The 51,109-nt window shown below is 32.0% G+C and overlaps 2 protein-coding genes across 2 annotated transcripts; both read right to left on the reverse strand.

Moving 5' to 3' along the window:
• Nucleotides 1-2,486: 2,486 nt before the first annotated feature.
• Nucleotides 2,487-8,527, reverse strand: LOC127717465 (uncharacterized). The gene is made up of 3 exons (XM_052223102.1): nt 8,334-8,527; nt 6,855-6,955; nt 2,487-3,458 (listed from the first exon to the last, which is right to left on the reverse strand). The coding sequence occupies exons 2-3, from the start codon at nt 6,910-6,912 to the stop codon at nt 2,569-2,571; spliced, it is 948 nt and encodes a 315-aa protein (XP_052079062.1). The 5' UTR covers nt 6,913-6,955; nt 8,334-8,527; the 3' UTR covers nt 2,487-2,568.
• A 3,050-nt stretch (nt 8,528-11,577) lies between these two features.
• Nucleotides 11,578-37,758, reverse strand: LOC127717466 (uncharacterized). The gene is made up of 14 exons (XM_052223104.1): nt 37,727-37,758; nt 36,858-36,917; nt 33,695-33,994; nt 28,422-28,718; nt 27,249-27,569; nt 26,243-26,533; nt 23,609-23,902; nt 21,350-21,643; nt 19,871-20,032; nt 17,642-17,669; nt 15,009-15,040; nt 14,275-14,430; nt 13,701-13,765; nt 11,578-13,257 (listed from the first exon to the last, which is right to left on the reverse strand). Exons 2-14 carry the CDS (start codon nt 36,913-36,915, stop codon nt 13,063-13,065), a joined length of 2,493 nt encoding a protein of 830 aa, XP_052079064.1. The 5' UTR covers nt 36,916-36,917; nt 37,727-37,758; the 3' UTR covers nt 11,578-13,062.
• Between the last annotated feature and the right edge of the window lie 13,351 nt (nt 37,759-51,109).

Here is a 51,109-nt window from a genome sequence, read left to right on the forward strand (position 1 = left end):
CAATTCCAATTAAAAGCAAACGATCATAACTTAATATATAAAATGAATAAAACGTTTTGTGCACCCATTGTTGATTTATAGAATTGAGAATTGAAACGGGAAATGTGTCAAAGAGACAATAACTTATCCAAAGAGCACGAAAACAGTCAAAGGCGTCTTCAACGCAGCGAGAACATCCCACACACTGAGTCGGGTTTCAGCTGGCCCCTAAACAATTTTATATACTACTTCAGCGAAATGGACGCCACACTCAACACAGAAGCATAAAAAGTAACCAAAACTAAAAAAACACACAAGTCTTACAAAGGCTACATATTCCTGACTTGGGGCAGGAGCAGAACTGTTGCAGGGCTAAACATGTTTTTTTTCAGATTTCAACACTCTTTTATACCTCTAGACAATGAGGAATAAACAAACACACAGCAATACGCACAGTTAAACTCATTTCAACAGATATTCAAATCCGATGGTAGAATAGGTAACAAAAGAAACCAAGCAAAATGACAATGATTAACATAAGTTAACAAAGGGCTACTAGCAGTTACTGACATGCCATTTCCAAACCTCAAATAAAACGGATCGAAATATTATGTCTTCATAATATGAAAATCAAGCACAATCCCTCCCTTTAGGGGTTTAGTATCATGCAATCATAAATTATACGATAAGAACATAAATCGTATCATGCCAACAACTGTTTCAAAATAAATGTGTTTATTTCCGACGCAAAGGCCTTATGAGTGAATCAATATTAATTCCAAAAAAATCCATCTTTAATGACCTGACAACAATAGCGTAACTATATCCATTCTGAATAGGTCTGTTTATAGGTTACATTAGCTTTAGCGGTGAATGACGATATTTTTGTGCTTGGTATAGAATATTACTATAAATGAGGGGATGTGAAACACCTGAACGTATAAGATGTCTGCACGTTGATTCATATTTACAAATGATTTCCGTGTACCGATGATAAAATTTCGTAAAAGTTTTGACAAGTTTGAAAAAATCCTGACTTAATAATGTTTTAGTAATACAGAGATATCTTTCGTTGATATCAAATACGTTGTTACATACACGGGAGAATCGAACAGGTTGAGATACATAAACACCATTAGACGATGACAAGGGAACGTCACATCTACAAATGGATAATTAACAATAGGAAATGCAAAATCATCTCTTTTATCGTAAATTTTAGTATAAAGCTTGCCGTTAAAGATATATATAGCAAGATACAGGAAATAGCAGTTTTTATTGTTCGTATTAGCTTGATTGAAAGTAGGTTCAACAGGATAAATTTCTTAAATAATGAAGTCATCATTATCAAGAGCCAAAATATCATCCAAATACTAGTATCTAAAAGTGTTATTAAATATTTGCATCAGATGTTGTGTGGATGGGTATTTTTGCTGATTTCAGTCATACATTGTAATTCGTTACAATATATAGAAACCGGTCCGCAATAATTCCGAGAACTTAGTGATATACGGAATCTCCATAGGGAACAACAATGCTATTAAGCAAAAAAATTAAGTGCAGTTACCATATCAAAGCATGTCTAATTTGCATAGTTCTTTTGTTTGTTGTTACTAAAAATAGAACGAGTTTGGACATATTTATTCGCCTTCTGAATTTTAATTGCCTATTCAATTAGGTATATGAATGTTTCCTTATACATATTTCATGAAAGTGATGCTGTATATACGACCAGTAATCAGCACTTCTTTGTTAACATGAATTATCAATGATATGGTCATAACTATGAATGGACTTTAAACAAAACTTTGAAATTTTCGAAATCTAGTGGGGTGGAGTAATTGGTTTGATAAAATAAATGTTTAACTAATGACTAAGCAGGAATGTAGGACAACTAAATCACCAGAATGGGTCAAGGTCTTTTGAACTGAGCGAGTTGACACCTTACTTATAATACAATACAGGTTTATCAATTGATCATTTCTGGTCAAAATCTATCAATATAACCGTCCAGATATCATCGATGCAATTCATTTTACGATGGGTAAAGTTGTTTGTGCTGATGATTTGGTACTGATCGGTGCCGGGGATTGTTGAAAATATATGTAAAATTATTTTTATTCAGAAAAAATGTTTTGTTTTTAGACCAAATTTGACCCTGATAAGAATATATCAAGAAAGGCGAAAGATACCAATAGAACATTCTAACTCTAAGTCGAAAACAATCTGACAAAGCCATGGTAAAAAACGAAAAACTACCAAAAGACAAACAACAGTATACAAAACACATCATACACAACCAACTACTGAGCAACACGCAATTACCAATAACCGATGGTTTTATCAGGTGCTCTGAAAGGGTAAGCTGATTCTGCTTCACATATTGTATGACACCCGTCGTGTTGCTCATGTTATAGATCACATTCGAAGATTGAATCGAGAACATTATTTCAAATAGAATTTACTCGAGTAATTATCCTTATTATGTAACTCTGTAAAAATAAACTATTAAAAATACACTCCTTACGTATTGAAAAGATGCATAAATAAATTGTTTAAAACAAATATGTTTTTTTTTTTATAATCAAATCAACTTTTAAATTCAACATCAAATATGAAGGCTTTCTCATTAGCATGGTTCCGAACAACTATTCGGTTTTCTTTTCTGTCAAAATCAAGTGATATTGGTGAATCAAATGAATCAAAGCTAGTCAGAATATCCTTATATTGTCTGCCGTCTGGAGAAACAATCAATATACCATCGCCATCAGAATTGGCCACATAAACATTTCCCTTGGAATCTGTTGCCAGGCCATACATATCTTTATAGTCTTCCTTATCAAATTCCCACATGACGTTACCGCTCAAATCACAACAGAATAACGAAAATCTGTCGCAAAAGTAGAGCCTGTCTTTATCTACTGTTAAGTATCCGAGGTCAACACCAGGATTTGGAATCGTTCGTATCACGTGACCATCTAGATCCAGTACTACTATACCAGAACAACAAACATACAGTAAGTCATTGCTGCAAGAAATCCCGTAGCATTCACTTTCGGTACGACATGAACTAGTAACAGTGTCATTTGATATATCTATAACCTGAACGATGCAATATCTTGAACAACCTACCGCCACGGTTTCATTGTTTACTCCTGTAATATATCGTGGGTTGTAATCCATGGGTAGATAACGGATATCATTACTTTCTACCGTACTGATTATCAACCTTTGATTGTTATAATCAGGGAACACTACTTTATTGCCTGCAAAGGTGCAATCTATAATTTCTTGGTATTCGTCCTCCCCACATTCAAAGTTTATTTGACGGCGTAAGGTAAATGAAGAAGGAAAGTTATTTATAGGTATTTGAGCTTGTGTGTAGGATTCGTTAGTAGTAATAGTAGCCTCTGGTACTGGTACTGGTATTTGTGTTTGGATGTTGGATTTCTCTGTATCTCTACATTCTTTTGTAGTTTCTGAAAAACAATTCACGATTAAGCAGGAGAGTGACCACTTAAATCTTAGACGTCAGAAATTAGAAACATCAGAACATATTTTAGAAAATGTATCTTAAATATCTGAATACGACATTAGTCTTTTACAATTTCAATACGATAAGATACAAATAGAAGAAAAAAAGTTTTAGGTTGTCACGATTTTTACACTATCGGATGTCATCGAAAATGCTGTTCAGATTTGGATGATGCTCTCCATTGTGTTTGTTGTTAAGTTTAATGAACATTACTACTTCACATGGGTAATGTTTTTATCCTCTAGTCAGCAGCGGTTTTCAGATTGCATTTATTTCCTTCAGCGCATTTTACCTTTACCTTGAGTTATTCTTTGTAAAACAATTGATTTATTTCACTTTTTCTATGCAGGTACTGTTATGGCGGATTATTTTTTGCAAGACTGTTTGATGATCTGCAATTGTTTGCACCTTTTTCATTTGATATTTTTGTATTCACTGTATCATAATTTCTTTTTCTTCATACAAGATCAAATAAAAAGATGTGATATGATTGCCAAAGAGACAACCTCTACCTGAAACCACATGGCGTAGAAGTTAGTAAACATAGGGTGTACCTTATGTCATTGCACTGCCTTGAATAATTAGCCAAATCTATATTGCATTGCAGACTATTAAGTGCCTCGACATGAGAAATGTAATACAAATTAAAGGCAAAAACATTCGACCGGAATTTTATACAAAACAATAAACGAAAAAATAGTATATACAGTTACGAGTGCCCGAAAGCATGTTGACCAGCTACACTCTGAATATGCCTGTCCTAATTTAGAAGCATGCACTACAAAAGTCAAAAAGTCTGAAAAGACCAGTTTTTGTCTGAATTTGCATGAATTTTTAATCGACATTCTTAATTTGTCTGAATAATTTTTAAAAATTCTTGACATAGTATGAATTTGTCTAATAAGGTTCTTGATTTTTCTTGACAAGTGTCTTGACAGTATGAACATTGTCTTAAAATTTCTCGACACTTCCTGTTTCATCTGATAAGAGTCTGGATTAGTCTTGACCAATTCTTGACTGTCTTAAATTTGTCTCGATCTGTTTTGACATATTCTTGACATTCTTAATAATGTCTGAATATGTCTCGACATATTCTTGACATTCTGAATAATGTCTGAATATGTCTCGACACATTCTTGACAGTCTTAAATATGACACTATCTCAACAGTATAAATTTCGCCTGAAATGTGAACAGAATTATTCTGCACTGTTTATGACATTCTATTGCTGTTATATACTCCTTTTTATTATGGCTAAACTAAACTTTGAAGAATCAAGGATTAATTTGGTAAAGTAAGATACCTTTTGGTGCAACTAAGTTGGAATACCCTGAATAATCCCCCATGTAGTTTAATTTTGATTTATTTTTATTAAACATTTAAGTAATTGTTTTCACTTGGAATATAAGTCGAAGGTATTGACAAACAGCATTTAGATTTTTGCCGTTCGCAAAACGAATGTAGGACAGAAAGTCACAGGACAAAGAATTTGTTCCCATCTTGATTCAAAAACCTTATTCATTTTTTAGAACAACCCAAAAACATTTTTTATTAAAATTTGAGTGTTGAATTTTATAATTTTTTTTCAAAAATAAATATTTGTGATAACTCCTTACTGAAAAGAAAAAAATGTTTAGATCTATATTATGCATGTCTGTTTGAGAACCATTTCATAAGACCGATGATTTCTATAAAAATCATTGATGGGACCCATTATAAATACATTTTTTTTTATTATTCCTGGAGTAGATAATAATTTTCCTTTAATCTTTGGGAATTATTCAATTTGTTTTTATGTTAAAATAATTAACTTCATAATTTTGATGAAGAAAATCCATTTCAATTCAATTTTTTCTTATCAAAATGATGATTTTCATTTTCATCTATCAACAAACTTTTTAAATTGTAGTGGCATGGTCGGTCAACTGATAAGTTGTATGGCTGATTACAGGTAAAGCAATAACTTCTATTTGACAGTTGAGTGTACTCTGGGGTGTGGAATACCTTAATTTTATGGGAACATCCTGTCCATGTGTAATACTTAATATATTCCAACAGATGACAATACACAAATTTTTCTTCTGTTAAATGAATGATTTGTATATCATCATAATTTGCTATTTATATAAACCACATTTTGGTATAATAATTATTTACCATATCAATATTGAATATTATGAATGTAGAATGAAATATGTCTACTGTATGATTGGTTTGAATCATTTAATTTATAAGATTTAGGAATCAAAATTTGTAATTATTTAAAAACCCACATTGAAATTGTTTTATATCAACACACCCACATTTGAATTATTTTATACTTTAGATTTCATAGCCATATTTGCATTTGTAAAAATATTTATATACCCAAATTTTCAATTATTTTACATGCCCAACTTTTATTTTTGTTGTAAAGAAGTGTAACTTGAAACAACAGTATATCATATAAAGAGAAATAAAGATTAAAGTTATATCATGAATATTGGTCATGACTTGTAAAACTCAGAACTGTAAAGTAAATTTAAGACACGATTCAAAATGTTCAGAATATGTCAAGCCATACTGAGAAAAAATAAGAATGTCGAGAATATGTCGAGAAATTTCAAGACAGTATTCAAATGTCAAGAATTTGTCAAGAAATTTTAAGACCATATTCAGAATGTCGAGAATATGTCGAGTAAATTTCATACAAATTTAATATAAATGAGAATTTGTCAAGAAAAATTAAGACACAAGTCATACTTTTGGAGAATGTCGAGTAAAAGTTCATGCAAATTAAGACAAAAACTGGTCTTTTCAGACTTTTAGACTTTTGTAGTGATGTATGCAGTTACAAACTGCATACATGCTTCTAAATTAGGACTGGCATATTCAGAGTTACAAACTGCATACATGCTTCTAAATTAGGACAGGCATATTTAGAGTGTAGCTGGTCAACATGCTTTCGGGCACTCAACCCTTCATTAACCTTGGAGGAATGTTACAGTACAATAAAGACAAAAACTGTGCATAATTTGTTAAAAAGCCATTACTCATCAAATGGACCAAAATGACACCTTAAAAAGGCCAAAGACACACAGAGCCGGTCTGGGAGTACTCACAGTTGCCGAAAGCTAGTCAAAAGCCAATAAAAAACTAAACAATAAACTTAGTTCTAAGTCTATCGATCAGATTTCATTCAAATGGATAACACTGTTGTTGAATTGTAAATTTTCACACATCACACTGAGTTATATACAATTTCCTAGATAGAGCTTTACATTGAAGCACTTACCAAATACGTCTCATGTATATGGGCATGTGTTCCCTTATTGAAGTAAAAAAGATTTGCGATACTTACCTTGTATATCATTGGGTTGTTCTGAATCTTTTTTATACGTTTTACACGATGCCATCATCCAAATTATGAGAGTGAATGCCGTTTATTTTCACTATTGAAAGCTATATAAATTAGAAAATGTAATGTGATAGATATGCAATAAGCAAATATAATGAGTAAATAACAATCATTACCGTTTTTAAATTTCTACATGTTTAAAAGATGTTCTACATGTACCATATCTGACTATATGATAACACCAAACTGTATTCTATGCTAACAAAAATGTGTAGATAGTGACCAAAAACCGGCAAGATAACCTCATTAAAAGCTCTTTTAACCTATCTGGCGTGAACCTGGTCTTTTTAAAAGGTTATAATTACATTATATGTATGTTTCATTTGAATCAGCAATAATGATGGCTGACAACAATCACAAGGCACTCCGATATAATATTCTATTTCCGCATAAAACACAACAGTTATGACTGCACTAGTATCAATGATAAGTTTATTAAAAGCCGAGCGTGGTATAATAGTATTTACAAATGTAATCCTGATTTAATTTGGATATAAAAAACTAGTAAAATAATATTCAGTTTATAAAAAGCAAGTATTAATGTTGTCGTTTTATATTTTCAGTATGGCTTCAAAACTGTGAAAGCTGTCACATAGTTAGATATCGAGGTCTTTTTATGATGACATTCATATTTTTATCTATGAGCAAAAGCTTAAAAAAAACACCTTTTGTTTCAATGTGTTTTTTTACAAAGTTGTTCATGAGAGCAAAATACGTAAAGCCTTTCCTCATACTATTTTGTGCAGTTAATATGTGTATGATATGTAAATAATTACCATTTTTTGTATGTTGAACACTGATAAACAACTGTAGCTTTAATTTAAGCCAAATGGGTTAATATACAATTGAGAATGGAAATGGGGAATGTGTCAAAAAGACATAAACCCGACCAAAGAGCAGAAAACACCTGAAGGCCACCAATAGGTCTTCAACACAGCGAGAAAATCCCGGAGGCGGGTTTCAACTGGCCCCTAAACAAAATATGTACTAGTGCAATGAAAATGGACTTCACACCAAATTCCAAAACATATAAATGAACTAAAGTTAAAAAACATGTAAACATTTTTATGACATCAAAGCAACATCGCAATTGTGATCTTGTTCAAAAGCGTCCATTTTATTTTTACCTGTTTATTATATATCAAATGAACATAATTGGACACGCTTGAATGGTTGCAAGAAAAAGGAGGCTCTCATTTCACCACATCCTTCGACCGTAAACTCTTCAATTCACATATATGTAACTTTATTATGAACAAGGCACTCCATATATTTAGAATTTTATGAAATCATTATGGTCATGTTGAATGCCTGATTTGTTAATGTAACAGGGTTAAATACAAATGAAATGCAGTCACATAAATTATGTACTATACCTATACAAAGGAAAAACAATGTGTATTATGATTAAAACATACTTACAAAACAAACAAACGAGTTACTCGGTTACAAAGTTTACCTGTGTGTCAGTAGATTGTGCAATACAAATTGTACGGAAACATTTAAAGACCAAATGCTGATTGATCATTTAACGACAAATTTAATACACCTGTGTAAATGTAAAGTCAATATAAAGGTTGTTTATGTTGTAGGTAATATTTTGTTTCTCTATATTGATATTGTTTATGGAACTACATCATAGAAATGTCCGATCCTCCTTTTTCAAAGAATCCGCTTATTTGAATAAATAAATCGGAAACCATTGGACGGCATTCACATATTTTTATATCATTTCATATTTTTTTTCATCAAAAAACGTTTTAAATCAAATAATTGATTGAGAATTAACAAATAAATCTGTTGTTTGTCTTTTGTCGTTTTTCATCTTTTGCCATGGCATTGTCGCTTTGTTTTCGACAATCATGTGGTATCTTTTGTCTCTATTTAATATACGATGTTAATAATCAACTGCTCATAGATACTAGGATAAAATGTGTATTTGAGCCAGACGCGCGTTTTGTCTACAAAAGACTCATCAGTGACGCTCGAATGAAAAAAAGTTAAAAAGGCCAAATGAAGTACGCAGTTGAAGAGGATTGAGGACCCAAAATTCCTAAAAGTTTTGCCGACTATATACAGTGAGAACGTTATAACATCGTGTTGACAAATATCTCCGCTGAACAGATAGCCTTCTTCAGTGACAAGTAACTTTATCAAATGTAATACAGTATTAGTTGTTTATGTTCTTTTTACAGAAGAAAACACACTTTTTGCCAATAAGACGAGAACTAGTCAAAAACATGATGTTGTTGGATTTCGACAATAATGTCTCTTCAATTATACTCCTAGCCAATACATTTGAAAATCAAAAACATAATACGACTAACTTGGATCAACAGAGGACAATAATGATATTGTTTGTTGCTGTTTGTCATATTTGTTTTTCATTTGTTGTTTGTTTCATCAATCAGGCCATTGATTTTCTCGTTTTGATTATTTTACATTTTTCATTTGTGGACCGATGGTAGCTTTACTATGCGGTATGGGTTTTGCTCATTGTTGTATGTCATACTGTTCATATTTGCTATTTTTTATGTTGAAATGTATACGAAAGTTGTCTCATTGGTAAATATACCACATCTTCTTATTTTTGTATTAAAGTATGAAAATATCAACAGGTACCAATTTTGCAATATAAATCCAGGATAAAAAGGTTCTTCAAATGAATTTTAAGGATTATGTATTCTTATACGCCAGGGTATAAGAAAGATGGTTAACATTTTATATAATGGAACATCGAAATAAAAATGATTGAATCTTGATGGATAGCTTCCATTTCCGAAGAAATATATTATGACTGCTTAGCTTACAATGTCACCTGAAGAAATAGTGATACAGTAGATGATTTGGAATGGGATATCATCGAGAACTTTATATATACTGTGTATTAGTTGTTCAGTGGTTGTCGTTTGTTGCTGTTTGTCATATTTGGTTTTCCTTTGTTGTTTGTTTCATCAATCAGGCCATTGATTTGTTCTCGTTTTGATTGTTTTACATTTTTCATGTTGGACCTTTGGTAGCTGCTTTACTCTGGCCGTCGGGGTGATCTTACACTGACACATCCCGTCCTCATGGGATTACTACTAATCCTAAACTTTGCCGGGATATTATCATGTTCTTTTGTTTTGGCACAATATAATCTTATTGATAGATTCATATTCTGAAAATGTATGGCTTTTTAATCCATAGGCTTTCGAAATAAGTTCAAGATTGATAATGGGGTTTTAATAAGTAACTTATGTATCTAAGATATAAAAAGCTAGGAATGTTTTAATTGATTTATACATCACTGGGTTTTTAATTTTTTACCTTGAGCGTTTCTGATGAAGGTTATTAGGGGACAGCAATTACCGATGTTCACATGATGATCAGGAAGAGATACGTCAAGGCCACAAACAAAAACTGAGGAAAAAAAGAAAACAACCGGGTGCCTTAACAAAAAAAGTCGCCACTATGCATGCATCACCCATCATGCGAATTTACACTCAATCAAAATGTCACAATCGAGAATAGGACACAATCGATTGAATAACACACCAGACAATTAAACTGGTATCTAAAGTTCTAAAATCGGAAAATATTTCCCTATTTGGTTGAGACATCGACACATGGTATCGATCGACAATGTATGATGGTGACAGCAAAATGTAGGTAGTGTCGATTTCAGTCGTTCTTCCTCTTAACATTGTTGGGACAATTTTTGTATAAGGAGCACAACATTGTTAATAAAGAATCCATGACAAATCGCCCCACTGTCAAATCGCCCCACACCAAATCGCCCCACACCAAATCGCCCCACTTTTTCACCAACTCGCCCCACTTTCTAAAAAATCGCCCCACTTATGAAAAAGGGTAAAAGTCTGTATAGTGTGAACATTCACGAGCGTGTTAATTGAGATATGTAACGCCATTTCATTACCAAAAATCAGGAAAACACTGCTAACTCTTCCAAAAGCCCTGGAGTCCCTGAACTGATTTAAAGTTAAGTTGTCTTGTCAGATTTTAAGGTCCGGTTTTGTATTTTTCGTTTTTCTTTTCAGTCATGATGTTGTCGGTCGGTAATGAAAATTTCTTTTTTCAGTTCCTTAATTATATGATATTACTTTTGTACTCTTTTTAACTCGATGTAGTAATATTTTGAAAAATTTTGTCATTACATTCTTGCAACTCGGTGCTTTTATCTCTTGTAAACTGCTCCACTTGAAATATAAATTAGTGCCTTATTGTCATACCAATCCAGTTTTGAGTTCTGCCGTGATACACCAGAATGATTGCCTGTCACATTTATGTTTATAGTTTATAGACTTTTGGTCTCAAACGTATCTTTCCAAGTTTTCACCAATAGAAAGTTTCGTTCGTACTAAAATCGATAACATTTGACAATACGTATTTAACAAGATGAGGAGGAAGAGGTTGAAAGCCCTCAAAACTAGTTTGGTATGGTTTGCTAACGAGTTTTTCATTTTTGGGATTCTTTTAAGAAGTAAAATGAACTAAGCATAATCGGGCAAATCTTTAAAAAAGACAATTTTGTTTTTATATAGTGTTAAAACCTCTTTTACTTTACTAATCGTAAACAATCGATTTGACACTTTCTGTATACACGAATGTAGTTTGCTTTACCTTTATCATAGCTGCCAGTATCATGCTGTGAATGAAACTTTTCGGCTTAATAAACAAACAATAAGTTGGATACTTTTTTTAATGCAATACCATTGAAACATTGGCAATTAAAATATGTATTATATGAAAATGATTAAGCTAAATAAATGTAAGAAAACAAAGCAAAGTATAGTACAAGTTAACAGCAAACAGAGTAAAAAACATAAATCTTCACACTCATATTTCTGTACTGACAAAAAGAAATATACTGATAGTTCTTGCAAACATACTCAGTTGGTGAACTCCTTTTAACTGTGAGGTACTTTATAGAGCGTGTGTTAACCGCTTTGGATACAATCTATGTATAATTTGTATTACATTTTTCATAATATATTTCATATTTCCTATCATTTTGCCTTTTGTCGTACTGTTATGATTGCTTCATTGAGAATACAACGTTAGAATATGAAATTTACGTTAATATAGTGCATCCGGTATAATTCCAATGTAATTTAATCTAAAAAAAAAAATAGAAATACTGGTATCTGACGGACTTATTATGTACATATCATATTGTGAACAGCAGACGGATGTACTTGATTGATAAATAATACTGTTTAATGAGGTAAATAATGTACATCACGTGACCACGTAATTCATAAAAAGAATAAAGTAGTCACACCATTTAAAACAAGACTTTGAACTTAGTTTTTTCAAACTTCGACACAGGAATTGTTCGTTAAGTAAACGGTATATATGCAGTATTAATCATGACAGCCATAATCTAATTTTCTCAATATGCCTATATACCTCCAATTATTACTATTCATTTCAATATGTTAGAGCTTTAGAAAGAACAGATCAGGCTTGAACTATGTGACTGGGTGATTCATACATATAAATGTAATTATCCTATTCTGCTACAAATTATGTCGATAAACAAACTAAAAGACTGTTCTCCTTCACATCCAAAAATTAGCGCAAGTTAGTAAATCATGTTAATACAGTATAAATCTACAAATTTTATATATTATTTCTATGTGGACAACACGTGTTTATAGCATGCATTTCAAAATCTACTTGCACAAATCTAAACAACAAAACAACAAAAAACAAAAATCCGTTTGATAAATTCAAACCAAATTGACTTCAATAAAACGGACATCACCGTTGAAAGTCAATTTTGTCTAAAGCAGTAGCAATCAAATTTTTACAATATGTACATAAACAACCAGAAATTAACTAATTATATCATTTAACGCATTCCAATATCAAAGCAATAGTTACTGTACAGGTGATGATTGTCCATCAGCAGAGTACCGACTAAATGACAAAATAACAACAAATTCTACAATTCCTACGGATGCATGTGTCTTTATTAAGTAGACTCGCGTAGGCATTCTCATGAACTAATCAATCACTACATAGTGACTTGTTGATCATTACCTACTCAATTTATTGTTAAAATCATAGAAATGTATATATAAAGGAAGACTCGTTGCTTTCTCTACTCTCTGTATTAACTATCAATAGTTTACATATGCATGCATTAAATATCACTCTCAAAGCTTTCATCGCATTCACTTCCGCTGCTAGACAGTGGCGCTACAGGATCTGCCATTAAATCTATTTCAGAATAAATTGTTCTACTAACACTTCCACATGTTCCATGTATAGCAGCATCTTGCATTGTCGTCGGTTCGTTGAATGCAATTTCCGTATAGTTTAGACTTGTTTCACAAATCTGAAATGAAGGAAAAAAATAAGTCCATGGCAAAATACATGTAATGAAAACAGGACTGCCGAATCGTCTAAAAAGTAGGTTAAGGGAAAGGATTGGAGAGATTTTCGACAACAGTAAAGCAAATGCACTGTTTTTACCGAACAATCTTTTTCTCGCAGTCAACTCTAATTTCCCAGCCATAATACTGACGGACAAAAACAGTAGAACGTCCTTTTTATCTTTTTATTTTGATCGTCCTTAGTATGCATAGACAATTTTCCTGACGATCTTGAGCAAACAATGATCATACTACCAAAAGACTCCTACTTTTTTCTAGATCATGCATGTCGAAAGTTAGATATATGACATGTGTCTGTTGTTAATCTGTGATTATGTTGATAGGTTGTGTGTGATTGTCTTTTGAGGCGAATTGAACATATACAAATAGTCGTTACTATAGTTACCTGACGGTTATGCACTGACGAGATCACGCCCCTGTTTATATAAGTACACAGTCTTCGACCATTTGCTGAAGTGAAATTTATTCTAAAGCGTTATAAAATAATATAAATGTTTTGTTATCAGTTTTCTTGCGTAAGTTACTTCATTCTTATATATGTTTCTACAAATAACCTTTTAAAATAAACTTACAGAAGTTAAAGAGAAGAGGTCAGTGAAATGATTCTGCCTCTAGTTAAGTTGTTTGGACAACGTCACGGAAATCGTCAATGGCTGTGTTATTTATGTCTTAATGATTTTGCAGAAGGGTAAGCAAATTATATGACCCCTGATATGTTTGTATGGGAGTCTACAAATAGTGATAATTATAATTGTCAAATTCGAGGAAAAGAGGACCTGATTGTGTATAAGGACACTAGGATACAGTATATATATAGTTGACGTGTAATTGATACTTCTATGAGAAAGATTCCGTCTTTTCTTTGCGCTTAACTTTTAGATTTAACTATACACAAACATATACACAAAAAAAAAAGAAAAAGAAAAATTGAAACTAGCTTTACAATCTTATTAAGATACCTCCATCTTCGTTATACAGTTGCATCTGGTTAGTTTGGTTATCATGAGAACTTGATGGCAAACTTGTATTTATTACGCTCTGATTGCGTAAGTTACGAACATGAGCTATATCCGGGTCATCTGATGAAAGATAGAGCTGATTGTCGACTGGTTCCACTAAAGCAAATTAAATGAAAATCAAAGCAAAAATAGAAAATAAATATACGTGACAGAATCGTACCAAGAAAGCGCAACATTTTGTCGAACATAAGACAGTATTTGTGTTACTAAAAAAATACCTGTATTATGAGATTTGAGATCAGAAAAAGCAACGTGAACCTTTCCATATGGTCATGTAGTACCCGTGCTCATATCAGGAACATCGTTATTGGTTGTCTTTATCTATAACCTAAATGTTTTTGTTCTGTCATTTAGGAATTTGATGTTTATGGCACATATATGAAAGCCTGTGTAATGAGGAAATTACTTTTCTAAATGAAATGATTAAAGTTTTACTCGTTTCATATGCACTTAAACAATACTGTGTATTATCGAAAAGTGACGTTTACGTGTGAGTGTCTTGTGCAGGTGTATTATGTCGTCGTGTCGCGACCTAATTGACCAAAGGCCTACATCTCTTTTCGATATAAATACATTATTTAAATATTATTTTAAGACTTGAACAATGATAATTGTTTTTAAATCTGAAATATGTAAGTATATATTCATTATCTAGAACGAATCAAAATTATTACCCTGAAAGTTCTCTCTAACCTCTTCTTCCCTGCTATAAGATGAAATAATATGACTATTGACTATTATTATGTTAGATGATATAAGATTGTTTTGTTTGAAAGACAAATCCCTCTATTGTTCAGGCGCAGATACAAGTGCAACAATATTATGCCGTCGCTGTTTCCACGAACTGAAAACGTTTATCCGAGTTATTACTTCTTTGTCAGAAGCAGTAGAATTACATTCGTTTCGAAAGGCAAAATTTCCGAGAAGAATATGAAACTTTTTGTCAGATTATTGACGTGTTCCTCAATTAGGAAAATGTTTTGTATGTTTCCTGTTTTCGTGGAACAACATAAAAAACCAGTTTGGAAAACATAAGAAATATGCACACACAAAAAAGGACAATCGTTTTGAAAGGTCGATTTGCCGAAAGAATAAAACACTTATTTTCAGATTATTGACGTGTTCCTAAATTAGGGAACTGGTTTGTATGTTTCCGTTAAAACATAAAAACAATTTGGAAAACATAAGAAATAAGCCAAAAAAAAAAGAAGAATTATACAAAAAAAATAGAATGAAAAAGGAAGAAACATACATAAATGTAAACAAACAAATATCCTAGAGGAAGTTGTTCCTTTTTATATAAAAATCAAAGGAGACGTGTTTTTGGTATGGATCTTTTTTGTAATATGAATACAGTAATAGGATGAACGCCAACGAGACAGTAACCCGACTACACATGTAAACATGTACATCTTTAGAGTTTATTTCACATGAGATTGTTTAAAAAAACTTCTTTACTAATATTCAAAGCACAGTATGGAAGCTAGACTGAGACTTTAGCACCTTTGCGGCGTATTTAACAGATACAAATTAACTGCATTTTATTTCCCTTGGTGCAAAATTCTACAAAAACCTGTAAAATATGCATTTGAACACACCGATAACATATTGTCAAGAGTTATGTTCCAATAGTGTATTTGTATATTGTATGGCACAATTGGTCTGCAGAGGATTTGGAAATACATAAACCGTTTATCGATACCACGTAAGCATATTATCTTACATCTCACGTTACAAGTAACTCAGTATTATTTAAAATCAAAGGACATTCCAGATCTCTTTTCCCTGTCTATATAGTCAATATACATAACATTTGTAATTTTTTCATTGCTGCTCACATAGTTATATATAAAAAATCGTTGTTTTAAAAGGAAGTTCTGTTCTATATAGAGACGCTCTTATTGACTTAATCGAAATTTTCGAGACATTCGTACAACGCATTGATTTTGGCCCACCACTTTTAGATTACATGTCTGTGCTTAAACACAATCAAATTAAAGCAGCAAATAACGGAAATTGAATTAATTCATAACCCGTCAAAACATCGCCAATCCAGCCGAACGTCTTTTGACGTTACATTCAGAATTGACGCAATATATTCCCGCCATTTTAAATTTGTATACACATTTTTGAAAAACCTTTTCTTCCGGTACGGTGACCCCACGTTTTAAGTTACTTATTTTGTTTCATAAATAACAATGAATATTTTATGGAATTTTCATCGAGAAAACATTGGTCAATTTTATTAAACTGGATTTTTGAACTTTACCATAAAAATGGCGGACAACTTATTATAGCATCATATAGTGATTATTTGTCGCTCAGAAGATCATACTATAAATAGCATAATTTCTTCTAACAACAAGGTTAACAATACAACCAATTTTTATGTGATTCGGACTTTTTATAAGATATTACACTATCAATAGCTACAAGTCCCCGATTTTCAAATTTTATGAAAAAGAGGGCGTTTTAAATCGAAACCGAGGTCCATGACCCTATTTTGTATTGGCTAATTTTAAAGCTTTTACTTAACATACATGAAATAGATCTGAATAGAAGGATTTGACTTTAAATATTTGACTATTTGTATGTAAAAAACACTTAAAACTGTAAGAGTTTGTGTGGTTAGCTGTATTAACTGGTGAATTAATGGCCTGTAGTTTACCAATGACCACTAATTATAGTTTACCTATTGATTAAAAGAAAGTGTGAGTTACTCAGCTACATTTTAATGGAACTGAAATAGCTTAGAGGCGAAATGTGCCCGAGGAACGTACTCGAGTTTCTGTTTCTCGAAAATTTAATTAGGTATGAACTTCCATAGTCTGTATAATGGTCTGGGTCAATACTGCTCTAAATAAAGCAGCACAAGACAGTCTATCAGTGTAACGTCAGACTTACAGTTTAAGTTTGGTGTGTCTATTACTGTTAGTTTTTTGTTTTACAACGCCGAGTTATCAACTTTCCAGAACCCGTTGCATTGAAACAGTCACTAAGATTTAATATATGCAACTATTAATTAATTTCCGGATATTTAATACGTACGTCGTAACCCGATGTGAATAAGTGAATTAACTTTTTTTGTTTTGTTTACAAATGGACCTTAAGTGCTATTCATTTTTAAACGGGTGAACAATACGACTTTTTCAACGTACCGGAATTCATATATGAATAACAGGAAATTTTGAAAATAGTGACATCAACCTAACAACAAAAATAACATGAAGACATTCATAACATCCACAGATAGAACGAGCAGAATCCATGTATGTATGTACATGTAGTATCTATAAAATATACATACGGATTGCTGTTACCAGATGCACCTTTTTCTGTAAAGAACAATTACATATTATCAATTAGAAATAATAATTACGATGAAATTGAATTATGCGTTCTGCCCCTACTTTAACCCCTACACACAAGCAAAATTATGAAATAGCAGAACGTTTTATATTACTAGCAGCATAAAATAAACTCATCATAAATAGAATACTTGTTTCCATCAAGTTAAAAATATCATTGGCGAATATATAGAACATACTTTACAAATAATGCAAAAGTTTTGAAAAAAAGTAGAATTATAACAAAAATACCGAACTCTATACAAAATTCAAAACAGAAAGTCCCTTATCAGATCGCAAAATCAAAGCTCAAACACATCAAACGAAATGAAAACAACTGTCATATTCCTGACTTGGTACATGCATTTCCCTATGTAGAACATGGTGGATTAAACCTGGTTGTATAACTAGCGAAACCTCTCACTTGTATAACAGTCGCATAAAATTACATTATATTGACAACAATATGTGAACAAAACAAAAGGTCATAATCGGTAAAAATGTCAAAAATTGGGGTATAGCAGTCAACATTGTGTTATAATCTTAATCAGTATTAAAAAAAACACACAAATATGTGAATAAAGACCATAGCACAACAACACAATCAATATCGAGCCACATCAAAAGGATATTACTAAAAACGATTAATAATATACAAAGAGCACTATAACACTTAATTAAGATGATAAACAACGTCAGTACCTATAATCTATACTTCAAGACCATCATGTATTAGTTGTTGATACGGAATATTTATCAACAAGGTCTTGGTATGTTCCGATGATTTGTTTTTAGAAAAGGACGAGACGTTCTTTGACATAACCCTGTTTCATCAACGTTCTGCTCAGACACTTTGTTCTTCTAGTTTTTGACAAGTGTCTGAAGGAACTCCGACTCATATGAAAATAAAAAATGTTGGCAAGGAGAGGCGCACAGTTCGTTTCCAAGGGAATGCCGACAATATGTTAATAAAAGTCTGCCTCCAAATTTAACAAATATGTTGTCAATAAGAACCTTTAGCATACTGATCACTTGTTCCTCCGTGTAGCATGTTTTACCTTTTATTTCATAATTAACAAAATATGCCGTTTGGTATCCCAAAATCAAAACATTTATAGCGTATGCCACCATTTTTATATTTAAAAGCATTATAGATTATTTTTTTGAGACGATTTTTCAATTGAAAATGGAAAAGGTGGTATAACATATAAAGGCTTGAAAAATCAAAGCTTTTGATAGAATTAATTTCAGAGAAAGATTGAGATTTAAAATTATCCAGAGGTTCTTTAGATTTTATTTACACATAATCAAACTACGCGAGTAAACAATTTCATTCTTTCTAAAGACCTTTTTTCACTGCGGACGGAATTTGTGTTAATCTAATGGACAGTTCCTTTGTAGAACATGCAGATGAGCAGGCAATGTGCCGTTGTTTTTACGGAATTTTGTGAAGGTTAGGTATCCAATACAAACAAGGTAAGTCCTCAGATTTGCTGTGAATGTAATGATCGTTGAAGCCATGAAGGACTAATGGTTAGCCAAAATATCATCTTTGTCAAATGATATCTTTGTGTACGGAGGGAGGGGGGGGGGGGGGTTACCTGATTGCTCATATGTTCCGTATTCTTTTACAAGACACTCGTAGTAGTGCGATTTACATAAAAAAAAAATATTCGAAGCTTTGTCCGCAGGAACAACAACATATTTATCGTGAAGAGATGATAGACATTTCACAGTTGTTTTGTCTCTAAATATGAACTTTGGTCGATCATTTACACAATTTTTCAACTTTTGGATTCGACGTTTTATCAGAGAAGTTCTAGCTTTAACGCATTCTGACAAGGTGTCCAATTCAACTTTTTTTCGTTTCGTCCATATGCTCTGGCATAGTCCTCAATATAAAAATAAGAAGATGCGGTATGATTGCAAATGACTGTTTTATAAAAAAGAAATAATTATATCCCCAAAAACTGATGACGATGCCTAGCTGTATATTTGAATAAATATTTGAATTTTACACACACTTGTTTCTTGGTTAGTAAGAAATAATGACTCTCTTTTTTTTGTGCTGAGACCGCGTAAAGAAAACACCAATCGATCATAAAATATTTAGATCTTAGGTGAAGAAGAAAGAATTAACAAATTTATTTGTATATGTTATATCTAACTATATATTTAACCTATCCTACCTTTTCTCCCTATAAAGAAGATAATAGTCCATCCTGAAATAGCTAGAATGCCTACTAAAACGAACACTAGGACTACCCACAAAGCTTTAGCAAGAACAACTGCTATAGCGATCAATAAAACTACCAAAACAGCTTTGACACGATATATGTTAATTGTTGGCTCTGTAAAAAAAAATGTAAATTTACTGTTAAAAAAAGGATTTCAGGAATAAAAACGTACGGAATACTGAATCAAAACAATTTCACCTCTTTTTACCTCTCTCTCTCTCTCTCTCTCTCTCTCTCTCTCTCTCTCTCTCTCTCTCTTTTTGTGTTAAATGTTGTTTCTATTTTTCATGTTTATCTCCTTGATAAATGCATTTAAGCAAATAAGCAAGTTCATTATTATTGTGATGTTTTGGTGATATAACGGATTACAAACATGTATACATCATATATTTTTTAAATATATCATATCAATAGTATCACAAATGCATGGTATGGCTCTTTTCAAATGTGGGTAAATTTGATTTAAAAACAATCAAAATCCTTGCATAAACTTTGCAGATATTCGGCACTGGTCGAGATATAATTGTCGTAAACTTTTGTTTTTATTACCAAGATAGTCTTCTTATATTACTAAATGTTCTGCTAAATACCAAAAATCTAAGATTTTAAATTCTCGTATTTATTGTTGAACATATGGTGTTAACTAAAGCAATTTAACTGTGATATTTTATGATTACAAGAACAAGTTTTTGTCAGCTATCAAACTAACTTTCAAATACATATAGAGGATGAATCTGATTTTTAAATTAGATGGCACATTTGATAGAAGAGAAGAAGACGTATCGAATTAGCTTATCATCGTTCTTTTAGTTGTTGTAAATTTTGAAGAATTTCTTTCCTACAGCGACCTGTAATTTCAATCAACGATAATTAATTTTAATATATTTCATTGGCTTTAGTAGCTTAATGATGACAAAATCTCGTAAATCCATTAATAACATAAAAACCAAATGAAAATAATGAGAAAATCGTAAAAACTCAAAGAGGAGGGAAACTCATCGACAGAGTAATTGTCTTATACTATGCCTGCACCTACTACTGATGTATGCTCAGACATTCAGAAAAGTCACGATAGAGAGAAGTTCACATTGATTAATTCACAGACCAGACATCTATTCAGGTATTGTATTAACTAAGAACACTATATATCTAATAAGTTAAGAAACATTCATAGGGCATCCTTAATTAATTCGGGATTTTGAACTGTGACTTCCTCCTCATAACACATACGAAGAAGACTTAGGCATTTCATTGTTAGAGAACGTAAGTTTTCTGATCAGCCTTAAGAGTTGATATCACACATTTCTTTCTCAAGGTAACTTCCATATACGCACAATGCTATTTACAAAAAATCCACTAAGAAACTTTGTATTACATGGTATGAATGATGAGTATAAACATGTAGTCACTCAATATTGCATAATTACTCACCTAAAGTCATCACAGGAGTGACAGCCGTCTTTTCACTTTCACCAATTTCATTTCTGGAGAACATCCGAACAAAATATCGTCTTTTGGGGCTCATGTTATACAGGACATTTGACATCCTAACCTTCATGTTTTCAATAATAGGTCCTGACCGTGTCCACATTTCACCGGCTTTTTGTTGATACTCTATGAAAAAAGTCTGAGGGTCTCCCCCGTTATATCCAGGACACCATGATACTGCTAGATGTCTTTTATATGGAATTACTGACACATTTGTAGGAGGTTCGGGGCGTTCAGCTTTGTAGGAAAATTTACATACTAACGAAATTAAGTTATACACAAGATTTGTTTGTTAAGTACTGTTTCAGTTTGAAACGTAATCAATGTGTTAATACAAATCAATACTGCTGCCATGTGAAGAATGTTCTTTGTGTATCAATTAAAATCTTAACAAAACACCTAAGATTATATGTTTATTTTATAATATGTTGCAAATGTTGTACAAGTGTCACTTAAGTTGATGAATTCGATATTCATGATAAGGATTAATACACAATTTGACAGATGTCATAGGATTATCATTAATAGATATTGTCGACCATGTAACGATTCGAATCCGCCATTATTATATACGTAATTGTCATTACAACGATGTGTACTAGTATCATTCCGAGGGGTTCTTCAACTCAGTAGTCCGTGCTTCGGTACATTCAATATTTATACTATATTTTCGAAAAATCACCTATGATATAAGAAACTATCAAAAACCTAATATTTCAATAATAACATTTACCTTAGATGAATTAGGATATTTTCCTTATGTTCTTTTCGAAATACTAATTTTCTTTCCCCGGGAGAATATATTGACTTATAAAAACGCAACACCTTTCAGAATTCTGGGTCCGTAATGCTCTTAAAATTGGTAATTTATTTGGGCTTTTTAACTTTTTTAATTCGAGAGTCTTTTTTAAACGAAACGCGCGTCTGGGATACAAAGTTTTAATCCTGGTATCTATGGTGAGTTTATTTGATCATACAGTTCTCAACGCTTCTACGTATTTATACATAACAGGCTTATAAATGTTTACGTTTGAGCGTTCCTAGTGAAGGCTAACCCAGGAAACGAATTTGGACGCACAATAGTTATAAAGTGTTTTTTTTCATTAGAAAGTACAAACGTGTAGGCGAGTATTATCCAATACACAAGGTTATAAAGATGCAATTGAGAGGTGAAAGTTAACGTTTGCAAAAAGATCTTCAAACTGATAAATCGATGATAAACTGACATCCCAAAATCGAAAATCGATTCAAGAAAAACAACACTAGACTAAAAGCAACATAGAAAGCTAAAGATTGAGCAACATCACCCAAAACCGGTTGAAATCTGAAATTATCCGGAAAGGGTAAGTAGATCTTACTACTATGTGTCAACCATATTCACGCCTTTCATATTGCAAGACAATAAAATAAAAGATGGTTTCTTAACAAGTGAGAAGTGTATTTCACTTGATTATAATTGAGAGTATAAGCACACTCAGATAGTGCTTTGTCCGATAACGTAATGTTTCTAAATGTGTTGTCGGCTTACAGCGATGACAAGATACATATCTTTCCATACCGTATTCAACACATGGAAAATTGAGTGAAACACTTTTGAAATTTTACAAGTGAAATAAACATAATTAAATAAAGTATATCGGTGATCCATATTTACGCACACATTCTATTACATGAATAGTTTCGTGATGGTAATAGGTACCTGCCCTTATTGTCCTTAACCATTTTTTACACAATTGTTTCTCAATATTGTGTGCATTCCTTGTCATTATCTTAAGTTATATCATCGCAATTATAAATAGGATTACTTTTACTGAATATCGATTTCAAATCTGTTGGTGTGTATATATGTGTTTCAGCATTAATATATAACACAGGTAATGATCGAATTTAGCAAGTTATAGTCAATATATACACTATATATATGATTTTCTTTTGTCCTTATCTCTAGTTTTATCTTTGCCGTTGTCTGTCTTTCTGCAAATTAATGAATTTTAATCCACCATTTATCCTGAGGATATTTTAATATCTTGCCTGCTTCTAAAAAAAATATACTAAAACGTAAGATCTCCTCAAGTTAACCTGCCTGGACATACGCACAGTACTATTTAATAAAACCATGCAGAAACTTTGTATAACACGAGAACATGGTAACAACGATTAGTATAATCAAGCGTGGCCATTCAATATTGAATAATTACTCACCTAAAGTTATAACAGGAGTGATAGATGTCTTATTACTTTCTCCAATTTCATTTTTGGACAACATCCGAACAAAATATCGAGTTCTGGCACTGTTGTTATACAGGATATGTGACATTCTAGCCTGCATGTTATCAGTAATAGGTCCAGACCGTCTCCATATTTCATTGGCTTCTTGATGATATTCTATGAAAAACGTCTGAGGTGCTCCTCCGTTATATTCAGGACACCATGATACTGTTAGATGTCTTTTATATGGAATTACTGACACATTTGTAGGAGGTTTGGGGCTATCAGCTGTGAACGAAAAAAGTAAAATAACAATTATACCGAACTCCAAGGAAAATTCAAAAACAAAAAGTCCCTTATCAAATGGAAAAATCAAAAGCTCAAACACATTAAACTAATGAAAAACAACTGTCATATACAAACAAGTATGTCAAAAAAAGAAAAGCAAAATGGCATATAGACCACAAAATTAACATACAAAAGAATTTTACATAAACACTTGATTGTACTGTTTCAGTTTAAAACGTAATCAAGGTGTTAAGACCAATTAATAAACATTTTATGAATATACATAAGATATAACTATATATTTAATGTTTGGTATTTTTGTTCATATTTTCATATAATTTGTTGTAAATACTAAATGAGAAACTAAATAAACTTTAGGTTATCGCATATGCTATTTATGATAAAGATTCATACATAATTTGAGAAATGTCACTGGGATATCACTTATTGATAAAGTCGACAACGTGACGATGCCACCATTATTTTATCAACGTAATTCTATTCACAACAATTCGGTATCATTTCGAGGGAACTATCAGATCAGTATTTTTCCTAAACTAATGTTCGAACTCAGGCAAAGTTGACCTTAGATGCATTTGTCTATTCTCTTTATATTTCGTTTGATCATATAGCACACGACGTTTCTGCGCAGTTATACATCCATGACTTTGAAATTTTAAGGTTCGAGCGTTCTTGATAAAGGTAAATTCAGAAAAGCACCTCGGACGCATAAAATTTATAAAACATAATTTCATTTGAAAGTACAACCGTGTAAATTAGTATTATCCAGTATACGAAATTTTACTGCAGTAGATCCTCATTTCGACAATTACTGTATCTTTAGTTATCCTCGAATCCAGCATATTTGAAAGTCAAAAGACTAAAAAAAATTTTAAGCGCTGACAAAACCAAAAAGGACAAAATGTAAATAAAAAACGGACATGACGTTAGAGCTATGCATGTGAGAGATACATTCTACCTGAATTTAAAAAAATATTCAAAATTTTATAACATCATATTGTAATAAAAAGATATCCGTATTTTATGCATTTATTTACAGAATTACTTGTTTGTTAATACTCAGAGTGACTTTCCGTCCACCAACAGAGGTATGGACCCAGTTGCAGTAATAAAATCAACGGAACCAATATTACTGCATCAGATACGCATGTCTCTTCAGTGATGTTCGAAGTAAGCATATTTGAAAGATCAAAACTCATAGCATACGTTGAAGTACTGATAAAGCAAAAAGGCCCAAAAGTAATTCCAAACCCGTTTTTAATAAACAATCACAACTTTCATGATGCAAGCCTAGAGTACATATATCAAGGTTTATTCACAAGAGAGACTTGAATATTGCTTGACTACAATTGAGCATATAAGCAGACTAAAATACTGCTTTGTACAATAACTTAAGGTTGTCTTAAAGTGAGGACGGTTTACAGCGACTACATTACTTATACCTTTTCAAACCGTATTCGAAATAAAGAAAATTCGGTTTTAAACTGTGAATCGAAAACTTTTGAATTAAAAAAAAAACACAATTGTGTAATGTATATCTGTATGCCATATCTAAGCAAGTATTCCAATCACATGAATAGTTTCGCAACGCTATTTGTCCTTGATCAATATTAATAACAAGTGTTATGCAATATTTTGTGTATTCCCTCGTGTATCTTATAAAAACATACAGACGTACAATTTAAGAATGGCTATAACGAGTTTTTAGACATCAAAAAAGAATCAATATAAATCAAAAGGTTTTCAAAATAATTGCCTGATAAACAAATAGCACTACGACAGACACCTGTATTTTAGTAATTTGTTGTATGACCGCCATTAAGATTAAGTTTACTTTTTACTGAATATCCATATCAAATCTATTGGCGTGTTTTTTTTTGGTTTAATTTGTCGTAGTACTTGCTTCCGATTGATGACCTATAATTTAACACGAGTAATGACAGAATGTCCACACGTGATAAGCAATATGACAGGTGAATTTGGTAGAGTCGGACCTATAACCAAACAAGAGTTTGAGCTTTTTTCGTGGGGTTCTCTTCGTTGTTTTTTTTCTTTCTTTCTATGTAGTTTCTTCTATGCAATTGTCTGTTCTCAGGCAAATGGACGAATTTTGATCCACCATTCGTAATGTTATTAATAATCCTTGTATCGACAGTTAAATGGACGTTTTTTTAAATTTCATTTGCTTTCCTAAAAGCCTCAGGTAGCCTTCACATACACAAAGCACAGTTTATGAAATCCACTCAGAATCTTTGTATTACACGAAAACATGAAATCAATGATTATTATTTTATAACTCAATATTACTTGATTACTCACCTAACGTCACCAAAGAAGTCACGGCCGTCTTATTGCTTTCTCCAATTTCATTTTTTGACAATACCCGAACACAATATCGAGTTTTTGGAATCAATTCATTTACGATTTTTGACATAATAATCTGTTTCGTATCAATAACAGGTCCAGACCGTCTCCATGTATTTTCGGCTTCTTGTTGATATTCTACGAAAAATATCTGCTGGTAACCCCCGTCAAATCCAGGATCCCACACAACTTTCAGATATCTAGCATATGGAATTACTGACACATATGGTGGAGGCTCGGGACGACCTGTTTTGAAGGAAAATTAACTAAAATTACTAAAGAAGTTTGTGGGGGGGGGGGGGGGGGGACATACGATTATTTTTTAAGTATAAGTTTAACACGTTACCAATGAGATTAGTCTAATAAATATAGCTACCAAGCTGTCGATTATAGTTTCAATATGAAAAAATAAAACGATCAGAAGACAAAAACAGTATACAAACACGTAATAGAAACTTAAGACCGAACATAACGAACCCAATCAAAAACCGGAAGGGCAAGCAGATTGTTCCAAATGTGGGACCCGTAAATACATGATTTGAAAAGTGTTTCTGCATTATTACTAATAGACATGGTTGATAACATAACGATGTTATTATTTTATTATTATATACACTATTCTGATGACAAAACATTCTTATACGACTATGTTGTAGATAAGGTATCCATGCCATTAAAACAAAGCGTATCGTGAGGGTAAAATGTTATCGCTTGATTTGTTTAATTTCGATATGATATAATATCAGCAGTTGGAAAATTCATTATAACTATTGTTTTTATAATTAGGATTCATACAAATAAAGAACTCTGCCGTAGATCAAGATGGATGCAGGTGTCTGCAGTATGCCGAAAAAGTCCACCGTTACTCACAGATTGGTGCTTTCAGCGATCACATAATCATAAAAAAATCTTAAAAATGATTAAGATTTTTATTTTATCGTTTATTTGTTAGGCAACTTACATTTTGATGTTACCTTCACCGTATAAACATTACACTCCTTGTTGTTACAAGCCTTTATTGTATAATCTGTAAAATCTTTTATTTTAGCCAATGTCAGTCGGAATGTTATCTTTATACCAGATACTGTAACGTTTACACCATGGAACATGTCTTGTGTTAGAATCCTCTCCTGTCTTCCATGTATATCCAAAGTCTCGTTTTGTTTTGATATAGTTGTTTGTATCGTGCCATACTTATTGTACAATTGCACCTTCAACTGAATCTTCTGACCGTATCGACCATATTGAATTGGTTTATTTGCATTCACAAATATCGGTGGAACTAAAATGAAATATATATATAGAATAATGACAGTTTTGGTTTTGATGCTCACTTTTATGAATGAAGTCGCGTGCATTTCATTAAGTCATTGACGCAGATGACCAGGAGCGCGTGACGTTGCTTCACATATACGTGACTTTAATACCTAATAATCTGACTATTCAGGTCCTGTTCATGATCTACAAACACAATATTAGGGAATAGGATCAGAGGCAAAATCTAAAAATTGCCGATAATAACATTTACACATTATAAACGTTAAATAAATATAGATTATTGTAGAATAGTTTGGGTTTTTTTTTCATCTCTCTTAGAAATCATGAATTGTTACGTCAACGTTATAGGTCGCAGCTCCAATAGTATTCATATTTAACGATAGCTTCTCTTTTTAATAATTTTTTTTCAAATATATATTTTATCTAGTTTTATTGATATATCCGATACAGTGTTTCCTTGTCTTATAAAGTGGTTATCACTGAATAATTTTTGACTAGATACCGTGGGGGCCTTTAAACTTAAGCTTTAAGAATAAGCATTTTATATTCACCACTGAAGATTTTCATGCAATTGTCGAGATGGAGAACAGCACGAAAGAGTGTTTCCTTGCAAAAAAGAAATTTTACAAATATTTGTTTGGATTTTTTTTATCATGTAAATCTAATTCAATATACCGTGTTTCCGTTTTTATATTTTTTTTTTTTTTTGCTATTGAAATATTTAAACAGATGCATGCTGATAGCTTATAAGATATAAATTATAAATTGAAAGGCATTTCCAATCAACTATCAAATATTTGAACATATCAATATAAATTGGTTCCGTACATATAAAGAAAAAAATTCAATGTATTACCTTTATTGTGTATGAGAACTGATCCTTTCTGGGATAAGCTTCCATTTGTACCATTGATACCGTTTGATGTTTTGCATTTGTAAATGCCATCATTTTCATGGAACCTGTTGTTATTGTTGGATTTCAGAAAGATCAATTTGCCGTCAGATGTCCCTTGAACATTTCGAATGTGTTCATTGAATTCAGACCAGTGCTCCCAATCGTCAAAAGTATAATTTTCAGGATTTCCGCTAGGAATACATATAAGTTTTAGTTTTTTCTTAGTTACTTTTTTTCTTATTTTAACGACTGGTGCATCTGCAGAACAAAATACAAAGCATTCTTTTAGATATCCATTAAGCAGCATTCTTAAAAAAGGGTTTTACATGAAGTTCGGTATTTTTTATACTTTATTTAGAATATAAATGATAATTTTAAACATCGTAATTTAATGGAGTCAAAAAACTTTTTATTTCTCTTTGGGTTCCAAAGATTATATAGGTTTTTCATTACCTCATACAATGAAATAAAGCCAAATTTTAACCAATCAAAATTGTGTTCTTTATATACGAATTAGAGGCAGCAGTGGTTTACCGTGATTCAAATCTTATGTATCCATTTAGGAGATACAAATAAACGTAAAAAAAACCCAAAATTGAGGAATCGCGTGACCGGATACGTCGACAGTGTAAGCGTCTTCTGTTGTGAAAGCACCGTATCCACACTCAGTCAAAATATCCCATTTGAGAAGAGGACATAGTCAGCAAATATACAAATAAGTCAAATATAAGACAGAACATCGAATGAATTATAATAAAAACCGTGTACTAAACCCTTTTCATGTGGTATTAGTACACTTCCAGTTTATGTGTACTAAACTCATATAAAAACGAACAATATCAATATGCTTCTTTCGATCTGCTAGAGTAGAATACCTAACTTAAAAAAAAATGTATACTTCCATAATTCGCTTTTCCCGATGGCATATGGTATTCAGAACCCCCATGTACAATTGAACACCCTTGCATAGAAAATTGAAGCCACATGCAAATTTGAACCTTCCCTGTGTATTCATTGCAGAACTTATTGGAACATAAATCAATGATATACGAAGATAAAATACTAGTATATACTAGTATTGAAATTATGACATCTGATGGGAAGGGGCGCACTTTTCTATGGTGTTTTATGGGGGGGGGGGGGGGGGGGTGATGGGGGAGCAAATTACCATTGCTGAAAAAATGTGTTATAAAATCCTCTCCAAAACATGTTTTCCTTCCGGATACTTCTTCATGAGGTTAGGTAGCCTAATTGCTTTGATTATTTCAATTTATAATATCTAAAAGGGATTCAATTTTCGATGAAACGGGTTCAAAAGACCATAGTTACGAAAATTGATTAAATATCTCTCCAACATAATATTTCCATTCAATTTCATTAAAGATACTAAATATCACATAAAAACTAGTTTTTAGTTTTCTGTGTTGTGATTTGTGTACTGTTGTTTGACTGTTGGTCCGTTTCTTTCTTAGCCATGGCGTTGTCAGTTTATTTTCCACTTATGAGGTTGAGTTTCCCTTTGGTATCTTTTAAAGTACTTAAAACGCTGCTATTAATTGACATTTTGACATATTAGGAAATGGGTTCTTTTTCTCATGGTACTTTGTCAAAATACCGTGGCATAAAAATGTTTGGTAAATCTTTTCCAACTTATATTTTGTATTCAAGATACTTATTGCAGTATTATAACTATAAAAGTGGTGTAAATGGTATTATGGATTTAAATAAAAAATCTATTAGGATAGAGTTCATTTTTTCATGGAAAAAGGAGGGATTAAAATACAATGGATTTATAGATGGTCCAAGGACACAGTTATGGTCCTTCGGTTTTCGTTGTCTACGAATATAGTCCCTAGTGTGAACAGTGTATAACTTGCATTTTTTTTTGCTACACTTTCCCAATTTATTTCTTGATGTTTTACGCATGAAATATTAAGTAAAAGGATGAAATTACATGTTAAACAAATTTGGGTGCTGAATCTTTATGTTAAGTAGTGATTTGGTCCAGTTAAAAAAGGTCAAACATTAGAATGTCTGAAGCTGTCAAACTGAATTTTAGCCCCCAATTAAGACAGAATTGTCAATATTTTGAGGTAGAGCTGGTAGATGTTTCTATAATTTTGATATTATTTGTATCAATAGTAGTACACTACACTGTAAAAATCTTTTTGAGATAGAGCAGGTGTAATTTTTTTAATTTGAATTTATTGTCTAAAAGAAATGCACTACGAAATAACTGTGTTCTCGGGTCAGATGTGCTATACATTCCTTCAAAATGTTTTTTTTTTTAATTCAATATTCTTATAACTGCTTACCAGTTCGCATTGTCCATTCGTTTTAGATACATGAATTTGAATATCACTTTTGTATATTTTTCTTTCAATCTAATTAAAGTAGCGAAAATGCATATGTACATGAACTCATATTTGTTATAAAAAATCACACTTCTTTAAAGGAAACATGTTTTTATGGTATTATTTCAACAAAAAAATATATATTTATTTTGGTATTATACGGCTTTTCAAAATTGTTCATTCATGTCACATATGGAATTTTAATTAGTTTTAGCAAATTTCAAGAAAAATGTTTTAGTGTAGGATATCCAAAACAACTGATATATATGTTTATTCGCATTCCACAATGTTCCCTGCTGTCAAAATATTGGTTTAGACTTAGTTTTTGTCAAAAAAAATTAAAAAATTTGAAACATGTTCTTGAAGAATTGGAAATTAAAATCAAAATGTAGGTAAATTTGCTATAACAAGATGAGTCTCTGTGTCAACAATTGTTTGTTTTAATGTTTCCCCCATCCCTAATAGACTTTAGAGCTTGTCAAACAACTGTACACAACATGCACAATAAGAATGCTTTGATCAGTTAATGGTATTAATAAAACAAGTGAGAAACATGTTTTTTACAATTTAGCCATAGTATTTTGACCCCATTGACAATTGAATCTTCTTAATAGAGTTCAGATTTTAAAGATCATTCTAGCTAGTCAACATAGTAATTATCGTCCGATTGGTATTTGCTGTAAATAAAATATGCTGTAAAAGACATTTAACAATTTGACCTAGCCATGGTATTTTGACACCCCTATCATTTCCCACGTTTTTGTATTTTGCTATAAGATCAACATGTGTACATGTTGGAATGCGGATTGCTCATCGCTTGTGAACATAATGTTTAAGAATATATTCAGTCAAACATTTTTGAGCTAACTTGATCATGTTTATGAATAACCAGATATTGGTCGTTTTTTTCTAATTACTTGCAATGATACATTTTCAGTAATGTAAAAATGTAGTTTTTAGTAAACAAGGCAAGTGTTTGTTCATTCTGTGTTTGAAATTAATACTGTTTTCTTATAGTTGTTCATGCGAGAGCTTATAGATATGTTTATTTGTTAATGATGTGTTTGTAATCATGTTTTTCTTGTAGTATTTTCCCATGGTACAAAAAAAATCATATTATAATCGTTTAATCGTAAACTGTAAAAACACAACGACCCCCCTCCCCCCCCCCCCCCCCCCCCAAAAAAAAAAAACAAAACAAAAGTGCCTAAAACATATGTCCAAAAAAAGATAAGAATGTCAAGTACTAGTATTGCATTATTTTTTTTGTAAAAGCTGCTTGATTGGCCTAGAGATAACCGTTTGGTGAGGAATTTGTTCAAAGTTCTATAGGAAAAGAGAGGCGAATGATATTAAGGGAATATTCAAAACTCATAAGTGAAAAAAAAGCTGACAGGGCCATTGAAAATATGGTTTTAAGTTTAATATGTATTTGATGTCTTTTAATCATAAATGACAATGTATAAAACGTTTACTTCATGTGATTGGACAAAATCGCTTTGAACAGAATCAGAATAAATTTCTGGTAAATAACGTATGCACAAATATGTATATGGATTTCGTTACCATAAATTACTTAAAACGTTTACTTAATTCAGTCATAGATACAAAGATTTGATTACTAGTAGTAAATTTGGCTGTACCTAGAAAAACTTATTGAAAACGGTATTTCACATCCCAACTTTTACAGTAGTATTATACTAAAAGCGCGGAAATCACTATGTGATTCGTGTAAACTCATCGAACCGTTAAACGAACTTATTAGTAAAAATCATGTCGTCTTTGACTGTCCAATGCGTTAAAACACTAAATCCCTTGGATGTGTTTTAGTTGATTTTAGTCTCTGATGCATGATATTTATTATTAATTGTTGTTTGCTTTTTACTAACTGCGAGTACTCTTAAATCGTACTTTCGTGTTAATATGACCTGTTGACACAATTTGTAATGCATTTGTGTTATTTAGTGTTTACTTATTTTGTGTTATATCTCGTCTCACTATATTTTATATGTACCACTTTGAAAAGTATTTAGTATGACGATAAATTTTCACTTCTGGTCTCGTACTATGAACAACAAATTTATTTATTTTGTAAGAAATATTTCCGTATTCCTTTCAACAAAATTTTTAATTTAAATACCTGTGTACGTGATTTTTAAACGCCATTTTGTCCAAGGTTAAAGTTGTCTTTTTACATTGTTTTACATCTCCCCTTTTTAATTAAATATTGTATTTATATTGTGTCATAGATCAAATTTATTCGTTTAGTGTATGTTTACCTATTTTTGTTAATATGTCTTTTATCAAAGTGTGAGTTAAGCTATTCTAATTGATATTTTATAGTGTGTCTTTCTATGTTATAATGTTACACTATTATTTTAGGTTATGGTGAAGGTTGGCGCCTGTTGAAACGTTTCAACCCGCTGCATGTGTTTGCAACTGTCCTAAGTCAGGAACCTGTTGTTCAGTGGTTGTCGTTTGTTGATGTGGTTCATAAGTGTTTCTCGTTTCTCGTTTTTTTATATAAATTAGACCGTTGATTTCCCTGTTTGAATTGTTTTACACTAGTCATTTTGTGGCCCTTTATAGCTTGCTGTTCGGTGTTAGCCAAGGCTCCGTATTTAATGCCGTATTTTGACCTATAATTGTTTACTTTTATACATTGCGACTTGGATGGAGAGTTGTCTCATTGGCACTCAACCCACATCTTATTTCTATATATTATAGTTTTACCACATTAAATCTATAACAATGGACACCACATTATGCATATTATGGAAAAAGAGCCAATGTGTATGGGACAAAATATTCAAACTTTTCAAATCTTTCCTTGTTACATGTATCAACGCTAAAAAGTCAATTTCTAAATTATGTACTCACACTGAATATCCAACAATACTTTACGTGACAGAGGATTATCTAGTAAGGAACTGTTGGCAGAACATACAAATGGTTTCATGTTGTCACGTTTTGATGGTATGAAGCGATACCTTAAACGACCACTTCCAACTCTTTTAAGTTCTTCTCGATTTATTTTCATAAACAAGTTGATTTCTGGTATATCGCTTTTGAGATTACAGACGATCTTTAGTTCTTTTCCTTCTACTCCGCGAACTACTATCTGTCCGTTTTTTGTAATTGTTCCTCGTACTTTGATCTTTGAAGATATTGAATGTAAACCTAATCAAATAGAATCAATTATAATCTTTTGAAAAACAAAATGATCTGTAAGGAATTATCAAATGCTTAACTACTAGAAGGTAATGTTCAACCTATTTAGAACGTAAAAAGAATTAAATTATGTTTAAAGAAGATGAAAAAGTACCGGAATCGATAAGTGATGACAAATTTCCATACTAAATTCATGTAAGTTACGGCTTTCAAAAAGGACTGTTTGTTTGTTTGCTTGTGGTTAGCTTAACATTCGTCTATATTGGCTATTTCATAATTGCGTTTGAATTGACGGAGGAAGCTGACAATACATGGAGATAATATCAACCTCATGCAGAGAAACAGGCAATATTTTGCCAATTAAGATCTGAGTTGAGCTCACTTTGTCACGAACGTGGTGCAAACTCACAACCATAAAGTAGACTGTCTCATGGTCACTGTAGATGAACTACTTACACACCATCGATCATCGAAATCAAACTGACAATGCCATGGGGGAAAAAAGACCAAAAGACCAACAATAGTATACAACACACGACACTAAAGACTGAGCAACACGAACCCCACCAAAAACCGGGAGATGATCTAAGTTGTTCCGGAAGGGTAAGCAGATCATGTTCCACATGTGGCACCCGCCGTGTTGCTCATGAAAGTACAAACCTGGCGATGAGTCTCATTCAGTATAAGGTTGTATATTCGACTTTTGTTATCTCCATTGATATCAATATTGGAATTTTTCAGTTTTGAATTTAGGAAGTGTCCAACAGCGTAGTGTATGCTGTTTCTGTCCGTCGCATTTTGATAAAATAAGGATATACATAATATATATGTAGCCTCAAATCTATGTCCGGCCTCAAATCTATGTCCTTTCCTCAAATCTATGTCCTTTATAGTATTGCGTCATAAACGTCCCAAATCTATGTCCTTTATTGTCTCAAATCTATGTCCTTTTTCGAAATCGTATGACGCAAGACAAATCAAGACGTCATCGTGTATATGAAGTCACTGCATGAAGTAACAGCGATACAAGGAATGAAGGAGTATTTTCAAAAGCAACAACTAAAAAACTAAACAATGTGTTCTAACAATTATCAGGACATCTTTACTCTAACTATTGGGGAAACTTTACAATTCAGGACAAATCTAGACATAAACAAAGGGATTGCGGTATCTAGTACGTCTGGTTTTTGGAGAGAAGGAACATGCCAACACATAAAGAATTACACTTCTCGGGGAAAAATCTTTCCTATTAAGACTTTATTGCAAATTGTACATTTAAACTAAATAAATATCAGTTCTGACCAAAAAGTTAGTTTATGTCCCACTATGGTTTACAGATTCTCCTTTATATAAAAGAATATATAATATTTTATTTTAATTTATGTGGTTTTGAATCAGATTTTTTTATTTAATGTAAAAAATAAATAAAATATAAGAATGGGAATGATGCATTTACAACTGTATGGGCAGGGACAAAATGACGTATGAAGATGTAGCAATAAACAAAAAATACATAATGTGTAGTATAAACTTTCTAATTTACAAAGTAATTAATAAAAAAGTTGCTCAAATTATTGTTGTCGAACTTAATAAATCTGACCGTATGCATGAAATAACAAAGAAAACAAACATGTAATAACATTTTTATGTGGTATCTATACATTGGAACAAAACGTATGTAAAGAACCTGTTGTTAAAGGAGAAGTCTCTATATTTACTAGAACAAACATGGGATCAAGAAAAGCAAAAGATTTGAAAACATCGTATGTTCACATTATCCTACTATAGAGAATAGGTTAAATTCATTGTTGAAGGCCATATATTAACCTTTTATAGTTGTTTATACACATGTCATTTTGTCTTAGATTGTTTATTAAAAAATAAGTCACAAACATAGGATCAAGAAAAAGTTTTAGTTTCACAAGAATAAGTTCAATTCATTGTTGGAGGCCCTACATTTACCCTTTAGTTTCACATTACAACATAACTAATATAATAATTACGCACACACCTAAAAGAATTAAGCAAGTTGAAAACATTTCCAGACATAACATTAAGTTATGGGAAAAGACTTAATAGTACACAAGTGTAAGGCCATACTTATTAGACGGACATAAATTCGCGCATGTCGAAAAAAACACAAACAATTGAGAACAGGACACAGATTTGAGGCCGTATCTTTTTTTACGGACATAGATTTGCGAATGACGTCACGATTAGACACAGATTTGAGGAACGGACATAGATTTGAGGCCGTACACAGATCTGAGGCTTACATATATATATATATTTATAAGTACGTCTGAACCAGTGACGACTCTACAACAGATTCTATCCATCGGATCACCAGCAGTGATGGTGATACAAGGCTGAAAATACATTCTGTAGATATAATTCGTCTAAACAACAGCCCAACAATGTTAGATCTGTAAATTTGCGGAAGCAATTTTTTTTTTTTTATATATATATATATATGTTTAAGATTCAGGTGAATTTATTTATCTCACTATACACTTTTTATGACAAATATACTACATTGATCTATCGCCACACTTCTCATTGTTTTATCTTCGAATGAATAAAAACTGATTTAGTATTGTGTCTGCACGATTTGTCAGATTGTTTTGCCTTTAAAAATACGTTTCATCAATTATTATGTAACAGCTTTTATTTGCAAATTTGGGAATACACTTCTACTAAACTTTTTAGACAAACTTAAATAGTATGACATAAAAATGAATTACAGAATGTCAACATATAATCAACTGTTCATACACAAGATTTTCACTGCTATATGACTGTAGATGTCAGTTAATCGTACGGATGCGTTACGGGTTAAAATCACAGTATGTTCACACATAGTACAACTTACCTGACGAAGAAATTACACATATAGCTAGCAACTTCAAAATACAGCTGCCAAAATTCATTTCTGTAATGAAACAATATATAGCAGAGATAGGATATTAGTTTAGAGTGTTCGTGATGGGGATGAATTACGGTGAATGATTCGGACGCATGAGGTTTTTATTATTTTGTTTTTATGTTGCATACCCTTGTATTCATATTGTACATGATTTGCGTTTTTTCGGGAAAGTATATATTTATTTTTTTTTACTCTACCTTATGTACTATCAGCTACAAACCGTTTTTTTTTTCGTTGGTGTCATTGTCAGATTTATTTTCATGTTGTTTGTCTCTGATTTATGTTAACAGAGTTTGGCTGCTGAATTCTAATCGTTAAGACAGCAGACAATTATTTCTAGTTGGGTTGCTTTTGTCAATAAAACCGAGTTATAAACATTTTCATACAAGTGGCAGGTTTAGCTAACTACAGAATTATGTATAACCAACCAGTTATTTCCGGAAATGCCAGTACTAAGCCAGACATATGACAGTTGTTTTTATTTCGGTCCACTGGTTGATATTGTCGACAGTTTGATTTTGTCGGGCTTTATGGACTTTATTCTTTTTGAATTTAACTTTGAGCTCGGTATTAATTTTAATACGTTCTTATTATATCTTATTCCTTTTATCTACCAAATCTGATCGTTTTTACATCATTTTGAACAAACCCAATTCCAACATTTCCATAGGATGTTTTTTCATAATCACTCATCCGATTTGAACGGTGTTTGATTTCAGACTACAGTACTTAAATAATTGCATGCAACAAAAAATAATATGACATTGGAAACCAATATAATGTTAATGACAACGAAATAAATCATAAAGAAATACCTGATGCTATGGAGTGTACTTTATCTTCCTGATTTGTTATTTAAGGATGTACAAATAAAATTCATAAATCAATTTTCAACCTATCCAATAAAATAATATTTCCCTTATTAAAAAATCCAAATGTATATCGGAAATTATTAATCGATGTTTAATGATTTGTGCCGGAACAAAATAGAAAACGAGGATGAAGTATTTCTGGATAAATGCATCATTTCCTAAACACCGAGTACATAATTTGGAATATGTCTCTGCGTGGCAGAATTCCAACTAAGGATTGTTTAATTTGTGTAATTTGTTAACATGAAAAATGAGCATTACGTATACGTTGGGATGAGTGTTTAACAATTCATTGTCGGCATGTTGTCATGAGTCATCGTATAACTAACATACATGTATATTTTACCAAAGGCCAATTCGTTGTTAAGTCTATCAAAATAAAAATATACGGTTGCATACCAAATTGTAAAAGGACTATATGTTTTAAATTGTTCGTAATTCTCACTGAAAATAATGTGTCGTTATTGTTTGATTTTGAAATATCTTTAATGTTGTCAATGTATCCATAAAGCAGACGTATAGATCAATTCGACAATTCACTGCTCCTCCATTGAGAATTTGCATCAACCTTGTTTTCTGTTGAATATTTTCCTGTTTATAGACAATGTTTATACCTGTAGGTCTGTTACTTGTTGTAATTATAGCCGTAACCTCCCAAGGTTTGTTGGTCACCGCTTCTTTACATATTGTTTATAATTACCCGATACACGTTTGCAGAGATGTAGTGCTGAATTAGACGTTAACATTTTAATATCATCTCTTTGTCAAAGTACTGTAATAGCTGTAATCAGTACTTATTTAGTCAAAAAGGGTGGTTCTTATGGCTGATTTTTCTATCCGGACATATCCTAAAAACTTCATTGTTCATGGTAAAATCCTCCAGCGTAACACGGCTTGAAATATTCTGATATCTTAATTAGTTGGTTGCTGGTAAAACAACTGGCATTATGAAAAAATTGCAGTCTTAATACTTCTCGATCTGTCAAATAGAAATTTGTTTTGAAAAACTTAATCATACATTGGCTTTTTTAAATGGCTGGATTGACCATCGCATTTGACTTTTTAATTGTTATTATCTTCTAATTTTTTTTCCAGTCCTTGTTTTTTCGGGAATCTGTGATGATTGGACAAGGTTTAGTGAAAGTAATAAATACAGTGACATTTCAAATCACGAAAACAAATTTTTATGAATGGATATTTACGTCAAGACCCGAATATAATCATGGATGAACAGCCACACAAACATTGGAAAACTTTCAGATACACAACAATAAATTGACCCAGACAAATCCATCCAATGAAACGAGTATTAAGGATGGTCAAGTGGTCAGTGTGTTTTGTTTGACTTTACATGATTTTATGACTACACTATTGTCCATTACTGTAACAAAATAAACATGTTAATAAAGGGGAATAGTTAGTCCTCATCGGTATACCAATCATGTGACTGGTACTTTATTTTTCAGGAACATAAAGGTATGTGTTTTTCTCATTGTTGAAGGCCGTGCGGTGACATATAGCTGTTAATCCTACGTCATTTAGTCTCCGAATGAAACTAGTCTCATTGCAATCATATCAAATCTATATAAATATTAAAAAGCACAATACAAATAGCTTTGATAATTTACTTCAATAAGTGTATGTTTTTACAAATAATAACAACATTACAAACACTATTCAGTTTTGATATTCTTGTCATGGATAGAAAATGCATAAAATAACACCCATTACAAACTCAATCCCAATTTAATATTCTTGTACGTGTCTATAAATAAAACAAATCAATTTTTAGAAATTAACCTGTGAGAATATAAACGTCACAAAATATACGTCACATTTTGTGACGTTGGTCCATTCATGTGACGCGCAGTTTATATTTGTCTATTGTTATTCTGCGGTTTACATGTTGTAATGTACTATCATATTATTCATTTATGTATTTCTCAGTGCTGAGTATTCTTGCGCTTTGTGTACTGTATTCCTGTCACGTAGTGTTGTCATTTTAGCGGTATTCTGAACATCGCCATATAAGCGGGAGGTATGGCTTGCCATAAAACCAGGTTCAAATAAACTCATCATAGATACCAGGAATAAAATTTTGTATTAGCGTCAGACGCGAGTTTTGTCTACAAAAGATTCATCAGTGACGCTCGAATAAAAAAAAGTTGAAAAGGCCAAAGTACGAAGTTGAAGAGCATTTAGGACCTACAATTCCTCAATGTTTTGCCAAATTCAGCTAAGGTAATCTATTCCTGAGGTAGAAATGCCTTACTATTTCAAAAATTCAAATTTTATATACAATTAATTTATAATTATGACCACATCAATGATAATTCAGGTCAACACAGAAGTGCTGACTACTGGGCTGGTGATACCCTCGGGGAATAAAACCCACCATTTTTCTTAAAATGTCCTGTACCAAGTCAGGAATATGGCAGTTGCTATCAGACTGTCCGTTTCTATGTATGTTGGCGTTTGCTTGTGTTGCAGTTCCGTGTTTCTGTTGTTCCGTGGTTTTCCTCTTATAGTTGATGTGTTTCCCTCGGTTTTAGTTTGTTACCCGGATTTGTTTTTTACTTTATCGAATTATGACTATTGAACAGCGGCATACCAATATTGCCTTTATTTATCATCAAAATGGAATTGTAACGAGAACAACCCTGCAATTGATATACGTTTTTGTATATTCATTGACATAATGTTCTATTATCAAGCATGTCAGATTGGAGACGATGTGTAGAAATTTAATATTCAGAGCTGAATGAATAACCGCCATTGATGACAAAAAAGAATTTACCTAATCAAAGATATTATCAAAGTTTATTTAACACCGCTATTAACATAAATTATTCACAATATCCCCTAGTGAGTCGAATCACAATGTGTGCGGATTAACATTTACTGAATGCAGATATATGAGAGGGGATTCCCGTTGTTTTGGGGGAGAAAGCAAAAACACATTCTACCCCAGGAATATACTACCATTGCTGTATTTGGCAAAACCTTTTGGAATTTGTGGTCTTCAATGGTATTCATCTGCGTACTTTTTGGGCTTTCAAACTTTTTTGAATCGAGCATCACTGATGAGTCTTTTGTAGACAAAAAAAGTAAAATAACAAAAATACCGAACTCCAAGAAAAATTCAAAACGGAAAATCCTTTATTAAATGGCAAAATCAAAAGCTCAAACACATCAAACCAATGTAAAACGCGCGTCTGGTGTACAAAGTTTTAATCCTGGTATCTATGATGAGTTTACTTGGAACCTAGTGGTGCGCAGTAGAAGCTTCAGTTCATTCATTGTTAAAACATGTTCTTTAAAGTTCCGTAGACGATAATAAGGTGATTTTGGACGATAATTCTTAACTTTCAGTCGTAGATCATCTTGACCTTTCCTATTTTACAGTGGCCACATGGATCTTAACGAAACCCCGATTTGTCACATATTCAAATGTTATAGGAGTGGGTTTTTTTTTGTAATAGCAACCACGTAGGTAAATTGTGTCTAAATAAAAACTATACATCTGCTAGAAACTGTGAAAATGTAGGGTTGAATAGGCAATTAAGTACATCCAAAATAGAGAGGCGAAAGATACCAAAGGGATATTCAAACTCATAAGCCGGAAACAAACTGACAGTACCATGGCAAAAAAACCAAAAACCAACGAAAAACGACCAAAAGACAAAAAACAGAACACAAAAGACAAAAAACACAACACAAAAGACAAAAAACACAACACAAAGCACAACATTGAAAGCCACGCTTAGATTACTATGACCCCAGTACACATTTTTGAAAAGGATATCATCGAAAATAATATATGATAAAATGACGTTTTTTGCGGTATTTAAATGTTAGGACATGGTCAGAGAATACTTGTTATTGCTAGTGACTAATTACCTTGAGCGTTCCTGATGAAGATAAATTTAAGGGACAGTAATTACCAATGTTCAAATCTCGTAAATCGATTAGGGAGAGATAAATCAAGGTAAAAAAACAAGAAACTGAGAGAAAAAGGAGTGAGACAGGGTTCCTTGACAAAAAAAAGCGTCGTCTGCTATGCATGCATCAACCACCAAGCAAATTTACACTCAGTCAAAATGCCACAATCGAGAATAGGTCACAATCTATCAAATTACAGACAGACAACTATACTGGTATCTGCAGATCTTTAATCGCGAAAACATTTTTCTAATGAGTAAAGACACCGACCAATCGTATTCTTCAACAATTTATAATAGTGACTGTTAAATGTATGTTGTGTGTCGATTCCAGTCGTTCTTTCTCATAACTCTGTTGGAGCAGTTTTTGTGTAAGGAGCAAACCAATGTGAATAAAATCCGTATCGTGTGAAAAGGAACAAGCGTGGTAATTGAGATATGTAAATGCCATACGATAGAGCAGAGGGTATATTACTGCTGCGAAATATGAAGTTGATACCTGGAAAGTTGAAATGTTCACATTTTAAATCAAGAATAGCGACTGAACGCTGGCCATGATTTATAACATTTTGTTTCTAAAATTCCCCATTGATATAATAAGTAATTATTAAGAAACCAAATTCCAATTGCCAAAGTCACAGATGTTCTTCAATGAAATTGCTATTTGTAAGTCCCTTTCGTCGTACAGGTCCTACGCTTTTGGCGTATTTATACACCCCGGGGTTTCAATTTGTTTCATCTTGATCGTTCAGCAACTAAAGGTAAATCCAGGAAACATACTTATGACCCACGGAAGTATAAAGAGTTTGTTTTATATTATTACATATTATTAAAGCACTGCAATGATAACATGGATAACACTGTTGGTTGATTTTTAGTCCACAAAAGTATCATCCGTTCAGTAATAAGTACTTCGGAATGGACATTATTTGTAACATACTTTCCTCAGATTCCCCATTGACAAATTACGAAATTATGAAGAACTAAAGGATCAAACTACTTCAGTCAAATCTGACCTGAAGTGAGTTTGAATATTCATTTTTGGTCCCTTTGGTCATACAGTTCCTAATATTTCTTTTTCATACAACCCTGGCTTTACACATGTTTACTTTTTGTAGGCTGTTAGTCTCCGAGGTTATTACCAGTCCAGTAGTCAGTACCTCGGTATTAACATGATTTGTAACATATATATGTTTTTTTTTAAAGTTCTCCGTTGATAAAGTAAATTCCAGGAAAGGGCTTTAAACGCACGGATTTATAAAGTCTTATATTCTTTTATTAGTACCGTGCTGATACCAATGCTGGTTTTCTGTGAGTCCTTGATAGCATCGTTAGCTCAGTAATCATTACTTCGGTATTGACATGATTTATAAAACAATTTTTTTTACCCTTTTGATACAATTTGAAATTATTAAAAAACTGAATATTTCACTCTAGCAACAAATATGGAAATAAGGAGATGAGGTATGATTGCAAATGAGACAAATATCCACAAAAGTTCAAATAAAGTAGATGTAAGCAATTATAGGCAACCGTGCGGCCTTCAATAATGAACAAACCCATACCGTATAGTCGGCTATAAAAGGCCTTAACATGAAAATATGAAACTATTCAATTGACAATTAATTTGTCTAATTAATAACAAAACAATTAACGAAAAACACAAATGACAGACATGAACCAACGAGAACCACTCAACTACAGGCTCCTGACTTGGGACAGGCACATACAGAATGTGGCGGGGTTAAACATGTTTGTGAGAGCTCAACCCTCCCCTAACCTGGGACAATGGTGTAACACCACAACATAAAAACAAACTATAAAAATCAGATGTAAAAGGCTTAACTAATCAGATGAATACAAAGAAGAAAAACATCAAACATAAACACAGACCGGACGTGGTCGTAGCCATTTTTATAAAGCATGTCAGTTATCTTGTGAGCTAATTTGTTATGTTTTCATTTTAAATTTCAAAGAATTGTTTCATTTTCTAGGAAAATATGTGTTGAAACTTGCAAATAATGTAATAAGATATTCCGACAGATGGAAAACACCTCCAGAAGACTGAATTTCATTATCACATGGAGATACATCACTAAAAAAAAAATACTCTTAGACTATTTATACAATGTTTTGAAATTCAAAATAGAGATACATCACTGTAATGTTAAACAATATTTACTCTTAGACTATTTAAACAAAGTATTAGAATAAAAAAAATCAAGTATCACAGTCAACAACAGCCTCAAATCTTAAAATATATCTGTCTTAAAATGAAAACGTTTCATCTGAATTGGAATAAAAATTGGTATTTTTTTTATCTTTTTTGATTCTGTGGAGAACCTTATTCATACATTTTCTTTCTTTAATTTCTATGATTCTCCAAAAACAATCACCGACCTGCCAGATTTAGCTTTTATTCAAATATTTTCATATTTTGAACTTGAAAAGCTATTGACTATGTTAATTGGGCTTGCCAACAGTTTTATCAAATAGTTAAATTTACATCAAGTGTATAAAGAAACTTTGAATTCTCTCATTTCCTGCATTTGATGAGAAATATTTGGTATACCATTTATTGCATTCTAGTTGTGTCTTTATGTTTGACATATCATTGTCCTATTACAATGCCAGCATAGCCAGTTTAGACTTTGTGGTGTGCTCTTATATTAGCCAATCAACGAACTTAACATGGTTGGATTTATCAAATACAGAAATTTGAACAACTCTTTTTTACTACAACTGCCAAATCTATAGTATTTAAACCTTTCACATTGTGAGCGTTTAGTTGATGTAGATTTCGTTGTAATTTGTAATTTCCAACTGTCATAAGTTGACCAATTTGTATTTGTCATTTGATACAGTAACCCCACTAACTATACTCCACATTGTGCACTACTTAAACTTTATAGATACATTGGATATATGTGGAATTCCTCTTTCAATAGAAGAAATAAATGCAATATTAACAAAATGCTATTCAACCCTGTTATCTATTCACTTAAGCCTACGACCTGACATCAATGAAGATCAATTCCATGAGTTTGCTCATTTCAGCTACACAGATTTGACATACTATTTTTGTGATAAGTACGAGATCACAGACGATTCTTTTTAAAACAATGGATGAAATAAAAACTACAGCTATCCATGTTTCAACGGAAGAAGAACTATTACAAGCTATACAAGATACAATTGAGAATACTACTCTTATTGTTATAGAGGAACCATGCCAAACAAATGAAAATGAAAATATAAAAGACAAAAATGACAATATTAAGGAAAGGTACAAACAACTAATATGTACAAGGAACAACCAAATTGATGTTAATAGTGATCAGAACAATAACAATAATGAAAATAATGAAGGTACAAAATAATGAAAGCAAACAAAGAAGTAGAAAAAAAAAGACAAACAAGAAACTGGAAACAAAACATTCGTAAACAAAATTCTAGAAAATATGTATTATGTCAGTACAATTTCATCTTTGGTCTAATCAAAGTGCGAGTTTCCAAAAAAAATTCTATTGAAACACACTTGATATAAGTGCGCGGAGAATACAGTGGTATTTTGATAATAAGAATCCTGTTTTTGAGGACAAAAGAGGACAACACATCAAGTACAAAATTTCAGAAGCAGCCCTATGCATTATTCGGGATGATATCAACTCATTTCCGAGAGGTCAATTTCATAATTGTAGAGCTAATTCATCACGTAAATACTTAGAACCAACGTTGTCACTTACAAAAATGTATCAGCTGTATAAGGAAAAATGTCAATCAAAGTCCATTAAAGTCGAGAAAAGTCCTATCTTCCGAAGTATTTTTAACACTAGATTCAATTTAGGATTTCACTTTCTTAAATTAAGGTATGTGTGATCAATGTGAAGAATATAAATCCAGTTCGAAAGGCAATGTTTTAACTGATGAATTTAAGAAAAAATACAAAAATTACATTGAAAACAAAAAAATAACGCTAAAGAAGAGCAACCAGGACAGACATAGTATCAAGCCTGTAGTTTGCTTTGATATGCAAAATGTAATCACATGTCCTCGTGCTGATATTTCAAATTTCTTTTATAAAAGAAAAATCTAACAGTTCATTCTTACTGCTCACTTTACTCTTAATAAGTGTGCATATAATGCTGTATGGCCTGAAAATTTGGCTGGACGAGGAGGAAATGAAATTAAAAGTGCCCTTACTGTTATGCTGAAAAATATTTTTGCTGAATTTAAAACATTAGATACAATTACCTTGTAGTCAGATTCATGTGTACCACAGAACAGAAATTCATTAATGTTATCAGCTTTAAAAAAAAATTGCTATATACGACCCAACCCTGACAACGATAGAGTAAAAATTTTCAGAGGCCGGACACTCCACAATCCAGGAGGTTGATAATGTACATAGCCTCATTGAGAAGGCACTTCATCTGAATGACATATATAGTCCTGGCAGCTGCATGAGAGTACTTATTAATGTACGGAAAAGAAGCATGAAAGTTATTCAGATGAAAGGGTCGGACTTTATGAATTTCCAAAAGGGCAGTTTGTCTTATGCTTTTTCTGAAGTTCAATTTACTAAAGTTAGTCAGCTGAAAATTGATTCATCCATGCCATGTAATGTGAAATACAAAAGAACTTATTGAGATGAAAGTTACACAGAGGTTTCTGTTAGAAAAAAAAACAAGGAAGGGGAGTGGTGGTAATTCAAGTAGTTTTACTCCACCTAAAATTGGCAAGACTCCCACGTTGTCGAAAGAAAATATTGCCGCTATCAAGACAATGTACAAATATATGCTAGTTAACGACCATAACTACTTTGAAAAAGTATTGAAGTAATTGTGATGAAGCACACCTGGAATTGAAACATTAGTTTTATGATTTTGTGACGATTTTTGTTTTAACAGAATTTTGTGATTAACATTGAGAAAGATATTTTTTAACTTGTTTTTCCTATTTCCATGTTGGTGGTATTCTTTCTTTTTGCTTTTCAAAACCAAAAGTTATGATATTTGTTCGTGCTATATTAAAAGGGTTAGACGAGAAAATCAATTTGAAACTTGAGTAATTTGAAGTACGGGGTTTTGCAATAACACGCATAAAATGTAGAGAACAACTGGAATTGAACAAGGAGTTATCTAAAAATAAGTTAAAATCTTTGAATATACTATAATGTGGTTATCTTTTTTTTTTTTTTAATTATTTTTATTTTACATTCGTTTTTTTAATGATTTTCCTATTTTCAAGTAGGATGTATATTTATTTTTAGTTGTTGGAAACCAAAGTTGTTGATATTGTTAGTTTTGTATACGAATCTATTAGGTAGGTTAGTTTATTTGATGTTTTTGTTTTTGAAATAAAATATTAGAAAATTTCATGTGTTTTTTGAATAATAAAATACAGGCCAATATCAAAGGAATTCATTATGAGAGAGTATGCTTATACAATCATTGTTTAGAATTATACTGTTTTATATCCAATATCAGAATAAAAGATTTAACTTTTTCATTCTTTTTTGGTCATACAATGTTCTAACTCCAATATCTGATTTCAATTTTTATTCAGTTGATAAAAGTATTAGATCACGTAAAGCACTTATAATACACATAGGACCTGCATAAGCAAAGCATCTTTTTAATTTAAAGCTTGAGTTTAATTTATACATATATTAATAGGTAAAACTTGTAATTCAACAGCTAATCTTCTTGTAGAGTATATTAAACGTAGCAGGAAGATTTCAATAATAATACCACACGTGACCACGTAACTCATATAAAAGCATAAAGTAGTCAAACAATTTAAAACAAGACTTTGAACTATAGTTTTTTTTAACCTCGACACAGAAATTGTTGGTTTGATAAAGGGTATGCATGCAGTATTAATCATAACAGCCATTATATTATTTTCTCCATAGGCATATATATCGCCCATTACTACTATTCATTTCAATATGTTAGAAATTTAGAAAAAACAGATCAGGCTTGATCTATGTGACGACTAGTTGATTTATACATTCTTTTAAACTGAGTTTTACTGTGCGTATTGCTATGTGTTTCTTTATTCTATATTGGCTAGAGGTATAGAGGGAGGGTCGAGATCTCAAAAAACATGTTAAACTCCGCCGCATTTTTGTGCCTGTCCCAAGTCAGGAGCCTCTGGCCTTTGTTAGTCTTGTATGTTTTTTTTAATTTTAGTTCCTTTATGTGTTTTGGAGTTTAGTGTGACGTCCATTTTCACTGAACCAGTACACAATTTTATTTAGTGGCCAGATTAGGACCACCTCCGTGTGCGGGATTTTCTCGCTGTGTTGAAGACCCATTGGTGGCCTTCGGCTGTTATCTGCTCTTTGGTCGGGTTGTTGTCTCTTTGACATATTCCCCATTTCCATTCGCAATTTTATATATATGCATATATCCAATTCTTCTAAATATGATATCGATAAACAAACCGAAAGACTTTTCTCCTTCACATCCCAAAATTAGTGCAAGTTAGTAAATCATGTCAATACAGTATCTATCTACAAATTTTATATATTATTTCCATGTGCAAAACACATGTAAGGGCATGCCATTCAAAATGTACGTGCACAAGTCTGGGACAAAATGAAAATAAAAAAACGCTTGAGACATTCCAATCAAATTGATCTAAATAAAACAGCCATAACCGTTGAAGGTCAATTTTGTCCGATGGAGTTGCAACCACATTTGTATCACATTTTCATAAACGACCATAAATAAGATCAGTTAATGCACGCCAATACCGAAGTAGTTGTGTCTGTACATATGAGGATTGTCCATCAACAGGATACCGACTTAATGACAAAATAAAAAAAATATATAATAACAGGTATACAGATATCTTCATTAGGATGTATAAGCAAATTCTCATGAACTAATCAAGTACTACCATAGTGACTTGTTGATCATTACCTAATCAATTCATTGTTAACATCACAGAAATTTACATTCATTACGATTCGTTGCTTTCTCTACTCTCTGTATTAACTATCAATATTTTACATATACATGAATAAGATATCACTCTAATCACTTTCATCGTATTCATTTTCGCTGCTAGAAAGTGGCGCTACCGGATCTGCCATTAAATCTATTTCAGAATAAATCGTTCTACTAACACTTCCACATGTTCCAGGTATAGCAGCATCTTGCATTGTCGATGCTTCGTTGAATGTAATTTCCGTATAGTTTAGATCACAAATCTGAAATGAAGGAAGAAAAATAGTCCATGAAATAAAACATATATTGGAAAAAAGGACGTCTTAATCGTGTAAAAAAGTAGGTTAGGGGAATGGATTGGAGAGATTTTCGAAAACAGTTAAGCAAACGAACTGCTTTTACCGAACAATCTTTTTCTCGAAGTCAATCCTAATTGCCAAGCCATAATACAGACTGACCAATATTGTAGAACGTGCCTTTTACATTTTTATTTTTATCGTCCTGAGTAAAATAGAGTATGCATAGACAATTTCCTAACGATCCTGAGCAAACAATGATTACAATACCAGAAGACTCATACTTATCGATTTTCTAGACATATATGTAGAAAGTTAGATAAATAACACGCGTCTAAAGTTTATCTTTGATTATGTTGATAGGTTGTGTAAGTTAAGGGCATACGATACAGTATTTATGCAAGCTAGTCAATTCAAATATGTAATAAAAAATATACTTTCATGTGCTACTTTTAGAAATAAATGGCGTCGACATTTTAGACATTTACTGGAATTTTCGGTTTCTTTGACATTTCTATCCTTTGTAAAGACATACTTAACAATGTTGTCTTCAAAAGATAAACGCAAGCGGATTTTTGTAAAAGCATCTGGAATATCATCTCTACATTTTCTTTAAAAATTAATTATTTTTATCACATTTTCATTATTTGAGTCAACGAAGGGCAGTTTTAGCTGTATATTTATCTAATTTAAAAAAATTTCATCGGTGATATATTCATAAAAATTGGCACAAATAATCTGTATGCATAATCAAGCCAAATGTCATTTTTAAAAAGAGGGGTCCATGAACTCGTTTTCAAGATAAATCAGTTTGTATGATTAAAATCTGTCTAAAAGGCACCATTCCCGATATATCACAGTTTGACGTCGTGAAAAATTAGATTTTACGTTATCAACGTCATAACCTCCCCTGTAACTGTATTGTATGCACTTAAGTTTGTCTTTGAGTTGAACATATAGAAATAGTCGTTATTATAGTTACCTGACGTGGTACTTGACGGTTATGCACGGACGAGATTACGCCGCTGTTTATATAAGTACGCGGTCTTCGACCATTTGCTTAAATGAAATATATTTCAAAGCGTTATCAGATAATATAAATGCTTTGATATCAGAATTTTTGCGTACGGTGCTTTATTTCTACATATAATTCTACAAAGAAACTTTAGAAATAAACTTAAAAATTAAAGAGGAAAGTTAAGTGAAAAAAAATGATTCTGTTTTTTGTTCAGTTGTCTGTCAACGTCACGGAAATCGTCAGTTGATTACTTCGTTTTGTCCTAATGTTTTTTTTATAAATAAGATGAAATATAGCCAACAGTAAGTATCTAACGTTAAAATCTCCTCAATCGATTCAGATCACAGATCAAGGTAAAAAACAACAATATTACAGACTTGTAACGTAAGGAGACCGATTCGCCAACAGGGTTAGCGATCTTGCTATGTATGATTCATATACGATTGCAAATCTACAATCAGTCAAAATGTCACTATCAACAATTAGACAGCTATTCCTGAAACATGACCGACTGAGAAACTTTGATACAAGTTTATCATGACAAAGAATAAACAAGACTGTCAAGGAATAATACTTAAAAATAACGCACGATCAACATAAGTTCCTTTTTAAACAAATGATAGGTAGCCTCAGGTGCGTTGGAAGGGTAAGCGGATCCTGAAACACACGTGGCAACCACTATGTTGCTAATGTAAGTACACAATGGTGATAAGTGTAACAGTCAAATTCGAGGAAAAGAGGACATGATTGTGAATAAGGAGTACTAGTATACAATGTAAATGTACATGCACAGTGGTTTTGTAATGGATATGTGTATGTGATAGATTATGTTCTTGTATTCCTCTCAAATACTATAGATAACTGTTCTCAAACATGTACAAAAAAAAATATCCCCAAAACAGAAACTAACTTTACAATCTTATAAAAGTACCTCCATTTTCGTTATGAAGTTGCATCTGGTAAGTTTGGTTATCACGAGAAGTTGATGGAAAACTTGTATTTGTTACGTTTTGATTACGTAAGTTATGAACATGAGCTAAATCCGGGTCATCTGATGAAAGATAGAGCTGGTTGTCAACTGGTTCCACTAAAGCAAATTAAATGATAATCAA

The sequence above is a fragment of the Mytilus californianus genome, unplaced genomic scaffold (genome assembly GCF_021869535.1).
Source record: "Mytilus californianus isolate M0D057914Y unplaced genomic scaffold, xbMytCali1.0.p SCAF_10, whole genome shotgun sequence".
Taxonomy (NCBI): domain Eukaryota; kingdom Metazoa; phylum Mollusca; class Bivalvia; order Mytilida; family Mytilidae; genus Mytilus; species Mytilus californianus.

Excerpts from the sequence above, each read along its gene's own strand:
- LOC127717465 (XM_052223102.1), bottom strand. The coding sequence starts at position 6,912 with ATGATGGCATCGTGTAAAACGTATAAAAAAGATTCAGAACAACCCAAT. Across the intron at positions 3,459-6,854 it reads ACAACCCAATGATATACAAG|AAACTACAAAAGAATGTAGA; the intron begins GTAAGTATCGCA and ends ATTGTTTTTCAG.
- LOC127717466 (XM_052223104.1), bottom strand. The coding sequence starts at position 36,915 with ATGAATTTTGGCAGCTGTATTTTGAAGTTGCTAGCTATATGTGTAATT. Across the intron at positions 33,995-36,857 it reads ATGTGTAATTTCTTCGTCAG|GTTTACATTCAATATCTTCA; the intron begins GTAAGTTGTACT and ends CTATTTGATTAG. Across the intron at positions 13,258-13,700 it reads CGTCAGTGCATAACCGTCAG|ATTTGTGAAACAAGTCTAAA; the intron begins GTAACTATAGTA and ends CCTTCATTTCAG.